General features: G+C 37.4%; 2 protein-coding genes across 2 annotated transcripts in view; both read left to right on the top strand.

Moving 5' to 3' along the window:
• The window catches only part of LOC145030705 (GDSL esterase/lipase EXL3-like), a 7,274-nt gene extending 266 nt beyond the window's left edge, over positions 1-7,008 (top strand). Inside the window, exons 1-5 of the mRNA XM_078979102.1 lie at positions 1-85; positions 5,118-5,248; positions 5,377-5,610; positions 6,200-6,455; positions 6,548-7,008. The exon at positions 1-85 is cut by the window's left edge and continues 266 nt beyond it. Coding sequence (XP_078835228.1) covers positions 1-85; positions 5,118-5,248; positions 5,377-5,610; positions 6,200-6,455; positions 6,548-6,738 — 897 coding nt within the window. The 3' untranslated portion in view covers positions 6,739-7,008. The remainder of the gene's footprint in view (positions 86-5,117; positions 5,249-5,376; positions 5,611-6,199; positions 6,456-6,547) is intronic.
• Positions 7,009-59,504: 52,496 nt separating this feature from the next.
• On the top strand, positions 59,505-67,987 carry LOC145028758 (GDSL esterase/lipase EXL3-like). The gene is made up of 5 exons (XM_078977504.1): positions 59,505-59,838; positions 65,140-65,270; positions 65,661-65,894; positions 66,863-67,118; positions 67,629-67,987. The coding sequence occupies exons 1-5, from the start codon at positions 59,550-59,552 to the stop codon at positions 67,817-67,819; spliced, it is 1,101 nt and encodes a 366-aa protein (XP_078833630.1). The 5' UTR covers positions 59,505-59,549; the 3' UTR covers positions 67,820-67,987.
• The last annotated feature ends 4,102 nt before the right edge of the window (positions 67,988-72,089 follow it).

Below are 72,089 nucleotides of genomic sequence, written 5' to 3'. Positions count from 1 at the left end.
AATTTTTCTCCCTATGGAAAGGATTTTGTCGACGGAAAATCAACCGGAAGATTTTCTAATAATAAAACTCCAGCTGATATGATCGGTAAAATTTGAGTTGCGCTTTACTTTGGTTGCTTTTTTTGTATTTATTTTTTCTTTGTTTTTAGTTTTTAATCTGCATGCACGTGTGATGGGCATTTGTCACCTTTTTCTACTTTCTAAACCTTTTTTATTAAGTGCTTTTGCAGATAATTAATAAAAAGTTGAAGATATTTTTTAAGTATTGCAAAAAGCATATTGGATTGATGAAATTTTCGTCATTTCGGAAGATATAAAATCAAGTTGTGAAAATGTTTAGTACATATTTTTTGTATTATATACTATTAAGTAATTTTTTTATTAACTAATACCATGTAAAGTTATAAGTCCATACCCTAAACATTTCGTACGTCTATATGAATAAGAGTACTGAGTACGTGGTGATATATATATATATATATATATATATATATATATATATATATATATATATATATACACGTTCACCCTTCTAAAATGATAATATCAACTTAATTTTCTATTCGTAAATAATATTCCAATCAATATACATACGTTTTACTTGAAATAATTTAAGTTAACATTTTATTAATTAGTGTTTTAACGTATAATGATGTATACAATAGCTTTTTTGGCCATATATATGAGTGTATATATTGCGAGGAATGCCTATTAGTTTTTGGTTTTATGGATATAATTTTGCTATTTAATAGAATTAAGCTTTCGGTTTAACATATTAAAATATGTATTAATAAATTAATATTTGCAACTTTTAATAAAACATAATTACTTTAGAAGTAAAATAATCTTGTATCACACATAAGTAAATAGACATTACACGAATACATATAGAGTTCAAATGAATTATTTCATTTCAAATTTACTCTTCTGGGTTCGTAGTTCTGGAGCCCTCGCACACTCATCCGCTGCAACATTGATCCAAATAAAGAAGAAATGAAAACCACAGAAAAAAAAAAAAAAAAAAAAATTCTATTCATCCGATTCCGCTACCCACTCTATTCCTTTCACAGTTTCATCAAAACACATTCATGTAAAAAAACAGGTATTTCGATAATTAATTATGCAAGGAATCAAAGACTTAGTTAGAAATAAAGATACATAGCTCTATAATTCTGTGAGAACTCTTTTTTTTGGGTCATAAATAGCTATCTTTTTTGTAAGAATAAACAAATCATTTTTCATATAGTGAATTAATTGTTATTTTGTTATACCTGTTAAAATGTTGGTTATAAATGAGTTTATTATGATAGCCAGTTTTAAGAATAGCTGTTATAATAAAACCCCCCTACCCCCCAAGGCCCCAACGGTCCCCTCCAAGTTTCCTAGATTTTTTTTTTTCTCAAAACAACATAAACATGTCTTCACATATTTCATTCATACATTTTAATGTTTGTTTCTGCAGCTTTCTTTATCACTCTTTTCACTATGGTCCTACCTCACCTTCTCTCACTTAATATGCGTTACATCTTGCCATAAATCATGATATGGAAAGTTCATTTCATATCCAACCGAGGAAGATATCTCTTAACGTCTTAGGTTACACAACTTTTTTGATAATAATTAATGGATTTCTCGAAAATTTATTAGAGGCTTTAGGAATTGATGTCAATAGCAGTTGCGGTGGCTAAGCAACGACGCACCGTTTTTGTTGTTGTGGGTGAGCTGGAAGTGGCCATGAAGTACAATGAAAATAAAAGCTAATAATAAATACAAAAATAAAAAGTAAAATATGAATTTTTATGCAAGTTAAAAATTCTAAATAAATTGTTTCATTTTAAGGACCAATAATAGGAAAATATGTTAAAAAAGAGTTCCTGAAGTTTGAGTGTATTAATGTAGAAGTCATTCATTTTTTTTTTTAATTTTTTTTTAATTTTTTTTTTATTTTTACAATTAAGTCCAATATATCAATAAACGTTTGAAAAACAATTCTTTTATCCGGTTAATGCATGTTTTCAAGACCAAATTATAAATAAACACTTAGAGATGATTTTTTGTTCTTATTAATTTAATGTTTAAGGATTTTTTTTCATATATATTTATATTTATTTATTAAAAAACTCTAAATAAAGTTTCCATCTACATCTATTTCACTAAATAACTTATATTTATTTATTACAAATCACAATAATGATAATTACATATATAATTTTTGGGTTTGTTATGATTTGTTTCAATAAATATCATAACTAATTAAAATCATAAAGATGCCATTTGTATTCTATAAAACTTAAGATAACTTTATTAATTTGTCAAAATAAAACACATTTCTAGCGAGATGATACTTAATTGTTAATTTTTAGGTTTTTGAGTGTAACACTAAAATGCAGCAACCAAAACGCCTCTCACAATCGAACCACACTTTAAAAAACTAAAGGTTTTCCAAAGGCTGTTATTTTGAAAGAGTTCAATTATACACTATGTGGCTTATAAACGTGCTCCTCATATTTAGTTATTTTTATCAATGTTTTGAAAACCGGACCGGAGATCGAACCGGTCGTCTTACTGGTTCGATGGTTCAGCTAGTCCAACCGGTCAGACCGGTCTCAAAAACCGGGAAAACCGAACGATATCATAATTATATTTAATTATATAAAAAATAAAAAAATATATATTTTTTTAAATTTCCGGTTTTGATCGGTTTTGCCGGTTCAACCGGACCGGTTTTGACCGGTTCAACCGGTTTTTACTGGTTTTCACCGGTTCAAATGAATATTGGTTTTTTAGCATTTAAGAACCGGATCCGGGACCGGTTCCCGGTTGAACCGATCGAACCGGCCGGTCCGGTCCGGTTTTCAAAACATGGGTTTTTATATATTGTTTTTTTAGAAAAAAAAAAAGTAGACACAATTATACGAATGGTCCCTATGGTTTAGGGTAATTTACGTGTTTGGTCCCTAACTTATTTTTTTAACTCGAAAGGTCCCTACTGTTTGTTTTTGTTACGCGTTTGGTCCCTATCTTACCTAAAAAGACTATTATGCCCTTGATTTTTTTAATTTATTTAAATAAACACTCCCCTAATCCCACCCCCTCACCTTACCTCATCTATCCCATCATTTTTTCCTCTTTAAATAATAGTCTTTTTAGATAAGACAGGGACCAAACGCGTAACAAAAATAAACAGTATGGATCAATTGCGTAACAAAAACAAACCATAGGGATCTTCCGAGTTAAAAAAATAAGTTAGGAACCAAACAGGCAAATTACCCCAAACCATAGGGACCATTCGTGTAATTTACTCTAAAAAATATGTTTTGGCACTCCAAAATGCATCGTCCATATTTAAAGCTGTTTTTTATCTACTTCACCGTTTTTTACAACAAATATATTTATAAAGTTTCAACATATGGCCACAAAAGAATATATTTTTTAATTTTTTTTGTGATATTCGTTAAAATAGGACAAATTGCACAGTGAAACTGGGTGAAGAACAATTTTGTTTACTCCGAATGAATCCCCTATCACAGATTTCATTACGAGGTTAACAGCCCATTAAAAAAGTCCCTAAAACAGTGAAACCGCTTGATTGGTTTCATAGTGCCAAACCTCACTTTAAATTTGTACTTTCCTACTGCTAAAACCCACTTTGTACTTGCGTACGTAGTGCCAACTACGAATAAAGATAACTTTTCTTCTTTTCCTCATTAACTAAAAGTAAGCAATTAACTCATTGGTATGAGTTTATTTCATGTAATAATTAATGGTTGGGCGATTTCATAGTATGTTCCATAGTGTGGGTTTTGTACTTTTGTTGTACCTAAAATTGATTTATTTGTAGAAAGTTTACTGGTATGAATTTATTCCGTCGCAAAAATGGATAACTAATCTGTAGAAATTTAGCATCGGATCGACTATCGACTAACGAAATCGCTGTTCATAACAAGATTTGAAAAGTATTGTTGAGGATTACTATACATCGTTCAATTATACCATTAATAACGGGCACACATTCCTATGTGCATTAATTCATTAGGTGTCAGACACGTGTATTAGATTGGTTTTTTTTAAAACAAAAAAAGATTTTAATATAAAAAATTGTAAGAAGATATATTTTTTTTATAATACTTGAAATATTGAAATTTGTATCACAATCTTATGAAATATTTTCCTTCAATATTATATAATTTTGAAATTGTTAATAGAGCTAAGCTGTGAAATTGACTAATATATGGATATATGTATTTATCAGGCAATTAAAAGGGAAGGAAATTTTGATTGTATAACAATTATTCTGAGATTTTAATATAATTAAATACCTTACACACACATATATATATATATATATATATATATATATATATATATATATATATATATATATATATATATATATAATTCAAGAATTCTTAATTTAAGAAAAGTGAAAATAACAGAAAATGACATGTAAAAAGGAGAAATCTATAATATTTAAGAAAATTACATATAACAAATACATGGACAACATATCATCTAGTAAAATCATTTTCTTTATTAGGTTAGATTAGATACGTAGATACATAAATACAAAAATATCGTTATTATTATTTTTTTTTTTTTCTATATAGATAATAATAAGAATAATAAGAAATTCCTGGGACTATACGCATTAATGATTAAAAGCAAGAACAATATTTTTTTTGTTTTTTTATTTTTAATACTTATTTTTTGAAGAACGAAAACCAAATATACGGAAACGTATAAATTAAAAATATGAATGATGTAGTGATGCTAATTCTTTAATACACTTATAGTGTATTCGTTGATTTTAAAAAATATATATATACTTGTTTTTTTCCACGTTCAAAAAAATATAAAAATTTAGCCAAGGTTTCTATGTTAATCTAACAAAATACTACTCAACTATGGTTCTCTTTCTTCCGTCCACAATCTGGAGTTCGAGTAGAATAAAGTTATTAATAACCACGTGAAGAAAAATAATTTCTTTAATTGAAGGGTTTGTCACTTCCGTGGCTCTTTATCCAGTGTTCAACTAATTTAGATCTTTGTTTATTATATCTCATTAAAATAATTTGACGCAGAGAAATTAAATACGCATGTTTTCATCTATTTTTCAGTTGAAGAACTAGGGATAAAAGAACATTTACCCGCATATCTTCAGCCATCCCTTGATGAGAAAGAGCTTCCAACTGGTGTAAGCTTTGCTTCTGGTGGCTCCGGATATGATCCTCAAACACCAAAGCTAGTGGTAATTTGCAAACTTTTCTTAATACATATGCTTTATATTTTAAACTGTTTATATAACCAATAGCATCATTTACTAATTCCCATGATTCTATCTTTTAATTTTTAACTAAATCTTTGTGTATTAAATAGGGGGTTTTCTCATTTGCTGACCAACTAAAACAATTCAAAGAATATATAGAGAAGCTCAATCGTATAGTTGGAGAAGAAAGAACCCAAAGCATATTAGCAAACAGCCTATTCTTGGTGGTTGCAGGAAGCGATGATCTTGCTAATACTTACTTCACTATCGGAATTAGGAGACTACAATATGATATCCCTTCTTACACCGAACTTATGGTATCATCAGCATCGAACTTCATACAGGTATATTTAATATTTGTTTAGTTCTTTAATTTCAGTAAATTACACGAATGGTCCCTGTGGTTTGGGGTAATTTATATGTTTGGTCCCTAACTAATTTTTTTAACTCGGAAGATCCCTACAGTTTGGTTTTCTTGCACGCTTGGTCCCTTCATTATCTAAAAAGACAATATTGTCCTTGATTTTTAATTTATGTAAATAAGATGTGGTAGATAAATTAAGGTAAGGTGATGTGGAAGTGGGGTTCGGGTGTGTTTATTTGAATAAATTAAAAAATCAAGATCAAAATAATCTGTTTAAGCAAGACAAGGACTAAACACGCAATAAAAAACAAACAGTAGAAACATTTTGAGTTAAAAAAATAAGTTAGGGATCAAACATTCAAATTACCCCAAACCGTAGGGACCATTTGTGTAATTTACTCCTTTAAATATTATGCTTTTGCCCACTCGTTATTTTTAAGTTTAGTTAAAATTGGAAACTGTGACAACGATAGTAAAATATGTGTCTTTTTATAGTTAGATCGGATTTAGTTTGAAAGTAATATTATGATATAGATAACCATTAATAATGTATTTCGATTACATTGAAGGATATATACCAACTTGGAGCAAGAAGAATAGGGGTTTTTGGTGCACCCCCAATAGGATGTTTACCTTCTCAAAGAACTCTTGGGGGTGGTGGGCTTAGAGTTTGTGCAGAAGAATACAACAAAGCAGCAGAAATATATAACAACAAGTTGCAACAAGAGCTTGCGTACCTAACAAAGACTCATGCACAATCTAGGGTCCTCTATCTTGACATATACAACCCCATTCTTGCAATTATTGAAAACCCTGTCCAATATGGTACTTTTAAATATTACTATATGATGCATGTAGTCCATGTTTTTACATATGTTTTTAGTTGTTACTTACATGTTAACTATGTCGTACATCAGGACTAGAAGTTGTGGATAAAGGTTGTTGTGGCTCAGGAAAGATAGAGGTTTCGGTTTTATGCAACCACTTACTCCCGACATGTTCTGATGATTCAAAATACCTTTTCTGGGACAGTTATCATCCTACAGATAAAGGATATAGCATCCTCGTAAATCAACTGCTTGAAAAATATATTAACGATTTCTTTTGAGGTTGCCATGGACCAAAGATTCTCATAAGTGAACCGAGGAATGATGTTGTTTGACTTATGTATAATCGGGATTAGTGTACTAGTTTAAAGTATCTTTTTTCAAGGACGATTTTATGTTTATCAGAATTTGTGAGACGTCCTATATGTGAAATACTTGTTTTTCCCTTGATCATTTACATTGTATCACTGTAAATTGGTGATACTCTCTCTATTGTATGGTATTGGTTTTCCACTATACAAAATAATAAAGTGTTCTACAGGTTTTCCATATATTTTTTTTTACATTTTATTCATACTTATTCTTTATTTTTGTTGTTTATCTTGGTTGCTATAATTCTTTATTTCACCTTAGCCTAGGGACCATTAATTTTCATCAATTGGTATAAAAGTCACAATGCTCTTTATCACTTTGTTGTTACTTGTTCTGTATTTATATTCTTATCATGGTTGTTGTAATTTTTTATTATACACTTAGCCTAGGTACATTTAATCTTCATCAATTGGTATCCGAGCTTAGCGGTTGGCTTTCTCTTAATTTTTTGGATTATCATTAGAAGAGAACACTAGTTATCTTTAATATATGAAAATGTTCCGGAAATAACTCTTTATGTACCACTTTGCTCAAATATTTTCGGAAATCATGGTTAAACTTAATTATCAACCATTATACTCGATGAATGTTGCAAATTGTATAGGATGTTCTACAAGAGCACATATACTAATAATAGAAGAGTAAGATCACTATTGGATGACAAAGTATTTAAAAAGAAAATGGAAGGACATTTGGAGATTTATAGAGTTGGGCCCTAATACCCCAACGGGAACAACGGGTGGTGTGATGATGTTGATGCACATATTATGGGTGGTGAGGGTCAACATCCACAGTACATCCCACATTTCAAGATCTTGACAACATTAGAAACGTTGAAATAACTTACATTATGATAATGTATGATATTCCACCTAACTTGTTAGATTATTTCAAACAATGCAAAAGTGCCCGAGCTATTTGGCTGACACTTGAGGGAATGTTTGAGGGAAACGAATCTGTTAAAGATGAAAAGCTAACTATAGTCATCAATGAATACAATAGTTTTCAAAGAATTCCTTGAGAACCTTTAAAGGATGCTTTTTTAATCGTTTTTACTTATCATTAGCAATCTATCCACGCTCGATACTATTAAACGCTAAATGGAAACAACCGTTAGAATCCAAAACATGAAATCTGCTGGTGGATCCCTCACTTTGGTTTCTGCCATACAAAATGTGACATCCCAATTTTTCAGACCAAAAAAAATTAATTTCATTTTTGATATAATGTTTTAGAAAAACATTTATTAGAAAACATAATTAAGTCATATCATTTCATAAACCATAATCACATGTCTCAAAACCATATCATAAAAATAGTAATAATGTCATAGTACAATCCTAAGAATCTCATAATGCGGAAATCCTGTGTGTAAGGCATTGCTACCGTGCCAGCTCCTTCCCCTTCGATGAAGAGGTACCTGAAAATAAAACTAAAAATTATAAGCACGAACTTAGTGAGTTCCTCCATTATACCACATACCATACATAACACATACTGTCTGACATATCTGGGTGTCCGATCTACCCTGTTTAGCATACCGGGGTGCTCACCTACCCATGCTAGGCATACAGGGGTGCCTAAGCTACCCCTGTCAGACATACTGGGGTGTCCGACCTATCCCTTTTGGTTTATTTGAACTGGTTATGAGGACTATTTCACACCTTACTACTACCATATAAAAGCATAACATAATCATTCTGTCAGGCATACCGGGGTGCCCGACCTACCCCTTGGTCTTATCGACCGGACTTGGGGACTATTCCCCCTACTATCACATAACATCATATCAAGCTAGCACATAATCATAATAGACAACAACATACCAGAAAATTATCATGAAGACAATTATCTCTACTATAACTGTTACTAGTATGCCGACCTTGGTGCCTTCGACCCACTTCTACTGGAAGGTAACTCACCTCAATGTCGCGAAGTGTCCAAACTATCCTCGATGTTGGTATCAACTCCTCTCAAACTCCCACACATAACAACCTTCCTTGATTACCATTTCATACTCTTAACCCTTTTAAGGATCAACTTAGGTCAAAGTCAAAGCCGAGGTCAACACGCTGGTTAAAGTTAACTTTTGGTCAAAGTCAACATCTAGTTGACTCAACTTGCCGAGTTGGTCCACCAACTCGTCGAGTTCCATAACCCACAAAATACTAGAACTTCGATGCTACTCATCGAGTCTTTCAAGAACTCGTCGAGTTCTCCTTCATACATAATCGAGACCTTTTTCTCATGACTCGCCGAGCTCATCCTTGAACTCGTCGAGTCCTGCTTCATACAAGTGGAAGTGTTTAGTCCTTGACTCGTCGAGTTATTCCTTGAACTCATCAAGTTCTTCTTCATATAGTGGGGACATTGCCTTGAACTCGTCAAGTTCTTTGATCTTCAAGCCTATATTCACGTCTATCTTGTTGAGTCCTCTTTTAGACTCAACCAGATCGATCAGAAAAAGAAAAGGTTATGGAACCATAACCCGACTCACCGAGTCCCATGAACGACTCGTCGAGTCCCATGAACGACTCGTCGAGTCCCCTAAAGTCCATGTCTATCTAGTCGATTTCAGTCGGGCTTAATGCATACAAAACATACATCTGACTTCCTAGGGTCGATATAGCATGTAATATTACAAACTTTACGTGCATGCATGGGTTAACTAGCTCATAAGGATCCAAAATGAAGTCTACATGGTGCATGGGACTCCCATGGCCATAAAGTTGGCACCTTTATGCCATGGGAACCCGTAAAGGTTCAAGATCTGAATATACAACTCCATTGATGCACACAATCCCAAAAATGGCTTCATTATGACTAAGAAAAGGTAGAAACTAGCCCTAAATAGAGATATAAGAAATGAATAGTCAAGGTACCAGCTTTATGAAGGGTTTTGAGAATTCTAACACTCCTATGGTGTACATGAAACCCTAGATGCTTTGGATGTATGTTTTCTCTAATATACATGCAAACTTTGTTTTTCCAAAGCATCATCCTAACTAGCATACAATGGAGTATCTTTACTTCGAAATTCTAGTTAGATGGCATATGTTTTCTTGTAGTTGGAAACCTTGGACATTTAAGAACTTAGCACCAATAGTACGAATGACTCAAATGGAATCACAACACACCTTCGTACAAAATATGACTTTTAAGAGAATATCTTAACACCAAATCGGCTCAATGATTCTCCAAGAATACTAGTGCCCCATTTTAGATGATAGAGGGCTTCTTGTATAGTGTGGCAAGATTAGGGTTACACCTTGTAAACCTTAATGGCCATGACCATCCATATTCCTTAGGATATCAATGGGTTTAGACCTCCATGGATCATCGATGAGTTTAGCCCAACCTAAGGATATCAATGGGTTTAAACCTCCATGGATCATCGATGAGTTTAGCCCAACCTAAGGAATCATGGATCATTGGCCCACACTATATGAATGAATGATTTATCAACCAATCCCTTATATTTAATTAGTCTCTTTTTTTACCACAAAATTAATTATTCATCAATACTAATTAAATAATATGATTTCATATTAATATATTAGAACTCATAATATATTAACAAATCATAAATAGCCTTTTCTCAAAAGTCTATCCTATCAAATTTTCCTAGGGATATGCAACCCAAATGGACCATGTTAATCTCAGGTCAAGTACATACCAATAATAGTTACGAGCTTAGACACCTAATCCAACAGTCTCCCTGTAAGGACCCAAATTTTCAAATAAATTTAACTTTTCAAAAACAACCCAATTCATTAAGTTATTACAAAAGGTTTTCAATACATTTATTATCAGAGTATTCTCAGATCCATTTCATAAAACATAAACATGAGGAGCGGTACGATCACGCCTTTGCCTCGCCACAGTCTCCTGAAGAACCTGAAAAACATTAAACCACAACTGTAAGCCCGAAAGCTTAGTGAGATACCCCCAAAATACCAACCATACATACCAACCACATAACATGCTATATCATAACGAATCACAGAACAACCATGCATATCAGGTCTACTTTGGTACTGGTCCGCCTTGTCGGGCCTTCAGTCCACCTGGTCCACCCTCCGAGTCCATTCATGTCCCTCGAGTCTGCAGTGTGGTTGGTCCGCCCGCACCGGGCCTTCAACTCACCTGGTCCACTCTCCAAGTCCAATCATGTCCCTTGAGTCTGCAGTGTGGTTGGTCCGCCCACACCGGGCCTTCAACTCACCTGGTCCATTCTTTCAGTCTACAATATGACTGGTCCGCCCGCATCGGGCCTTCAGTCGGCCTGGTCCACTCTCCGAGCCTCGGCACGTCTCGTCCGCCCTTGTGGGGCCTACAGCCTATCCGAACCGCTCGTTGGGCCTTCGGAACAACTGGTCCTCCCTGGGTATCTTGGCCTACAACACGAAGAAGGACCCGCCTCAACCCAACTCCAGTCCAAACAACCATGTGCACATAAACATACAATCACATAACAATTCATATTCAGGCAAACCAATCTAGCAGATCACATATCACAACATACTCTAACAGGATACCGACCTAATCGGTCACTAGCATAGCATCATCCTATCTACCAGGATACCGACCTTAACCAGGTCTCTAACGAATACCATCCTAACTACTAGGATGCAAACATATCAAAGCAATAACATAACAACAGATACCCGGATCTTAATCCGATAAAGGGCCAGCCTTGGTGCCTTAGACCCTGTTGATATAGTGAGGATAACTCACCTCGAAACTGCCGGCTGAAAGGATAAGATCCCACTGCTCCAAACTTCGACACGAACTCCTCCACTGAACACCAAAACACTCAACTCAATAAATACCCTTAATTACTAAAACACCCCTGGAAGACAACTGGTCAACCCTTGGACAAGGTCAAAGTCAACCCCTGACTGACTCTACTCACCGAGTCAACCCGATGACTTGCCGAGTCCCCAAGCTCAGAACTTCCCTCAATCCGCGACCTAACTCGCCGAGTCACCCCGAGACTCGCCGAGTCTAACAACTCTGAGTCCAATCGCACCCAACTCACTGAGTCATCCCTTGACTCACCGATTCTCGACTCGACCAGAAAATATTGGGACTCTTCGACAAGACTCGCCGAGTCCAAGAACAGACTCGCCGAGTCTAAGGCTATCTTCAACCCACTCGCCGAGTTGTTCATCCAACTCGTCGAGTTCCAGCTCATCTTCAAGCAACTCGTCGAGTCTACACATGTGACTCGCCGAGTACCACCGGTCTGAATCCATACAGAAGCATTCCTGGCCATGCAATTGATCCAAAACATAGATCTAGCCTCCTACAACCCATCCATCACGTAAAGTGGCAAACTTTACGTGAATCCAAAGAGATCTAGGCCTTATACACTTTAGGGCTAGGGTTTGGGACATGATGGCTTCACTAAGCACTCAAACACAGGGACTTTAATGCACTCTAGACCTTCCTCATTCTAGATCTGAGGTAACAATCTCATATCTAACCTCCAAACTCCAAATCATCCCAAGATAAGCTCCCAATAAACCCCAAAATGATGGATCCATATGAGTAACAGCCCAAGAACAAGATATTACCTCAAAAGAACGCACCAACTGCAATGAAACTCGAATCCAAGCAAAGCCCCTTGCTCCAAGCCTCCAAACTCCCAAGATTCCTTCAACAAATACCCTTCAAGCTCCCAAATGCACTTTGATCCACTCTCACACGAATGCTAAGGGTTTCTAGACTTGAGGATGAGTAAAGAGGCTAGGGGAATAGATGTTAAGTTCTTTATATAGGGCTCAACCTCGAGAATTAGGGTTTTCTCCACTCAGCACCTACTCGTCGAGTCCATCTTTGGACTCGCTGAGTAGGCCACTTGACACGCGACCAAAGTCACGACCCTACTCGCCGAGTCCATCCATGGACTCGCCGAGTTGCCCTTCAAGATTTACACTTTTAGCCCTTCAACTCTACTCTTGATATTTCGGGATGTTACAATTCTCCCCCACTTAAATTACGCTTCGTCCTCGAAGCCTGTGATAACTCGACTCTAGAAATTCTCTCGCATTACAACTCCTGGCATTAACCCAACCAGGCTCCTCAAGGCACAATCATGGAGACCATAAACTCACTTTCCCTTGCTCGCGGTGTCCTGACCGCTGTCACAAGCCCACACTGGCTTTACCCTCTGATAACCACACACAACAACTGAGTACCACCCATGATGCAACACTGCTCCAAATCACGACCATTACTCGACCCATATGAGCTATAAATAACTATGCACCACCCGATTCCCGATCTGAGTCCAACTTTATCCATTCCATGCTGATAGAAAGACACACTCTTCAGAGTAACTCCCATGAGTTCTCCTCTTGCAATTGAATGCACATGCTGAACTAGCTCTAGCACCCTCTGGTTAGGAAACCCATCACTCTGACGACCCTCAAGACATCCCTCAGGATGAACCACTGCTACACAGTTCCTTCACCGTAAACAAGCTGGGAATCCAAAACTACACACCTGCATCCCTTACGAGCCTCTTAACTTTACAACCTCGGAATTTCCTCCTGCGACCTCAACATACATCCCCACATGATGTCATCCCATACTGCCGCCACACATGAGCTGCTTAATGACTACAATTGGACCACTCCGATCATAACCCTGCACTACTGCCTTCACTTCCGTGAATTTGTACTCCCCTTCGGAATTACATTCCTCCCTCTTTCCTTACCAAGGAAAACCACTTGACCGCCTTGTCACCACGACAAGTGCCACCGCCTTGTCACCACGACAAGTACCACGGTGCTCACCCAACGCTACACCACCCCTTTATAGCATAACCGCTATCCCATGCACCAAACATACTCTGAATCCACCCATGAAGACTCTCAAGTCCATGCACTACCTCCACTGATTTCGATCAATATCCGGGGCCAGACCTTGCAATGCTAACATATCGTGACATACTCAATCCATTACCTCGCACCGTTCTAACTACACATACAGAGTCTTCAGCATGACTGGACCGCCTCACCAGGCCTTCAACCAAACTGGACCACTCTCATAACCTTCAGCAGACCTGGACCGCCCGCCAGGGCCTTCAGTCTAGCTGGACCATTCACCGAGCCTTCGGCCTGACTGGTACGCCTATTGACCTTCAGTCTATCCGGACCGCTCAACTAGCAATCAATATTCCGAGTTACTTCTCCGGGAAATCCTCCCATGCATATTGTTCTAACCCCCTAGGGGGTTCCAAACTCTATCTCCAACATACATACTCGATCCCGGCCTGATCCCAGGCCCTGCACAACCAAGCTCCTGGTCTGTATCCCACCCCACACGCCTGCCATTTACTCATACCAACCAATGCCCTTGGCTGACCGAGACACTACTGAATCCCATGCAAGTAAACAACCTTTCATACTCATCGATCCTCCGTAGAATTCTCCAATTCTCCCCCACTTAGGGCACTGACTATCAACCACCGGTCGCTATTACCGACCTCCTAAAATAACCTTGCACAAAACTCAACACTTACTCGCAGACTGATTCTCACTAGCACTAGCAACCTTCGCAAAACACATTTCCACACTGATCATCCCGCTCGAAAGGAACCCAATCTTCAATTATCCACTCCTCAGACTGCAGATGCTACCCGACATTCAAACCAACGCCACATCCACTAATAATCCTCACAAAAGACAACTAGGGAAAACCCGAAACACTAACCTATAACCATGCCAAACCCTCAAGGAATAACGGATACCAAAACGAAAACGACCCAACGAGACTAGTAGATAAACGATACTCCACAATAATCATAAATAATCAAGACAACAAGAAAGAAACATACCCGCAGCTGCATCCGATAGTGCTCTAACCTCCTCTGCTGCAAGCTGAAAAACACGACCCTAAGCCCTTGGGGGCTCCGCTCCACCCTGACCTCCACCTGTGATCCTCAATGTGGCCGGTGCTGGAGCCTGCACCGGTCCTACAGCAAGCTGTGGATAGTTGATCCTCAAGTGTCCAACCTGATGACAATGATAACATATCCTCAAATCCCGAATCGGCACTGACTGCCGACAATCCCTCGCATAGAGCCCCTCCTTTCCGCACTTGCAGCATGTACCACCGGACCGACAAACTCCAGTGTGACCCCTCCCACACTTTCCACAAACGTGGCTGTCCTGATCTCCCATACTGGAACCAACGGTCTTAGACCGTTTCGTCGCCAGCTGCGACTGAACCGGAGCTTGCCTCAGCTCACGCAACTGCAACTCAATCTCTAACTTACGCCGCCTAGCAGCCTCCTGCAACTCCAACAAGGTCTCGCACCTCTGCGCAGACACAAACTACCTGATGTCTCTCTTTAGCATACTCAGATATCGAGACATCTGAGCCTGCTTCGAAGCGAACTCAGGGCAAAACATCGCCCTCTCAGTAAACATCCTGCTGATTTCCATCACCGACTTCGAATCCTGCTTCAGCTCAAGGAACTCCTGAGCCAACCTCTCCCTCTCGACCTGCGGAACATAACGTGTGCTGAACATCTCTCTGAACTGATCCCATGAAATCGCAACCCTCTGCGCATCCGAGTATGACCCCGTGGTCAATCTCCACCAATCCTTAGCCTCGAGCCTTAACAGGTTCAGAGCGCACCTCACCCTCTGATCAGCAGGGCATGAACACGTGAAGAAACACACCTCCACTTCTGATAACCATCTCATAGCAACGATCGGATCCTGAACTCCATCAAAGGTGGGAGGCTTCGTATTATCGAAGTACCGATACTGAAAACCTCTGCTCGCTCCTCCCCCCGCCGATGCTACAGCAGCTGCAGCTGCCGCGGCAGCCGTCTCCGTGAGAGCCGCATAGCGCTCATCAAAATACTCCACCATGGCAGTCTTGATCGACCGAAACAGTTTCGGCAGCTCGGCCCGGAACAATGCAGCAACCTCATCATGCAAGATCTCACGAATCCTCGCATCCAACTTGCGCGTACTCATCTGACCGATAACCTCAAGCGTAACTGACCCGTCCGCAACTCCCTCTCCTGCACTCGGTCCTGACCCGGATCCATTCCCAGCATGCCTCGAAATCTGCATACTGAAATAAACCACAAAACCTCAGACACTTCAAACTATCCTGGGAACCAACTCTCAACCCAACCCTAGAGGTCATGGTTTCCCTGATACGCATATGGGTCCTGTGCTTTCAGTAGTACGGGCCCATACTACCTTCCACACCTACCCATATTTGTATGAAGTACTACCACAACACCCTAGTGAAAACATACATAACAACGCTATATCCTCACCACTAGAGGAACACTAGAAATCTCTCACAAGGAAACCCTAGGCTAGCAGGCATCATAAATCAGGCAACACATCAAGAAATCCTGAAGATCCCTAGCCTAACTCTAGCATGATGTTCTATTAAAGCTCAATAAAACCAATATCATGTATGGTTACTGGCTCCGGCTGATCGTACCTCCTCGTCCTCCTTTACTTATTTTGAAAACCATTTTAAATTCTCTTTTGAAAACCCTCCTCGATTTGAGATTGGAGTCACACGAGTGTTCCTCCAATTCACTCAAACCAAGGCTCTGATACCAACTTGTAATGACCCAATTTTTTAAATAAATTTAAACTTCTCAAAAACAACCCAATTCATTAAGTTATTACAAAAGGTTTTCAATACATTTATTATCAGAGTATTCCCAGGTCCATTTCATAAAACATAAACACGAGGAGCGGTACGATCACGCCTTTGCCTCGCCACAGTCTCCTGAAGAACCTGAAAAACATTAAACCACAACTGTAAGCCCGAAATCTTAGTGAGATACCCCCAAAATACCAACCACACATACCAACCACATAACATGCTATATCATAACGAATCACAAAACAACCATGCATATCGGGTCTACTGTGGTATTAGTCCACCTTGTCGGGCCTTCTGTCCACCTGGTCCACCCTCCGAGTCTATTCATGTCCCTATAGTCTTCAGTGTGGTTGGTCCACCCGCACCGGGCCTTCAACTCACCTGGTCCACTCTCCGAGTCCAATCATGTCCCTTGAGTCTACAGTGTGGTTGGTCCGCCCGCATTGGGCCTTCAATTCACCTGGTCCACTCTCTGAGTCTACAGTATGACTGGTTTGCCCGCATCGGGCCTTCAGTCGGCCTGTTCCACTCTCCGAGCCTTGGCAGATCTGGTCCGCCCTCGTGGGGCCTACAGCCTATTAGGACCGCTCGTTGGGCCTTTGGAACAATCGGTCCGCCCTGGGTATCTTGTCCTACAGGATGAAGCAGGACCCGCCTCAACCCAACTCCAGTCCAAACAACCATGTGCACATAAACATACAATCACATAACAATTCATATTCAGGCAAACCGATCTAGCAGATCACATAACACAACATACTCTAACAGGATACCGACCTAACCGGTCACTAGCATAGCATCATCATATCTACCAAGATACCGACCTTAACCAGGTCTCTAACGAATACCATCCTAACTACTAGGATGCAAACATATCAAAGCAATAACATAACAACAGATACCCAGATCTCAATCCGATAAAGGGCCAGGCTTGGTGCCTTAGACCTTGTTGATATAGTGAGGATAACTCACCTCGAAACTGTCGGCTGAAAGGATAAGATCCTGCTACTCCAAACTCCGACACGAACTCCTCCACTGAACACCAAAACACTCAACTAAATAAATACCCTTAATTACTAAAATACCCCTGGAAGACAACTGGTCAACCCTTGGACAAGGTCAAAGTCAACCCCTGACTGACTCTACTCGCCGAGTCAACCTGATGACTCGCCGAGTCCCCAAGCTTAGAACTTCCCTCAATCCACGACCTAACTCGCCGAGTCATCCCAAGACTCGCCGAGTCCAACAACTCTGAGTCCAATCGCACCCAACTCACTGAGTCATCCCTTGACTCACTGATTCTCGACTCGACCAGAAAATATTGGGACTCTTCGACAAGACTCGCCGAGTCCAAGAACAGACTCGCCGAGTCTAAGGCTATCTTCAACCCACTCGCCGAGTTGTTCATCCAACTCGTCGAGTTCCAGCTCATCTTCAAGCAACTCGTCGAGTCTACACATGTGACTCGCCGAGTACCACCGGTCTGAATCCATACAGAAGCATTCCTGGCCATGCAATTGATCCAAAACATAGATCTAGCCTCCTACAACCCATCCATCACGTAAAGTGGCCAACTTTACGTGAATCCAAAGAGATATAGGCCTTATACACTTTAGGGCTAGGGTTTGGGACATGATGGCTTCACTAAGCACTCAAACACAGGGACTTTAATGCACTCTAGACCTTCCCCATTCCAGATCTGAGGTAGCAACCTCAGATGTAACCTCCAAACTCCAAATCATCCCATGATAAGCTCCCAATAAACCCCAAAATGATGGATCCATATGAGTAACAGCCCAAGAACGAGATATTACCTCAAAAGAATGCACCAACTGCAATGAAACTCGAATCCAAGCAAAGCCCCTTGCTCCAAGCATCCAAACTCCCAAGATTCCTTCAACAAATACCCTTCAAGCTCCCAAATGCACTTTGATCCACTCACACACGAATGCTAAGGGTTTCTGGACTTGAGGATGAGTAAAGAGGCTAGGGGAATGGATGTTAAGTTCTTTATATAGGGCTCAACCCTGAGAATTAGGGTTTTCTCCACTCAGCACCTACTCGCCGAGTCCATCTTTGGACTCGCCGAGTAGGCCACTTGACATGCGACCAAAGTCGCGACCCTACTCGCTGAGTCCATCCATGGACTCGCCGAGTTGACCTTCAAGATTTACACTTTTAACCCTTCAACTCTACTCTTGATATTTTGGGATGTTACACTCCCACTTGGATAAGTCTAATAACTATCATTGTAAGCATGATTCCAACCCGACTAGCGATCGTTGCTCTTAAAAGCTGCTGTTGAACTCTAACTTAGTCAATGATGTGTCCATTACATAAGGGATCATATATTCCTCCATTCTAGATATCATATGGACTGAGACATGGATTATAATCATTCTCTCTATCCATCTGTTTTTTTCCCAATTTTCGATTTATGACGACCGACTAATTATACAAATCAAACCAGTCCATGCTTGGCCTACCACTTAGGTTTGTCATGACTAAATCATCGAGGGGCCCACATATATCGCTTTTATCAACATGGGGTAAAAGTAACGGATAAACTTTGACCCAAATGATTTCTTGTACTTACTCATCAAATTACAAACAACAATAGGTTTTATTACACCAAGTTACTGGTGCCTTTACATATGTCAACATACAACCGACTCACAACTATAATTCACATGTCTCCGTTTCAAGAATATAAGATATTATCGTCTAACAATCACTCGTGATAGAATCCATGAAGTGATTCAGATGAGCGTGCCTTGAATCCTATACTCTAATCTTATTCCAGGAGTATTCATGAACACTACAGCTATCTCTAAAACACGTAGACAAACTACAGACCCATTCATGACAGTCTTGTCTCAATACCTACTTCCAAAGTATGATCGACTATGGATGGTTTGAATACCCTAGTTATTCGGGAAGTCAAAACATGCAAAGTGAAACACAAGAATAGTACTAATCTTATATGGCCCCAAAACTTTTGAATGACATATTGATTATGCATTATTCATTATATAAGGTTACGATTTATCAACTTAATACCTGAATTAAAACAATAGCTACACCATGCTCTAAGCATGCACACCATCTTTTTCTATGTTCATGAATTTGTGAAATACATCAATTGAAAACATTTCAATGATGCTCATTTCTTAATTCCAAATCTTTATTGCAAGTGTAAGAATTCCAAATTCTTGTCACTACTAAACTATCATGTAATGCAACCTTTGTAATGTCATGGTACCAAAAGTCACAGAGACTTGACCAACGATATTAAAAAAAACTTTCCACTGGAGATTGATAATAAAACAATTCCGTGGAAGCAAAGTCTCAAAATCAAAGTACATTCTTTTGAACATCCTTATTGCATAAAAGTTTCTAAATTTCTCATGTATTCTTAATCTTCAAATCCCAATATGGAAACATTCCATATCTTGCAATACGACAACTCATTATTAATAAAATCTTGTCTATTCATAATAATGTCAATATGGTCCATCCATTACTATACTTCCAACTGTCCTTAAGCGACCAATCCTTGGCGAACCTTAGATTGTCCTTAATAGTTGCTAACCACTTTAGTCATATTCGGTTCTAGTCCTTTTTCCCTCTTAATGCCCCTTGCGTTTGGAAAATTTAGGACGTGAGAATATTATAGAATATGCAATCGATCCTATACCCGAAGCATATGGGACACGATTCATAATGTCTAACATAAATACATGATACTTGATCTGTCTTTTGCTATAATATTTCTATTTTCCATGTTCTCATAATTCAAATTATGAAGAGGGATGTCGTAATCATAATAAAAATTTAAGAACACAATTAACATTTCCATATATAGAATTTCCTTATGTTGAACCATTCCAACATAATTTTCATATATATTTGACTAAATTTGATTAAAAACTCTAAGGTTTTACTTATTGATATCCTTACCAAAGTTCATATTTCTGATACTCGGTGCTTCGAAAAGTCTTTTCCAGAATTCTCAAGCTCATACACCTTTTAGATTAAATAGCACAAGTGTGTGTTTGAACCTTTCAGAACTTACTGAATGTTAAAACTATTTGCCAATTTCTCACCATTTGAATTATGAAAAGGGATGACATAATCATACTCGAATTTGAGAACACAATTATCACAACTATTGACTCTAATCCTTTAAAATCTACTTAGTGAAAGCATTTCCTCACAATCATTTTCATGAATTGGAGAGAAAACTTATGAAACTTAGATTTTATGGTGTATGTGTTCCTATCCATGTGAATTTTTCATAACCATAATCACAAGACAAAGTTAGTGACAAATCCAAACTCATATGGACTGAACTTGTTCAATCTTTATTTCTTGCCACCTGGAAGCTCAATGGCCTACCATGGCTTCCAAGTTGTTATGAAAACAATTGAGAACTCATAGAGCTCATATGCATAGTCAACTTAACCGGAATGGGCACAAAAACAGAAATATGTCAACACGATAGATTACAAACCTCAAGTAAGTCGTGTGCTAATGATAAACAATTGGCTCATTCTTGATTAGGTCTTGAAAATTTCATGATCTTTAAGATTCCCACTAACCTCTTAACATATAAGATTCTCTTTCAAGAAACATTACTTGACAAAAAAATATTCAAGAGTTAGTGTGGATCTTTATCAAAACAAACACATCACAGAATTTGTCTTAGTTGATCTTTGTCTTATCCAAAACATCACAACTTACCAATTTCAAATGTACAAGAATAAAAATCATTTTACTCTACATTCGATAAGTGTTATTAACCTTTCTTAAGATTATGTCACTCAAGTCACAATCTTGGAGTATGACTCTAAGATTTTTGGAACGAAGTGTGACTCATTTTCTTGATTTAACCTTTTCAACAATTCACGATTCCTCTTCTTAGTAATATAAGTGGACTAAGATGTCCTTAGAGGATCAATTGTGATATGGTTCCCTAATCACTGAGATGATCTTACAACACGATACTCAAGCACTCTCCCTTCTTTTTAGATTGAATAAACATTTATCTTTCTGCCTAATTTGATTCTTCTTATTCGTTCTGGTATACATTGAAACTTTTTCAATGATTCAGAATTATACTTAATCTTGTAAGTATAACCATATTTACTAAACCTTAGTAAATCGTAACGAATAGTCTTATCGCTCTTTTTGGTGGACCTGACTAGCATAAACCCAAGTGTACCCAATCCCCTAGTCCTTTAATTGACTCACATATGCACGTGAACATGGAATTAGTATTAATTCCCCAAAGATGAAAATTCTCATTCATCACACAATACAAGTTGCAGGATTCCAAGTTTCTATCCATGTAAAACTTGGGTGATGAGAATCTTTCCTTATTTGGTAAATTTTGACTCTACCACAAATGAAAGAATCAAATCCATTTTCCAATATTGCTAACAACAGAAATATACAAACATCAATTTTCACAAATGCTATTGTAAGGAAATTTTAAAAATAAGATAAAAATCAAAATTTTATTTATTTAGAAAATGCGGAAGAACCTTTCCTCACAATGGAAGTACATATGAAAGCTATGTTGCTAAATATTTCAAAGAAATCTATCATAACACTTAAGCAGCAGCTCAAAAATCCAATCATTGAATCAGGCGATCAAAATCCATTTTTTCGCGATAAGATTCAGCTTACTCTTCCTTTAAGCTTCCTTTGTTTTCTTCGATCTTACAAAACATCAAAATGTAATTACATTAAATCATGTATTAAGAATCTCCAAATAGGAACTTAATAGAGTTAGGTAGTGGATTTACCTGAAGTAGAGTCAAGTTTTTTGACTTTACCATCCTTATGGTCCTTCAGGTGGACACGGCAGCTTCGCAACCAATTCCCCTTCTCTTGGCAATAGAAACATATGGACTCTTTGGGCATAGTACATGATTCTATCTTAGATTTAGTTTTTCCTTTCCCTTGGAAAGAGAAATCTTTTCTGGACTTCCAGTGTTACCATTGTCAATGTCCATGCAAGTTTGAGAAGTAGATCTTCCAATCAAATTTGCTTTTCTAGTGTGCCAAATCATTGCTGATTCAACAGCAACAAGAAAATAGGTATGATCAATAAGGGTCATGTCGTGGTCTGTCACATTGTAGTCCTTAATGAACTAACTATATAACTCAGGAAGTGAATCAAGAACCCAGTCAACAACTAACTTCCTCGAGACAATGACACCCAATACTCTCATCCTGTCAATATGTGACTTCATCTTCAAAACATGAGTATACACTGGTCTTCAATCTTGATGTTTCATTGCAAGTAGGACTTAAGTGACCTTGAAATTTTCAAGCTTGTGGGTTAGGGAGAATAATTGGGGGAGGTGGAGGAAGTGAAGTATGATTTCCATGTCCACGATCCAACCGTTGAACATCATCTTCAAGAGGGAAGCTTATTCCAAAAGATTTGGGGAGACCATAATTGTCTGAACTAGGACCCAACACAATATTTTACAATTCGGAAGAGGGATGCCGTAATCCGAATACAAAATATTTGAAGGTAGGTAAATGACGATTTACCAATTTCCACCATGAAAAATGAAAATGACAATTAAGTTTTAAATGAATTGAAATTCCTAGATCCTTTGAAATTCATTAAACTTTTCAATGGCAAGTTTAAATCTCAATTGTCCCCTTCAAGTTTATGACTGGGATGCCGAGGATCACAAACAAGGTGTTAATAACCATAAAAATTAACTTGATACACCTAATGTTATAACCACTTAATCAATGTGTCGGTTAACCACACACGCTCTAATGATCTATGATTAACATTAAGCTACCCTTTACCACGCACTGTCAATCCAGATTAGTGTGTTGGTTAACCACACAGGCTCCACTAACAACTTAACAAGGTGCAAAGTGTAATTTCATGGGTTCGCACCATATTCACATTTTCCTAAAGTAACTAAGTTTGGGAATTTTAATAAAAGTTTAGTTACTTTCTCATTATACTTATAATGAGAATTAATGCCCTATCCTACCCGTTTGGCTAACGACCCTCCATCTATTAAGGAAGCGGTGGGTGAGAGTGGACACCCATTAAAGTGCCATTTTATAGACAGTAACCTTATACCCCCTTATAGACCGACTTCGTGAATGAGGCATACTAACGGTAAGACTGACTTTGTTCTTATACATATACATAAATATTAAACCTGTAATATTATAATAATATAAGGATTGAATTTTAAACTTTTAAAGTACTAGGGTTTGGAATTAAATGTTTCAAAAGATAGACTTTTACATTTACAAATTCCAAAACTTTAGGGAAAGTTTTGAACTATTCAAAAACTTTTGGTATCCATAAATTATGAGTTTAATATAGGTTTTAAGAAAAGACACTTGACATTGCATAACTTGAGGACACGTTATGGAGTTCATAAAAACATTTATGTAAAATAATCTTCAAGTTCCATAACTTGAGGACAAGTTATGGATGACATAAAACCATTTAAGATGGACTTTAAAAAAGAGACTCTTCACTTTCCATAACATAAGGACAAGTTATGGAATTCATCAAAAATATTTAGATCAACTATTTTAACATACAAAATCAAACAATTTATTTATGATACAAATTAAACTTATAAGAAAAAGACAACTCATATTAAACAAATTTCATGTAATTAGCGTAACCATATAAAATAATACAAAACATGAAACTTTGACAATTATCTTTTAATGTAACATCCAAAGAAATTTCAACCAATTAAACTTTTCAAAAACAACCCATATTCATTAATTCATTACAAAAAGGTTTTCAATTCATTTATTATCAGAGTATTTCCCAGAATCACAACACAAGTACATAAAACATGAGGAGGGTACGATCACACCTTCGCTTTGCCACGATCTCCTGAAGTACCTGAAACACTACACTGAAAACTGTAAGCCCGAAAGCTTAGTGAGTTACCCCCAAAATACCAACCACATATACCATACACATAGCATATCATATCATAAACAAAATAGCCATGCACTTCGGGTCTACTGTGTGACTGGTCCGCCGCACCGGGCCTTCAGTCCACCTGGTCCACCCTCTGAGTCTAGCAACATACATCGAGTCTGCAATGTGGTTGGTCCGCCCTCACTGGGCCTTCAACCCACCTAGTCTACTCTTTGAGTCTACAATATGATTGGTCCGCCCGCGTCAGTCCTTCAGTCAGCCTGGTCCACTTTCCGAGCCTCGGCACGTCTGGTCCGCCTCGTGGGGCCTACAACCTATCTGGACCACTCCCTGGGCCTTCAGGATATCCGGTCCGCCTTGGGTATGTTGGCCTACAACACAAAACAGGACCCGCCTCAACCCAACCCCAGTAAATCGACCATGCGCACATAAACATATAATCATATAACAACTCATCACTAATCAACCGATCTAGCAGATCACATACATAGCACATTCTAACCAGGATACCGACCTCACCGGTCATTAATATAGCATCATCCTACATACCAGGATTCTAACCTTAACCAGGTCTCTAACATATACCATCCTAACTACCAGGATGCAAACATCTAGCAAAACTGTAACAAAACAATGATCAGGATTTCCATCCGATAAAGGGCGGCCTTGGTGCCTTAGACCCTGTTGATATAGTGAGGATAACTCACCTCGCAACTGCTGACTGAAGAGATAAGATCACGCTGCTCCAACCTCCGACACGAACTCTACCACCGATTAAAACCAAATGAATGAACTCAATAAATACCAATAATTACCAAAATACACTTGGAAGTTAACTGGTCAACTCTTGGTTAAAGTCAAAGTCCACCTTTCTGTGTGACCCTACTTGCCGAGTCACCCTGTCGACTTGCCAGGTCCCACAATTTTGAGTCCCTTCTCACTCAACTCACCGAGTCATCTCTCGACTCACCGATTCACCGTTCAACCAGAAAAAGGTTTGGACTCCACGACCAGACTCACTGAGTCCAAGGCAATCTTCAATAGACTCGTCGAGTTGTTCTTCCAACTCGTCAAGTTCCTGCCTATCTCCATGCAACTCGTCGAGTACACCTATGTGACTCGCCGAGTTACTACGCGACTCATGCCAAATCTATAGCCCGACTTACCGAGTCATCTCCCAGACTCGCCGAGTTCAACGTGAAGTTCCATAATCTCAAGTCACAGAGCCACTCCCTTACTCCAAACACTAGATCATGGTCCCTATGGTTCATTAGCAACATAAAGTTGCTACCTTTACATGCTTCCATGACCCATTCATCAAAAACCAAGTTAAAATGGAACTTAACTCATTAGGGTTGGCTTTTGCATGGTTAATCCATGGACATTCTTCACATAGAATCCATATGGAACTCAGATATGGAGTTTCAACTCTAGATCTACCTCATTCATCAAGATCTCAACATAAATTCTTCCTAACAAACCCTAAATCTCCAAAAAGGTGGATCTAGAAGGAATAAAGCCAAGATAACGAATCCTTACCTCAAAACAACCTCCAACTGAAAAGTAAACCAAATCTCCTCAAGCCTCCTTGACCCAAGCTCCTTAGCTTGAAGATTTCCTTCTTAAATCACTTATCCAAGCTCCAAAATGCTCCCAAGGCTCTTCTCTTTTGATTTTAGGGCTTCTGATCCTCAGAGGGGTGATAAGGGGCCGAAATGGGGGCTTAAGGCTCTTTAAATAGAGTGCAAACCCTAGGAATTAGGGTTTCTCATTCTAGCACAGACTCACCGAGTCCATCCTACCGAATCGCCGAGTTGGTCACTAAACACGTGACCACAATCGTGACTCGACTCGTCGAGTCTATCTATTGACTCACTGAGTCGATCCTCCTTAATTACACCAAGCACCCTGAACTTGCACTTCTGAACTCGGGGTGTTACAATCCCCCCCCCCCCCCCCCCCCACTTAAATTAGGCATTCCCCTTGAATCCTGCAGCAACACATCCCAGATGACACTACCTCAATACAACTCCTGGTCTCAATCGACCTAGGTTCCTCCGAACACTGCTATCGGACCTCTATAAAGTCCAACTCTTCCCTCCCAGAGTTACGACAACTGATTCAAGCTGGCCACCAGCTTCTTTCTCTGATAACAACCCTTATTAACCAATGATCACCCAATGATACTTTGATCACTCCAAATCACAACAATCACTTGACCCTTACCAAGCTAGATATCACCCTGAACCACCGGGTCCTGACCCGGTACCAAGCTGCTACCCCTTTTCTCTAATGGCATATCCTTTATGGAATTCACTTCTGGGACTCATCCCACTTTCCTTTCCGAAACCAAACTCGTTTCTTTCCGAGCTGATAGGATGGCACATCCTTCAGCTCCTGAGCAACTCCCATGAGCTCTCCCCTGCAGTCACATACGCATTCTGAACCTGCTCTAACATCATCGGTCTGGAAAACCTGACACACTGACGATACCTTCAAACATTCCCAGGATGAATTTCCGCTACATACATAACTTCCTGATCACAACCATACTGGAAAATCCAAGGATCCCTCCTTGCATCCCCTCCGAACTCCTCTGGTTCTACACTACTGAAAATCCTTCCCCAACCTCAACAGACACCGAACTCGGATGTGTTTCCATACCGTTGGTACAATCCCAGTACTTACTACCAACAACTGAAGTACTGTTGATAATCCTTTTACTCCACTTCCTCCTCTTTTTGAGTACCCATGCTCCTTCCGGAGCTACATGCCTTTCCTTTCCAGGAAAAATCCACTCAACAACCATTACCGCACCTGCACGTGCCACTGAGCTACACTTCACTCTACATTATCCATGTAGAGCAACTGCTATTCTCGAACTTCCATATACCCAGAATCTACTTGCAAGGACTCTCGGGTCCATGCACTGCTTTCCACTAACATGATCAATACTTGGGGCCAGACCATATCAATTATCATCCCCTGGTGACGCTTTTCCTCATTCTCCTCGTACCGATCCACTAACACATACAGAGTGTTCAACATGACTGGACCGCCTTACCAGGCCTTCAACCTACCTGGACCACTCTCGGAGCCTTCAGCAAATCTGGACCGCCCTCCTGGGCCTTCAGCCTGTCTGGACCGTTCCCCGAGCCTTCGGTCTGACTGGTACGCCTTCCGGCCCTCAGTCTGTCCAGACCGCTCAAAACTGTCTTACGTCACCCTGAACCATTCTTTCCGGGAATCTCTCCCATACGTACTGTTCTAGCCCTCTTGGGGTTCCAAACTCTATCTCCATTCTGTATACTCAAATCCCGACCTAACCCTAGGCCCAACCTTGGTCTGTATCCCACCCCACTCGTCTGACCTACTCATACCAGCCCACGCTCTTGGCTGACTGAAACACTGCTGAAGCCCACACAGCTAATTGACCTCTCATGCTGTATTACCCCTAGCTGAACCTTCATGTTGCTCTTCCTCTTCTTCACCTGCAGACTGCTCTTGTTTCTGTTCTAAATGTGAAGGTGAAGGAGTTTGTTTTCTGTGAGCCATTTTCTCAACTTTCTTTGGTGCAGAGGAATCACCCTTGGCAGCTTTCCATTTCTTTGACTTAGTTGGTTTTAAAGAGGGCTATTCGGTTTCTTCTTTCTTAACAACATCTTTCTTCACTCATTTTGCAGGTTTCTCCACCTCGGCTAATGCAGCTTGCATCTCTGGACTTAATTGACGACGACTCTTGGGAGGAAGCAGTTTGTAATCAGATATGAGTTTACTTTCCTGAGAGACAGACTATTACATACCTTCCGGAATAGAGCCGTCATGCAAAAACTTGGTTGCATCAGCCACAATGATCATTTTGGTATGAAAGGAGGAAATAGAGGAGAGTAGAGAATCCTTCATAACTGGTACATTGAGGGAGGTTGTAGCCCTTTGAGAGACAATGGTACAAAAGCGACCACAGGAAATTTCTGAATGCTTGGTCGAGGAGGACAGACTCTATACCAGTTGGGACTAGATCAGTGACTCATAGTCCATGTTGATTCCATTGTAGATACCATACCGGATCGTCATGAAGCATTTGTTTGACCCATCAGACCCACTAACACGTTCAGCTAATCCCTTGTGAAGAAGGGTGAGCAACCCATTCCATTGAGGATGTAGGCAAGACTTCTTGAACTTGGTGAAGGTGGTAAGGACCTCTGTGTATCCCATCTCGCAAAACATCGAGAACAAATAAGTTGTGGTGATGAAGCCTCGTGAGATGATGAAGGTGTCGACTGCAAGCCCTAGAAGAGAGAAGAATCGTTCTTTTTAAATCGAAGCTTTGTGAGAATGAATCTGAAAGTAGATACGATCTTTGATTTTGTCGTACGTTGCTGTGGAGTATACTTGAGATAGGAGTGACATGGGAACAGATTCCACTTGAGTTAGAGCGATTACGAGAGGGGAATACTTGAGACATTCTACTACTTGAAGCATGTAATGATCATATAAGAATGGAGTCATCTGAATGATCATATTCTGGTTGGGCTTGATGGAAAGCAAGGATGACGATGCAGTTTGATCTTTAAGAGATGAAGAATCCCCCATTGATAAGCTTAATGAAGAAGATGGGCAGTTGTTAAAGAGCACCAGGGTGTTTGAGAGAAATGGAGAGTGTAGAGTGAGAACTTGTTTATATACGATTGCCATGAGAGAGAAAGAATCTACCATAATGATGAAACGATATCTGAAAAGGCGCTTGTAAAAGCGGGATTTGACAGCTTGGTTTTCCCCAGATACATGTCATACGATGAAGGTTTAGGAACCTTTTCAACTTCACGCACCCAATTTTGAACTTATCCACACACATGTTGGAATGTTGTATCCATTCAACTTCTTCAATCCTGAAAGGTCTAATTAGTGGTTTGGTCTAGGCATTCTATGTAATAGGTCCTTTTGGTTATTTGATACCGTTGTTAATGTTGTTCTTGGAGTTTACAGTTGTAAAGGAGTTTATGGCCGTAAGCTGTTTACGGCCATAAACCCAGGGCCGGTCCAGTCTTGTATAAATAGGGGTTTGCTAGGTCTTTTGTAGTTGTTGATGCCTCGGTATTCTCAACTCTTGTAACCGCAAGTTGTACCAGACGTGATTCTAATAGAAAAGCATGTGCAAGCTTGTTTGCTCTTTATTCTACTCGTTATTGATTGTTTTACTGATTATGTTTGCTATTTGATCACTGGTAAGATCCGTTCTAGGACCTTACAATTGGTATCAGAGCAAAACCAGCGTCAAAGGCACTCTACAATTGATATTGGACCGGTTTCTCATCTGTTTGTGACTGGGGTTGGAAATTGCTGGAAAAGGGTTTTAGATTTCGTCAAATCTGCAAGTTTTCGAAGCATACGACGTTAGCTTACGGCCGCAATCTCAGTTTACGGCCTCAAGCTCCTCGCAGTTCGTGTACCGTAAAGTGTGTTCCTGAGCCGTAAATAAGGAGTATTCATTAACCGGAAACTACCTGTTCTTGGACCATCAACCTTAAAACCGTAAACAATTTACGACCATAGACTTAGAGTTTACAGCCGCAAACTCAGACTTGACCGGAAACCTTGTTTACGGCCGCAAACTGTAATTTGACTGTGTTTGACCAGAAACTTAATTTAATTTTAAATAATTTAATTTTTGTTTCACATTAATTTAATAATAATTATGGGTTCTCAAAGTCAAACACACCACCACGAGTTGGATTCTGTAATGCGCACAACCACCCAAATTCCTCGACTTCTGTCTACTGAAGGCTTCCCAGAATGGAAGTATAGAATTGAAAAGTACATCAAGTTGAAAGACTTTAAAATCTGGAGAAGCATAATAAAAGATCTTGTCAGAATAACCACTACTATCGGAGGTCAATTGGTTAACAAGAAAATTGAAAATTATACAGATGAAGACTTCGAGAAGGTTAAAGAGCAAGAAAAGGCTTTGCCACCTTGACCATGGCCCTATCTCCAGACATTGCTCAAGGTTTCAGGGAGTACACTTCTGTAAGGCTTTGTGGGAAGCCCTAATTGAAGTCTATGAAAGGAATGAAGATATGAAGGAGAGTTGCCAAGATATGTTGCGCAACGTTTCAACATGTTCAACTACATTCCTGGAGAGACTCTTGAAGCTCAGCTGCAGCGGTTCACTTCTCTTAACACCGAAATGACTGTAGCCGAAATTTTCTACACGATGTCTGAAATAAACAAGAAGCTGGTAAATGCTCTCCCAAAGTCTTGGGACATGAATGTAGCTGTCATAAAGAAGACTAAGGATCTTATCCGACTTTCTCTTGCTGAAGTAATGGTTGTCATCAAGGCCTGTGATATTGATGACAAGCAGCGAGAGATAAATCATGTGAACTCATACTCAGCCGCGAACCTTGGGATCTCCTCTAATAATGCTCTTTCATCTCTCGCTTTTTCTTCTGTAGGTCAATCATTTGTTCCTCAGCAAGCTCAGGTTCATTCCTTCTCCACTCCATCAGCATCTTCTCTTCCTGCTGCATCAGCCGTGCCTCTCTCTCAGAATCAATCGTTTATGGGTGCTCAAGCTGCTTCTGCCTCCTCCAATATAGCTTCTTCTTCAAAAGGAAAGGAGGGTGATGAAAACCTTGCTCTTGCTACAGGGCTTGTCAACTGCTACAATGCACTTGTGGCCGAAGATCTTCCACCCCAACCGTCATTTGCCGATCTCGATCAGATTCACCCTGAAGATTTCAAAGAGATGGATATCACATGGCAAATCACCATGGCAGTCTTCAGGGCAAAACAATTTGCCAAGAAGACCGGAAAGAACAACTGGGGAATGAGTGCTGATAAGAAGGTTGGGTTCAACAAGGGGAAGCTGCGATGTTTCAACTGCCACGAGCCGGGGCATTTTGCTCGTGACTGTCCACAGCCAGATAAAAGATTAAGTAATGACAGAACTATGGTTGCGGTTGGAAACAATAGAAGTGGTGCTCAGGTCAACAACGAGAAGGCCATGGTTGCACAATATTTTGACTGGGAGGATCAGATGCAGGCATTGAACATATCTGGACCCGAAAATTCCCACTTGGCATAGGTTGGTGATGATGCTCTAGCAGAGGTTGTGGCGGCAGAAGATAAAATAATGAAGCTGCAGTTTGCATTGATGGTATCTTCTTCTCATGAACCTAATAAAAACGAGGTAAGTATACCCTCATGCTCTCAAGCTTGTTATGATTATGTTAGAATGTTGCATGAGAAAATTAAAACGTTAGGTAGAGATGTAGAAAAACTTGAAATCCTTCGTGAACATAATGACTTACTAAAAAGGGAAGTAGAGGACCTTAGATATGAAGGTTACCAACTCAGAAAGGGTCAAAAACCTCTTAAAGCCCAATTAGAGTCTAAAATAAAGGACTTTAGGAGGACTATAGTAATAAATGCGAGAATTATGATTATATAATGAAACCGAACACTGAACTAGTGGCTGAAATTGAAACTTTAAAGGGAAAATTTGAAACCGCTGATTTTAATTTTAGAAAATTTGGTGTATCGAGTGAGGTAGTTACAAATATGATAGACCACTACATGAAATTCAAAAGAAATCAGTCAGAGGGTCTAGGGTATAATTAATATATATATATATATATATATATATATATATATATATATATATATATATATATATATATATATATATTAAACTATTATTCATTTTTATACACATATATAAGTTAAGGCGGCGTTTTGTCAAAGCTTGGCGGCAGGTGAAAGCCTTGGAGTCATGGCGCGCCATGGCGAGCTTTTTAGAACCTTGGTTTTAAGTGACAAAGGTTTTTGTGGTGTTTTTGTTTCTTCTGATACTGTTTTGAACGGTTTTCAAGTGTCTGATACTGTTTTAAATAATGTGGTTGGCAATTTTGATGTTTGTGATGAAAATATTGAAACATCACCAGTCTCACAAGCTTCTCCATCTAATATACCCTCACTTGTCTCCCAACCTAATAATAATTCTTGTTCTTGTGAGAGAAGCAAGGGTGTTAGTATGGAAAACAAATCTGATCAATGTAGTACATATTATAACAATAACAAACATATTTGTTTCAATTGTGGTACTAGTGGTCATATAGCTAGAAATTGTCAAAATTGTATGTTTGTACACTTTGAGTCCTCAAGAGGAAAGAATGAATTCAGAGGAAGGTATTTAGAAAGTCCTCTAAAAATCGTTCCCGGAATGATGATTGGAAAGAAGATTGGAGTAGAAAACGGGTCGTTTTTCAAAAGTATAAAAAGGTTTTTCATCACAAAGTCCCAGGCAGTTTGCCAAGACTGAGCATGGCCAAGCCAAGGTCGGTTTCGTCAAGAAGCAGCAGTGGGCCATCAACCAACTCTGGTAGAACACCCAAATGCTTCAAGCAAACTGATAATCATTCAATTTCAAAATCACCCGGGACTATTAGAAAACCTAATTATCAATGGTTGCCCAAACTAGCTTCCAAATTATCATCTGTGTCCTCTGAAAAATCTGTAAATGATAATAAATCTGAGACGACATCGGGACCACCCAGGAAAATTATGACCTGGGTTCCCAAATCTAATTAAACCTATAGATTTTGCAGGGATAGTTGTGGGGGAATGTAGTCGGACCTTGGTTCATCGACAACGGCTGCTCCCGGCATATGACAGGAGATATTGCCCAACTGCACAACATTCAATCATTTAATGGGGGATATATCTCCTTTGTGGGTGGAGACAGAGGCAATATCACACAAAAAGGAACTCTTACAAATGGGGTGTTGAGTTTTGAAAATGTCAACTTTTCTCTCGAGTTGAAGCATAGTTTATTGAGTGTATCTCAGATATGTGATCGAGGCTATTCTACGCATTTCACTGATAAGGAATGCATGATTCTCAAGCCAGGATTTGTCATTCCAGAAGAGTGGATTCTTGTAAAATCTAAAAGCGATGTGAATGCCTATATCATTGATATGAATAGCAATCTTCCAGAACAAGTTACGTGCCTTTTCTCCAAGATCTCCGAACAAATTGCAATGCTGTGGCACAGAAGACTTGGTCATGCTAACGCCAAGAACTTGAATCGTCTTGCGAAAAATGACATGGTCCGTGGTTTGCCTATCAAAGACTTCATCACGTTCGAAAAGTGTGTGTCATGTGCCCAAGGTAAGTATCATAGAAAACCACACCTGCCAAAACATGTCAACTCAATTAGATAGGTGCTTCAATTGCTACATATAGATTTGTTTGGTCCAGTAAACGTTCTCAGCATCAACAGATCTTCTTATTGTCTGGTTGTGATTGATGATTTCTCTCGGTTTACGTGGGTTTTATGTCTATCCAACAAAGATGTAGTTGCTGATTTGATTAAGAAATTCATTGTATTAATTGAGAACCAAACTAACAATCGGGTGAAGGCACTTCGTACCAACAACGGAACAGAGTTCAAGAATTCTTTACTCGATCATTTTTGCGCAGAAAAGGGTATCATGCGTCAATACAATTCTGCTCACACACCCAACAAAATGGTGTTACTGAAAGGAGAAACCAAACGTTAAAACACGCCACAAGGACGATGTTGTGTGATTCAAAACTGCCAGTTTTCTTTGGGCCGAGGCGATAAACACTGCCTGCTACGTCCAGAATCGCGTGTTGATCAACCAAGCTCAGATGAAGACCCCATATAAGATTTTATATGGTCACAAGCTATCAGTCAGTCATTTCTGTGTATTTGGCTGCCCTTGCACCCTTGTTCACTTAGAGACCAACCCGAAGTTTAATGTCAAAGCCGATGACTATTACTTCATAGGGTATGCTGGTCGCACCGCCTATAGGGTCTATAATAAGAAGACAAAACGGATTGTGGAATCTTATGACGTACGTTGGTTGGAAGAAAATGAGACGGGCGCTAGAGTGGGTCCGGATTGGTTGTTTGATTACACATCGTTGTTCAAATCAATAAATGTGTCTTCAAGTGGCTCATCTGGATCTGTCTCTGGTTTGAAGAACATTTATGAAGATGAAGACGAAGAAGTTGTCTACAGACCTCCATCTGCATCCTCTTCATCATCTAAGGGGAAGTCCTCTGCTTCACCTAAGGGGGAGTCCTCTGCTATGCCTGAGGGGGATTCCTCTGCTATGCTTGAGGGGGAGTCATCTGTGCAACATGATAGTCCTAAATCTCTAGCCCAAAATGATACTCCTGATGCTGAAACTTCGCCACTTACTGCTATAGAAAGAGATTTCATGCCTAATGATGCTTCCGCTGCCTCTTCAACTTTGATGGAACTACTCTTTCCCGAACTTATCTCAAATGAGTTTGTAGCAGAGCCGTCTAGAGTGGCTCAATCAACAAATGAAGGAGGTATCAACATTCACACTCTTCTTGTCTCTCTCAATGATATCAGCCAAGAGATACCTTCAATGATTCAATACGATCATCTGATCGATAACATCATTGGTCAGATGGGCGACGGTGTTAAAACCAGAATTCAGAGTGGAGATTTTAATACTTGTCTTTACTCTTGCTTTATCTCTCAAATAGAGTCTAAGAATGTTGAAATGGCTCTGAATGAGCCTAGCTGGGTAGATGCAATGCATGAGGAACTGCATCAATTTGAAAAACTTGGTGTTTGGAAGTTAGTTGAGTTACAAAAGGGCAAGAAGTCTTTTGACACACGATGGGTTTATCGCAATAAGCAGGACAATTCAGGGGTTATTGTGAGAAATATAGCTCGATTGGTGGTTCGCGGGTTTCGACAAGTCGAGGGTCTTGATTACACTGAAGTTTATGCTCTAGTAGCTCACCTGGAGGCCATTCGTATCTTCCTAGCATATGCTTCTTACATGAAATTTACCGTGTATCAAATGGACGTCAAGACCACCTTCTTGTATGGCAAGGTGAGGGAAGAAATCTACGTTGATCAACCTCCTGGGTTCGTTGACTCAAAATTTCCTAATCATGTCTACAAGGTGGACAAGGCATTGTATGGGTTACATCAAGCTCCTCGAGCGTGGTATGCAACTCTAACAAAGCATTTGCTCGAGCATGGTTACTCTCGTGGAACTATCGATCAGACTTTCTTAATCAAGCATGTCGGAAATGATCAGATACTTGTGCAAATCTATGTTAACGACATTATCTTTGGGTCGACCAGTCCGGAACACTACAAATAATTCAAAGGTGTAATGAAGAAGTGGTTCGAAATGAGTTCGTTAGGAGAAATGACCATGTTTTTGGGGCTTCAGGTTAAACAGAATTCAACTAGAATCCTGATACATCAAGCCAAGTATGTGTAGGATATTCTTGAGAAGTTCGGGTTTCACGACGCTAAATCTGCTTCCACACCAATGGCTGAAAGACCTCTTCTGACTCCAAATCCTGACGGGGAATCCATAGATCAGACTCACTATTGATCAATGATCGGATCGCTGATGTATCTTACTGCAAGTCGACCTGACATCATGTATGCATTTTGTCAATGTGCACACTATCAGGCATATCCTAAACTTTCACATCTTATTGCTGTCAAAAGAATTTTTCGGTATATCAAAGGCAACCCAAAATTCGGTCTTTGGTATCCGAAGAATTCTGAATTTGATCTATATGCTTTTGCTGACAGTAATTATGGAGGCTGTGAGCTTGACAGGAAATCAACCTCAGGAGGGTGTCAATACCTAGGTGACAGACTAGTCTCGTGGCAAAGCAAGACGCAATACACTGTCTCAACTTCCACAGCGGAGGCGGAATACGTTGCTGCATCGGCCTGCTGTTCTCAAGTTATCTGGATCCAACATCAGCTGTTGGATTATGGTTTGAATTATTTAGAAACCCCCATTTACTTTGATAATGAGGTCGTCATTCAAATTGCCAAAAATCCAGTCCAACATTCTAAAACCAAGCACATCGACATCAAAATTCATTTTATCCGAGACTGTTATGAACGTTCACTAATCCGGCTGGAACAGGTTCCTACTGCTATTAATGTGGCGGATCTGTTCCTTAAGCCATTTAACAAAGCTCGTTTTGATGTGCTTAAGGGTTTTCCTGAAAATGATTCGTTTTGAGGATTAAGTTTTTTTTTTTTTTTTTTTTTTTTTTTTTTTTTTTTTTTTTTTTCTTAATTCTTCAATTTTTTAAGTTTTTAGGTAGGATAGATTAAATTTGCGCATTTTATTTTTATTCTATTCTCACCCATGCACGAATTTAGGGGGAGAAATAATGAAAAATCCAAAAAAAAAAATCCAAAAACATTAAAAATCCAGAAAATAAATAAAAAATATATATTGCTGATAGTTATGTTTGCAGGTGTTGTGATTGGAAATGAAATTAGCAAGTGATAACGGACAATCTGAATCTGCGTAACGTACCGATGTTGAATCGTCTACGCTCTGTGCTCGATGCGCTGGTAGGCACGAAAATTTTTAAATGTACTTGACTAGGGAGAGTTGAACCTAATGAATTTAAGGACTTGACAAACTTTGACCTAGTTAGATCCGTTTAGCCTGACATCACGACGCTCGGATAGGTTGAGCAGATACATGGGAATCTATCGGTCACATTAAATAACTCGTATCTAGAACTGTGGATTCACTTTTCCTCGATGTGCAGATTCTATCCTTAATTCCGGTTGGATGGGGCGACTGGGGAATTCCGATAAACTAGGTCTGTAGAAGGTTATTTTCTTTCTTTCTATCTGTTAGTCATATGTTACCTCCTTTGCGTGATTGGAAAAGATCCGACTTGGACTGTAGCATATGCAACTCTATCTCTCTGCATCTTCTATCTATACAATTCTTTCCATCTGTTAGCCATATACTGTCTCCTCTGCATGACTTAAAATCCGACCTGGTACACAGTAAATGCAACGTTCTCTTCTCAATCCCTCTAAAACTTCAGTTAGTCATATGTTTCATCCTTTGCGTGATTGGAAGAGATCCGACCTGGATGTACAACATATGCATTCTAAATCTATCTTCTCTCTTAATAATTGTCTGCTCACCCAGTGTAAGGAGTATTTTGGAAGTCCTTAATGGCTGGGGCATGCCAGGAAGTGGAAAACACGTTCTAGTACAATTAAAATTGAACACATACAGGATGTCTGTAGATCTCGCTGCTCTATTTAGGTGGACAACAATATCCCTGGTCGTAGTCAGTTAAATGGTCATAAGAAAATTTTATTTAAGAATTAGGGCCAATCATGATAATAAAATTATAATCATCTATATGAGTGTGTATCATGTCATTGGTAAATTATCCAAATATTGTCACAATTTTTCGTGTTTAAGTGGACCACAATACTGACGATCGATCAGACGAAGATGTGAAGATAAGGGTACCGACAAGTGGAATAAAGTTGTCCAACAACTTTGATCCCAACGTCACAATTTCATTCTCAGTAATTAAACTTTAAGATGTATATTTCAGTTGGATTTAATTTAATTTAATTTTAATTTTAATTTTAATTTTATTTTAATTTTATTAATTGTTAAAATTTAACAATTCTTTTTAATTTTAAATTTTGCAAAGTTAATTTTATTTTATTTTTAATTTTAGTTTTAATATTAATCCTCAAAAGGAATTGTTTTAAAATTTTTGAAAAATATTGGACTGTGTTGGATCCTGACTTATACTGTGTGGTTATTAGGTAAATGAAAAAGGTGATATATAAAGGGGTTTACAGCCAAAATTCCCACCACTTTCTTGATTACGACTGTAAACTCTCCCATACTCTCTCTCTACTCGAAAAAAATTTCATCAAATTTCAAAAAATTAATCCGATAGCCTTGAAGGTACTATGTTTTTGACCAGGAAGATGCATCTCGTTTTGTGTTTAACCGAGTTTTAAAGCTAAAATCGACGAAAAATGGGTTTCGGAATTTACGGTCGAAGCTTACAGCCGTAAGGTGTTTGCGGCCGTAAACTCCCCAAATGACCATTAGCATGCGGCCAAGGGTTTATGGCCGTAAACCCTCTTTTGACCGCAAACTTAGACTTTGACCAGATTTTTTTTAAAATAAAAAACTATTAATTAATTATTGGTTTTAACATTAATTTATTTAAAATACTATTTGTCTTACTTGGTGTATTTCAGTGCAGATAAGATGGCAACTTTAAAATTTGCAGATATGCACAATCTAGCTATAGTTCTAGCTGATCCTCTGCTGACTCATGGAGACTTCAAGTCGATGATTCAAGGGCTACGGGAGTGATGTCTAGCTTCTGCTATCACAATGAACACAGTTGTATATTAGAAGATTATTCGAGAATTCTAGCAAACTACGAAGATGACAAGGGATGATAATGGATCTGTAACTATAGATGCGATCGTTCAAGGATGCAAGATTGTTATTGACGAGACTTCGTGAGAGAGACTTTACTGATAAACGACCTTCCGACCTTTCCCACTGAAATTGGGATTAGTGATGCTCAGAGAATTCTACAAAAGATGGGATACGAGGGCGTTTCTCCACCAACTATGAAGAAACTTCTACTGCCTTATTGGAGATTTCTATCCCACTTGTTCGTGAGCTGTATCTCCGGCAGAAGATCAGGTGCTGACGAGATTTCCCTAAGAAACACTAGTGCGATTGTTTCTCTTGCTCCAGAGATAGGTTTTAAATCTTCTAGATTTATTCTGGATGAGTGGTGAATATCAATGCTACTACTCGAGATACTTTTCTAATGTATCCACGATTTATTTAGCTATTCATCAACAAGTAGTTTCCTAATATGGTGAACGATGGAGAAACATTAGATATGAAGTTTTTGGGTCCTCACACCATTGGACTCATTACGCAAAACAGAAAGGGGAATGTGGTATTTCAGGGGTTACATCCTTTGGTCAAGTTTGGACGATTCGCAGAACCAAACGAAGCAGCCGAATCTCATGAATCGTCAGATAAGATTTCGTCAGATCATACTTCATCAGAAACGGTTATCTCAGAGGGTGATGTAGTAATGGTACCAGATCATGAAGAAGAAGAAATTGCTGCTCATGTTATATCAGTTGCAGAAGAGCATCATCTACAAAATATTCAGGTCGAGGGAGATATAATGAAGGGTCATCTAAGAATCCTGCCGAGCCCAGTCTATTTGAGGATCTTGATCTCACTGGCTTTGATCAAGATGATATTCCAGAGACCTTTGGAAGAAATGATGATTTTCTATTAAGTGTAAATCTCAATACCTTGCTAGACAGTGTCAGTGATGTTGCTATGCCTACAACGGAGACAAGGGAACATGACGACGCTTTTGATTCTGCCCCCGTTTCTCAAGCTCAAGTGGTTAGTTCTTCAATTCCAATGGCGAAGGTGTTAGGGTTTCCTCCCCTTGACAGTGCATTGCCTACATCTGAACCACTTGAAGATGATCAACAAACAGACCTGGTTGTGCGACCCCTTACAAAGAGAAGAAGAAGAGATCCTAAGGTCGGGCTTTTGGACTCTTGCCTTTCTCAAGGCGTGCCTACTCCTCCAACTATCACTCTGGCTATCATAACCACAGAACCATTCAGTGAAGGTGCCAGTACCGTATTTGAAACTGGTGGCTCCTCTGTAGCACCAGGGTTCTCTCCCCCAGGGGAAGATCTTGAAGAAGCTTCAATTCGTTTGGCTCAGTTTTTGGCTCAAGAGCAAACCACTACCACTACCTCTAATGCGAAAGGGATAGTTTTTAATGAGGGTCAGTCTAGAGATGAAGATTTTGTAATCAACGAACTTCAGAAAAGGGTCAATGTGCTTGATCAAAAAAACATTGAACTTAGCATCCAGGATGAAGATCTTCTAACGGAAAATACAAATCTAAAGATTCAAGTCTCTGATCTCAAAGAAGATGGAGTTATCAAGACCAAGCAGATTTCTGAGCTGCAAGCTCACTTTAATCTTTTGACCTCCAGCTACTTTGATCTGAAGAAGAAACTAGAAGAAGATTTTGTTGCTAAGTACAAGACTACTACTGATAAACATATAATTAATCTTCACTCTGAAGCTCACCCCATTGTTGTGCTGATTACTGATACTTCAAGGGTTGTGAATCGCTTTGAAGATGAACATGCTCATGCTCCTCACGTTGCAAAGATAATCAGAGACAGACAAGCTGAAGCAACTGAGAAGGGACAACTCTTGTTCAAGAGGAGTTCCGATACAAATGCACCTGGGAATAAATCCACAATCATCGTAACTAATCTTGAGAGTGCAAGGTTTAGAGACATATACGGTGATAGGTCAGGAATTATTTCTTGGGGTTATCATGATCCCTTGAAAATGTGTATCGTAAGGAGGAAGAGTGGAAATACAGAACTCTACAAAGACAGTCATGATTTCAATTCTTGGACCAGAGTAGATCTTTCGAAGCTATCTCAATCTCCCTTTTCAAATCCAACAAACAACCAACATGCAACCAACTTCAAACACTTCCTTGAAGACCAACTGAAGAAAGGATTCCCATCGATGAAAACTGCTGAATTTGTGATAAAGTATTATCCAGATGTCATTGACCCTAAAACTGGTCATCCCCTTCAAGTGGTGATTTGGCCTGCTACAAAGCCGGTCAAACAAATTCTAGTACTTCAGAGCTATCTGGATGGATCCTTGAGTTCGATGCTTTACTGGGTATTTGATGAGACAACAGCATGTGTTGTCATCAAACTTAAAGAAGGATGCATTTGTCTATACGACAGAATGGATTTGTTCCAGTTCAAAAAATGGGACATTCATCACTTGAGCAATTTTTAAATTGAGGTTGTTGAGGAGATTTTCGAGTCGGCTGCGAAGGAGTACACTACGATGGTGCCGAGATCATTAATAAGAGAATGTGGAATCGTGCGACTACATGGTGTACCAACATCCATTATCTCTGATCGAGATAGTAGATTCACCTCGCGATTCTGGCAGTCCCTACAGAAGTCTCTGGGAACTAGGCTTGACATGAGTACGGTCTACCATCCACAAACTGACGGACAAAGCGAGAGAACCATCCAGACATTGGAAGACATGCTGAGAGCCTGTGTGATAGATTTTGGTAAGGCATGGGATACCCATCTGCCGCTTATCGAATTCTCTTATAATAACAGCTATCACACTAGCATTGGAGTCACTCCGTTCGAAGCTCTCTACGGTCGCAAGTGTAGATCACCACTGTGTTGGGCCGAAGTTAGGGATACTCAGCTAGCCAGAGGGCAAGTCCCTGATAGCACCCTTACTGGGCCTGAAATCATAAGGGAAACCACAGAAAAGATCATTCAAATTCGGGAAAGACTGAAAGTGTCTCGTGATCGACAAAAGAGTTACGCGGATAAGCGACACAAACCTTTAGAATTCCAGGTCGGAGACCGGGTACTACTAAAAGTTTCCCCCTGGAAGGGGATGATACGTTTCGGTAAACGAGGGAAACTAAACCCAAGGTACATCGGTCCGTTCAAAATCCTTGCTAGGATTGGTCCTGTGGCGTACAAACTCCGACTACCACAAGAACTTAGTAATGTACACCCTACCTTCCACGTATCCAACTTAAAGAAGTGTCTGTCTGACGAGACACTCGTAATACCGCTCGAAGAAATCGAAGTTAATGAAAATCTCCACTTTGTGGAGGAACCCGTCGAGATCATGGATCGAGAGATCAAGAGAACAAAACATAGTCGCATTCCCATAGTGAAGGTTCGTTGGAACGCGAAACGAGGGCCTGAGTTTACCTAGGAACGTGAAGATCAAATGAAGCAAAACTATCCGCATCTTTTCCCAAACCCTTGAAGTCCCAGCTGAATTTAAATTTCAGGACGAAATTCCCTCTAACGGGGGGATGATGTGACAATCGTCAATCTTGAGTCAAGTCAAGTCATCAAGTCAAGCCGGTCAACTCGATTAAACCTTGTGTATTAGGGTTTTTGTTATGTTCATACTGTATAACATGCTATATTAATGGGAAAACATCACTTGAGAAAAGTCTTGTGTTAAAATTTCCTAAGCCCTAGTGCTAATCAATGAACTAAACTGATAAAAACCATGTTGCATACTCATTGGGAGTGTGTGGGATCCTTAATCATGACTTAACGGGGCTCAAGAAACTTGCATTGCGGAGCCAAACACTCACAAACGCCACACTTGAAATCTCTCTCAAATATCTCTTTGTATGAGAAATCTCTCCAAGAATGTCAAATCTCTCCCAAATCTCTCCAAGTATGTGAAATCTCTCCCAAATCTCTCTCAAAGGTTCCCGTAACTTTTTGGAATCATTTGGGTCATACCGACCCTTAACCGGGTCAAAAACAGCTTAAAATGGGGCGAAAACGAGAAAAATAGGCTTTACGAACCGAAACCGGGAAGAGAGGCATCTTAGGACTAGAACCGAGCCTCTGTTGGCTGAGGCATGCGAGACCGAGCCTCGGTCTCTGCCTCTCTCGGTCTCTCTTCTGGTCGCTCGGTCTCTGCCTTCTCACTCTCTGCCTCTCTCGGTCTCTCTTCTGGTCGCTCGGTCTCTGCCTTCTCACTCTCTGCCTCTCTCGGTCTCTCTTCTGGTCGCTCGGTCTCTGCCTTCTCACTCTCTGCCTCTCTCGGTCTCTCTTCTGGTCGCTCGGTCTCTACTCCGCCTCTTTGTCTCTTCCCTCCTCTCGGTCTCTGCTCCTTCTCTCCTCTCTGTCTCTTCGCGCCCCTCTGTTCTCTCCTCCCCCTTCTCGGTTCCTTCCCTCTCTCTTCTCCCCTCTCGGTTTCTACCCTCCCTCCTCTCGGTTTCAGCATCAGAAGGCCGAACCTCGGCCAGATTTCGGAAATTTGTCACTTTTAGCCCATTTTTAATATTTTTAACATTTTAAGCCTGTTTTTCGTGATTTTAAAGCGGGATTTTCTCCAGAAATTATATTTTAACATAATAAACTCTAAATATTCATAATTTAAACATATTTTTATGAAAATCATTATCTAAATAATAAAGATCTAATGGGGGATTTATTTAAGGTGGAGTGTTGACTTTGCCTTAACTTATGACACAAGCAACCACCCCACACCCACTCTATGACCAGCCATACCTCCCCACCTTACCTATGTCACTTCAATGTCCCTTACACTCAAGTTACACTCACACCCACGTTTTTTTTTTGAGCTGGAACAAACACCCACTCTCCTCATTTTCTCTCATTGCTCTCATTCCACTAAGTAACAAACACCACTTTTCTCTCAAACTTTTTCTACACAAATTTCGAGATTCAAGGCTGATTTCAAGTGTTCTTCCACTCTTAGTAAGTAAAATTCATCCTCCCTATTATTATTTCACTTCATTCTACTCAAATCTTTGATTTCTTACACAAACTCCATAACTATAATGTTAGATTCTCGAAAATCTTCAAGGCATCTCCAAGTGTTCTTGAATTAAACACTTCCATTCTTCAACAATCATCTACTGAAATCACTTAAGGTGAGTTCATACCCCTACATTTTCATGCTTTCTCAAGTTTTCAGGGGGGGAATACAAGTTAAAATACTAAGAACATAACTAAATTTTTCTAACAGCCTTCATCAGAAAAGTTCAACTCCATTCACGGACTGTTTTGGGCATCATAAACATTTTTGTTTTCAAAACTGTACAAGGTGCAAATAGTTCAAGTTCTTAGCTTTAAAATGGCTACTTGCACATCTCCATACGATTTTTCTAAAATTTATGGTGATTTTTACAAAACTGCCTATCATTTCAAACAACAATCCGGACCAGTCTGTGATTTTGGACTTATTCACCCAGGTTGGAGGTCCTTAAAAATCGTGATAAAAATTATGAGTAAACTACACACATTTTTTAAACTGTCAGAATTTACGGATCTAGTTTTCGACTTCGTATGATTTTTCTATGATTTTTCCAAAACAGGGTAGAATGGCTAAAGTTAGCCAACAGCATGTAAATATCATAACACTTTGTATTATGTTGAGCAAAGTGTATAATCATGAGTTCTAATTATTGAATGTGTTTCTTTGTTAGTTTGTCATCATGAACTGAAACTAAGTAATTCATAATAAATATTACTTATTCATTTAGAACGCGTATATTAAACTATAAAAAAAAAAAAAAAAGTATAGTTTGATAAATTCATAACACTAATACATATCAATAAAAGAGTTCATACATATTATATACATTTTAAATAAACTATAATATGTATAGTTTATGATACATCACTCAACACACTCGTACAAAAAGGGTACATTCATACAAGAAAGATTTATATTCACACACATTTCACGTAAACTTGTTAACCTATGTTGTGAGACACTCTCTCTCCCCGTACGTCCGAGTGCGGGATATAATTCCTGGTAGTTATAATCAGAATCTCCTTGAGGGAGAACGTGATACTTGTATATAGATCTATATTGGGTTTGACACCCCACACCTTGCTGGTAGTTACAGTGGGACCTGCAGGTCTACGGGTGACAAATGTCATTTCATTTTCGCGACGCCTGAGAAACGTTGTGGCAGGTTCATATAGTCACAGTATGATTATAGCGACTCACCTAGGGAGATAACAATTCATAAAGTTTACGGGATTTCATAAAACCGAAGTAGGTTTCAGGTTGATTTAAAATTTACTTTCCATATCATTTCAAACTCACGACATTTCTACTAAGTAAGGATGATTTCTTATACATTTTGGTCTTTGGTTATAAGGCTACATTTTACGGATTTCAAGGAAAATATCGGATTTTTCTGAAACAAACGCGACATTTACATGTGAAGGACTTCTACTAAGTTTTTATAATAAAAGCTTATGAACTCACCAACTTTTGTGTTGACACTTTTCAAACAACTTGTATTCTCAGGAAAACACTAACCAGGTAATCAAGTGCTTTTGAGGATGGGACGTTAAGGCGTCAAACTTTTCATATTTTGTCAACATATTGTAATTGATTTCGAGCCATGTAATTCATACAAGTGATGTAACTTTTTCAATTATATATATGTTGGTTGTGTTTGCTTAAATTACTATTGAAATTGTGGTTATGATACTATACATGAAGTCCTCCACCCCCGGACGTTTCCGCCTTCCTTGGTTTGGGGGTGTGACAGATTGGTATCAGAGCGCGGTTTATAGTGAATTAAGTATGTCAAACCACATAAGATATACAAACTATAAACACATTTGGGACTAAAAGTCTCTGATTCTTAAAATGCTTTAACGAGTTGTACTTTTAGAAAACAAATAATTTCTTGTTTTAAAGTACACTTACATGCATTCTATACTAGCATGGTGTCATATCTTAGGAGAACATAAATTGAAAGAGGAGGAGTCGAACATTATTAGTACGCCTTAGCATGTGTAATCAGTTCTGGGAGGGATATAGCCTGATCAACTATATCCATCCAAGAAGTAACTTACGCACACTAAGGAATAGTCGTAATGAGCAACAAATCTGATAACCTAATTACACTCCATAAAGAACATGCTAAGAATCAAATATAAACATTTAAAAATACTATAGGAGTATTTGTACGTTTCTATAGCGCCAGTTTATTATTTTCCGATATGTGCTTCTTAACCCCGTTTCTCGTACAGACGACATGGCAGGATTTCACATACCCGGGGACCTCTATTTTCCCAATCAGGGAAACGCGGGATGGATCGATGATGAGCCCGAGGAGGATCCCGAAGAGGATCCCGGGGAGGATCCCGAGGAGGATCCCGAAGAAGATCCCGAGGAGGAGCCCGAGGGGGAAGACGAACAAGAAGAAGAAGAGGAAGACGAACAAGAAGAAGAAGAAGAGGAAGACGACCAAGAAGAAGAGGAAGACGAAGAGGAAGAAGAGGAAGGTGATGAGATAGTCATGTTTGGGAACGAAGCGGAGGAACCACCAGAAGTATTCAACCCTCCCTACATCGCGAGGGTACCCGCGCACCATTTTGGATACAACGGACCTGAACCCCCTTGGGTAACAACGATCGAAAGATAGAGCCGACAACAATGCCAGTGGTCACCATATGGCTACCAACGAGGTTACTATGATCTCACTCATGGTGGACCGGCTGACAGAGCTCTCCCCGTCACGATACAACGAATAGCAAGTATGGATGATCGTGGTAGGACGACGACCGATCAGGTCCGGGAGTTAAGCGCCATCGTACAGTCTACTACTGATCGCACCAGAGACCTGGAACGAGACTCCCACCACAGAGACCAACTCATTCAAGACCTTCTTGCAGCTCAAGCAGAAACAAGAGAGTATCGGGAAAGATACATGGCACTCGAAGAGAGAATGGTTGCAGCCGAACGCAGATTGGCGGAACTACAGGGCGCATCGACATCATCGCAGCCTCCGTCAAAGAAGGGTCGCAGTGATTAGAACTCGTTACTATTCTCACGTCTTGGTAGTAAAATTTTATGAGTACGCGTTGGTGCTACTCTTTGTATGTAGGTCGACCCTGCGACTAAGTGATTACACTATTCAAAGGGCTTTTGTAATGCCAAAACTATCTTTTTAACGATGTAATGAAGACCTTTATGAGGTCAAACTTTTCCCTCTAAACGTTATGTACAAAAAGTTATCAATGAAATTTGGCATGCGTTTTATTTATTGAATGTTTGGCACTATACATCATAACCCAATCACACAAACAGTTTATGAATAATAAAGTTTTGATAAAATACAAGAGGGATGAAACCAGTAACACTCGACTCGTTATCACTATTGAAGTCTTACCGACTGGTCATTTTTTTTATGACAGAACCATGCCACCAAGAAAAAGACCAAGGCCTTCCAACAACACAGTGCCGCCTCCACCACCACCTCCGCAGTTTGATCCTGCGATGTTCCAGGCTGCAGTAACGGCAGCAGTGGCGGCAGCAATGTCGCAAATGGGAACCAATGGTTCTGGCGGTTCTGGATCCGGAGCTACCAATTCCATTCATGGGGACAGCACGGGGCGTACGAGGGAGTGCTCTTACAAAGACTTCACGAATGGCAAACCCGACCCTTTCAATGGAAGCGGGGGCGTTATCACGCTGGTGCAATGGTTCGAAAGGACCGAGGCAGTTTTTGAAATCTGCGCTTGTCCCGAAGCGAGCAAGGTCAAGTATGCAGCATTCACTTTCACTGGAAAAGCACTTACTTGGTGGAATGGCCGAGTTAAATCACTTACTCCTGCAGTAGCTAACGCAATCAGCTGGGAGGATTTGAAAGCCTTAATGTTAAAGGAATACTGCCCGAGGGGCAAAATACAAAAACTTGAAGAAGAACTTTGGAACCTCAGAATGACAGGCACTGATCTTGAAACTTATACTGCCCGTTTCAACGACCTAGCACTTCTCTGTCCAACAACGGTCACTCCAGAAGAGAAGAAGGTGGAACGATATCTCTGGGGGCTGTCATCTCAGATTCAAGATAGTGTATTGGCCTCGAAACCCACTACCTTTGAGAGTGCCAAGGAATTGGCACAACAACTCATAGATCACAGGGCTAGCCGTGGTACCGTGATAACCACCACCGACCGAACAAAAGGAGGGAACAACAAGAGGAAGTTCTGGGGCAATAAAAAGAAACAACCAATTCAGGACCCCGCCAAAAAGCAACAGATTGTTGCTGTCCGTGCCGCCACTACTGCTGTCGCTCCAGCGCTGCCGAAACAGTATACGGGAACTCTTCCCAAGTGCAACAAGTGTAAATACCACCATAACGGTGCTTGTCGAGAGTTACACTGCAATAACTGCAACAAGAAGGGACACACCGCACGATTCTGTAGAGCGACTACCCAACCCACCGCACAAGTCGCTACGACCGCCAACACCGGAGCAAGCCAAACCTGCTATGGATGTGGTGAAACGGGACACTTCAGGAGGAACTGCCCCAAGGCACGAGCCCCTAATGCTGGGGGTGTAGGGAGAGTCCTAACTATAGGGTAGGGAGAAACAGTCAAGGATCCCTCTGTGGTTACTGGTACGTTCCTCCTCAATAACTCTTATGCATGCGTACTTTTCGATAGTGGGGCAGAAATAAGTTTCATAAGTCACCAATTCAAACATATACTTAAGCAAAATTCTCAACCACTAGAAGATTCTTACATCGTAGAAATGGCAAATGGAAAGGTTGAGCGCGCTAATGATATTTACATAGGGTGTACTCTCACTCTAGACAACCATTTGTTCAAAATTGACCTTATGCTGGTCACCATAAAAAGTTTCGACATAATCATTGGTATGGATTGGTTAAGCCTTCATCGTGCCGACATTCTATGTTACGAAAGGGCCGTCCGCCTCAATCTGCCGAATGGCAACATTCTCACCGTTTATGGCAATAAACCTAGTGCGAACCTACAAATCATCTCTTGTGTTAAAACCCAAAAGTACCTCCGAAAGCAATACCATGCATTCTTAGCCCACATCGTAGACAAGAAATAGGAGGTGAAGGACATCAAAGAAATTCGAGAAGTATGCAACTTCCCTGATGTTTTCCCAGACGATCTGCCAGGTGTACCACTCGCACGACAAGTCGAATTTCGGATCGACTTAATCCCAGGAGCTACCCCCGTCGCCAAGGCTCCATATCGCTTAGCGCCGGCAGAAATGCAAGAACTATCCAGCCAGTTGAATGAACTATTGAGCAAAGGGTTCATCAGGCCGAGCTTCTCGCCCTGGGGAGCACCAGTCTTATTTGTAAAGAAGAAGGATGGGTCTTTTCGCATGTGCATAGACTACCGAGAACTAAACAAACTCACTATCAAGAACCGTTATCCCCTACCCCGAATCGATGACCTCTTCGACCAGCTCCAAGGAGCCAGCTACTTTTCAAAAATCAACCTGAGGTCGGGCTATCATCAACTACGAGTTCAGGAAGAGGATATCCCCAAGACGGCATTCAGAACTCTCTATGGGCACTATGAATTTGTAGTGATGCCATTCGGGTTAACAAACGCGCCTGCGGTGTTCATGGATTTGATGAATCGAGTGTGTCGACCCTTCTTGGATAAATTTGTCATCGTATTCATCGATGATATCTTGGTCTATTCGAGGAGCGAAGAAGAGCACAGACAACACCTACGACTAGTTCTGGAGATTTTAAGAACCGAGAAGCTTTACGCCAAATTCTCAAAGTGTGAATTTTGGCTCCGTGAAGTAGGATTCCTTGGCCACGTAGTAAGCAAGGAAGGAATACATGTGGACCCCTCAAAGATCAAAGCAATCGAAGATTGGTCAACACCTACAACGCCAACAGAAATCCGACAGTTTTTGGGAATCGCAGGCTACTATCGAAGATTCATACAAAAGTTCTCCAAGATCGCTAAGCCTCTCACCACCTTGACTCAGAAAGGTGTGGTGTTCGAATGGGAAGATAAACAAGAAGCCGCCTTCCAGACACTAAAGCAAGCCCTATGCAGCGCACCAGTCTTGTCTCTTCCAGAAGGAACCGATGATTTTGTGGTGTATTGCGATGCTTCGAATCAAGGCCTCGGCTGTGTGCTCATGCAAAGGGGAAAAGTCATCGCTTATGCATCAAGGCAACTGAAGACACATGAAGTTAATTATACAACCCACGACCTTGAACTGGGAGCGGTGGTGTTCGCCCTGAAGATCTGGAGGCACTACCTCTACGGCACCAAGTGCACCATCTTCACTGATCACAAAAGTCTTCAGCACATTCTCAATCAGAAAGAACTTAACATGCGCCAAAGAAGATGGGTGGAATTACTGAATGACTACGAATGTGAAATTCGCTACCACCCGGGCAAGGCCAATGTAGTTGCCGATGCCTTAAGCAGGAAAGAATACTCGGGTCGCCGAGTAAAATCCCTAGCCATGACCATCCACTCCCAACTGGCCACCCAGATCAAGGATGCCCAATTAGAAGCCTTGAAACCAGAAAACGTGGAAAGCGAAGCACTAAGGGGGATGGACAAGAACTTGGAAGTCAAAGGGGATGGAACTCGTTATCTTATGAATCGAATCTGGACACCGAAGTTCGGTGGGTACCGAGACGTTGTAATGAACGAAGCCCACAAGACTCGATACTCCATTCACCCTGGGTCAGATAAGATGTATCTAGACCTCAAAAGGTTATACTGGTGGCCAAACATGAAGGTTGAAATTGCTACTTATGTGAGCAAGTGCCTCACTTGCACCAAGGTCAAGGTGGAATATCAGAAGCCATCAGGACTACTTCAACAACCGGATATACCCGAGTGGAAGTGGGAGCGAATAACCATGGACTTCATAACCAAACTGCCTAAGACATCAAGTGGGATGGATACCATATGGGTGGTTGTGGACAGATTGACCAAGTCCGCGCACTTTCTACCAATAAAGGAAACAGACAAGATGGAGAAGTTAACCAGGACGTACATTAAAGAGATCGTGCGACTACATGGTGTACCAACATCCATTATCTCTGATCGAGATAGTAGATTCACCTCGCGATTCTGGCAGTCCCTACAGAAGTCTCTGGGAACTAGGCTTGACATGAGTACGGTCTACCATCCACAAACTGACGGACAAAGCGGGAGAACCATCCAGACATTGGAAGACATGCTGAGAGCCTGTGTGATAGATTTTGGTAAGGCATGGGATACCCATCAGCCGCTTATCGAATTCTCTTATAATAACAGCTATCACACTAGCATTTGAGTCACTCCGTTCGAAGCTCTCTACGGTCGCAAGTGTAGATCACCACTGTGTTGGGCCGAAGTTGGGGATACTCAGCTAGCCAGAGGGTAAGTCCCTGATAGCACCCTTACTGGGCCTGAAATCATAAGGGAAACCACAGAAAAGATCATTCAAATTCGGGAAAGACTGAAAGCGTCTCGTGATCGACAAAAGAGTTACGCGGATAAGCGACGCAAACCTTTAGAATTCCAGGTCGGAGACCGGGTACTACTAAAAGTTTCCCCCTGGAAGGGGATGATACGTTTCGGTAAACGAGGGAAACTAAACCCAAGGTACATCGGTCCGTTCAAAATCCTTGCTAGGATTGGTCCTGTGGCGTACAAACTCCGACTACCACAAGAACTTAGTAATGTACACCCTACCTTCCACGTATCCAACTTAAAGAAGTGTCTGTCTGACGAGACACTCGTAATACCGCTCGAAGAAATCGAAGTTAATGAAAATCTCCACTTTGTGGAGGAACCCGTCAAGATCATGGATCGAGAGATCAAGAGAACAAAACATAGTCGCATTCCCATAGTGAAGGTTCGTTGGAACGCGAAACGAGGGCCTGAGTTTACCTAGGAACGTGAAGATCAAATGAAGCAAAAGTATCCGCATCTTTTCCCAAACCCTTGAAGTCCCAGCTGAATTTAAATTTCAGGACGAAATTCCCTCTAACGGGGGGATGATGTGACAATCGTCAATCTTGAGTCAAGTCAAGTCATCAAGTCAAACCGGTCAACTCGATTAAACCTTGTGTATTAGGGTTTGTGTTATGTTCATACTGTATAACATGCTATATTAATGGGAAAACATCACTTGAGAAAAGTCTTGTGTTAAAATTTCCTAAGCCCTAGTGCTAATCAATGAACTAAACTGATAAAAACCATGTTGCATACTCATTGGGAGTGTGTGGGATCCTTAATCATGACTTAACGGGGCTCAAGAAACTTGCATTGCGGAGCCAAACACTCACAAATGCCACACTTGAAATCTCTCTCAAATATCTCTTTGTATGAGAAATCTCTCCAAGAATGTCAAATCTCTCCGAAATCTCTCCAAGTATGTGAAATCTATCCCAAATCTCTCTCAAAGGTTCCCGTAACTTTTTGGAATCATTCGGGTCATACCGACCCTTAACCGGGTCAAAAACGGCTTAAAACGGGGCGAAAACGAGAAAAATAGGCTTTAGGAACCGAAACCGGGAAGAGAGGCCTCTTAGGACCAGAACCGAGCCTCTGTTGGCTGAGGCATGCGAGACCGAGCCTCGGTCTCTGCCTCTTTCTGGTCGCTCGGTCTCTGCCTTCTCACTCTCTGCCTCTCTCGGTGTCTCTTCTGGTCGCTCGGTCTCTGCCGTCTCACTCTCTGCCTCTCTCGGTCTCTCTTCTGGTCGCTCGGTCTCTACTCCGCCTCTCTGTCTCTTCCCTCCTCTCGGTCTCTGCTCCTTCTCTCCTCTCTGTCTCTTCGCGCCCTTCTGTTCTCTCCTCCCCCCTCTCGGTTCCTTCCCTCTCTCTTCTCCCCTCTCGGTTTCTACCCTCCCTCCTCTCGGTTTCAGCATCAGAAGGCCGGACCTCGGCCAGATTTCGGAAATTTGTCACTTTTAGCCCATTTTTAATATTTTTAACATTTTAAGCCTGTTTTTCGTGATTTTAAAGCGGGATTTTCTCCAGAAATTATATTTTAACATAATAAACTCTAAATATTCATAATTTAAACATATTTTTATGAAAATCATTATCTAAATAATAAAGATCTAATGGGGGATTTATTTAAGGTGGAGTGTTGACTTTGCCTTAACTTATGACACAAGCAACCACCCCACACCCACTCTATGACCAGCCATACCTCCCCACCTTACCTATGTCACTTCAATGTCCCTTACACTCAAGTTACACTCACACCCACGTTTTTTTTTTGAGCTGGAACAAACACCCACTCTCCTCATTTTCTCTCATTGCTCTCATTCCACTAAGTAACAAACACCACTTTTCTCTCAAACTTTTTCTACACAAATTTCGAGATTCAAGGCTGATTTCAAGTGTTCTTCCACTCTTAGTAAGTAAAATTCATCCTCCCTATTATTATTTCACTTCATTCTACTCAAATCTTTGATTTCTTACACAAACTCCATAACTATAATGTTAGATTCTCGAAAATCTTCAAGGCATCTCCAAGTGTTCTTGAATTAAACACTTCCATTCTTCAACAATCATCTACTGAAATCACTTAAGGTGAGTTCATACCCCTACATTTTCATGCTTTCTCAAGTTTTCAGGGGGGGGAATACAAGTTAAAATACTAAGAACATAACTAAATTTTTCTAACAGCCTTCATCAGAAAAGTTCAACTCCATTCACGGACTGTTTTGGGCATCATAAACATTTTTGTTTTCAAAACTGTACAAGGTGCAAATAGTTCAAGTTCTTAGCTTTAAAATGGCTACTTGCACATCTCCATACGATTTTTCTACAATTTATGGTGATTTTTACAAAACTGCCTATCATTTCAAACAACAATCCGGACCAGTCTGTGATTTTGGACTTATTCACCCAGGTTGGAGGTCCTTAAAAATCGTGATAAAAATTATGAGTAAACTACACACATTTTTTGAACTGTCAGAATTTACGGATCTAGTTTTCGACTTCGTATGATTTTTCTATGATTTTTCCAAAACAGGGTAGAATGGCTAAAGTTAGCTAACAGCATGTAAATATCATAACACTTTGTATTATGTTGAGCAAAGTGTATAATCATGAGTTCTAATTATTGAATGTGTTTCTTTGTTAGTTTGTCATCATGAACTGAAACTAAGTAATTCATAATAAATATTACTTATTCATTTAGAACGCGTATATTAAACTATAAAAAAAACAAGTATAGTTTGATAAATTCATAACACTAATACATATCTATAAAAGAGTTCATACATATTACATACATTTTAGATAAACTATAATATGTATAGTTTATGATACATCACTCAACACACTCGTACAAAAAGGGTACATTCATACAAGAAAGATTTATATTCACACACATTTCACGTAAACTTGTTAACCTATGTTGTGAGACTCTCTCTCTCCCCGTACGTCCGAGTGCGGGATATAATTCCTGGTAGTTATAATCAGAATCTCCTTGAGGGAGAACGTGATACTTGTATATAGATCTATATTGGGTTTGACACCCCACACCTTGCTGCTAGCTACAGTGGGACCTGCAGGTCTACGGGTGACAAATGTCATTTCATTTTCGCGACGCCTGAGAAACGTTGTGGCAGGTTCATATAGTCACAGTATGATTATAGCGACTCACCTAGGGAGATAACAATTCATAAAGTTTACGGGATTTCATAAAACCGAAGTAGGTTTCAGGTTGATTTAAAATTTACTTTCCATATCATTTCAAACTCACGACATTTCTACTAAGTAAGGATGATTTCTTATACATTTTGGTCTTTGGTTATAAGGCTACATTTTACGGATTTCAAAGAAAATATCAGATTTTTCTGAAACAAACGCGACATTTACATGTGAAAGACTTCTACTAAGTTTTTATAATAAAAGCTTATGAACTCACCAACTTTTGTGTTGACACTTTTCAAACAACTTGTATTCTCAGGAAAACACTAACCAGGTAATCAAGTGCTTTTGAGGATGGGACGTTAAGGCGTCACACTTTTCATATTTTGTCAACATATTGTAATTGATTTCGAACCATGTAATTCATACAAGTGATGTAACTTTTTCAATTATATATATGTTGGTTGTGTTTGCTTAAATTACTATTGAAATTGTGGTTATGATACTATACATGAAGTCCTCCACCCCCGGACGTTTCCGCCATCCTTGGTTTGGGGGTGTGACATGATCTTTATTCTACTCGTTATTGATTGTTTTACTGATTGTGTTTGCTATTTGATCACTGGTAAGGTCCATTCTAGGACCTTACAAATCCAGTACATATTTAGGATACATAATCCCTTATCACTTCCATAAAAACTACTCATAATTGTCACGAACCAGAGTTTTGGAAAATCAGAAAGATTTCCGTGCATTAGTGTGCCAACAAATAAGAAATAAAGCAACCAAGTGTATGGGATGTGTGTGATGACAAATGTGACATAAAGCTGAGGATCCCGTGCTCGAATCTCTTCCTTCAAAGTCAAGAGAGACTTGAAGTGCTTGTGTGGTTTCCCGTGAGAATACGATCAAATGTTTGTTAAGAAACATTGAAAGGCTTCTTTTTAATTATAGGCTTTAGAGTGTGGCTAAGCTTCAACCGAACCTCAATGCTTAACATAAGACCGAACATTGGAAGAAGTACTTGTGAGACCGATGTGGTCTGTTGAACAAGTATGTTGGATAGGTTGGAAGTAACATAATTTAGAATAGAAATCTCAAAAACAAAAACTAAACTGGATCTTTTGGGAAGAAATGTATTGGTGTTAGACAATTTCAGAAAGATCACACAAGAAAAATAAAATGAGGCTTCTTTAGGTAACAAGTTAACGCTTGAATATTAAAATTCACCGTTAATTCTATATAGATGTTGGATTTTGGGTTTCATATAGCACGTGGTGTACACATCCAAGATCATAAACACATAGTTTGTGTAACTATAAACCTTAGTGGTAAATTCTGAGAGTCTCAAGGGTTACATTGATGAACCGAAAGTAGATGGAGAATATAGATGAGGTGGTTAAAGAGCTGAATGTACCCTGCTTTTAAAGAGTGACATAGAAGAAAACTCTTGACTCATTTGAGAAGAGTAGGGTAGCTCAGGACTTGAGTGAATGGTACAGCCTAATTGGGAAGAAACGATAGGTACAAATCGAATCATTAAGGCCTTACTTAAGGTTTTAAGAGGCTTTAGTCTACATGCAGCAGCATGCTTCTAGGGACACCTAGCTAGTTTATAGTTAAAATTGACATACCTTCCCCTCCACGCGTTCATAAGATGTGTTGGTACTTGATATCTAGTAAGGAAGAAGAGAAAAACAAACAACATACAAAAAAATAATAAAACAAAATCTTTTTGAAATTTTATATTTTTTGAAAAATAACGAAAATAATAAAAATAGAAAAGAAAAAAAAACTTTAAAACATCTTAGAAATAAAAAAAAATAAAAAAATAACGGACGAAAAAATAGAGTATAAAAAGATACAGCGAAACCTACACCTTTAAATAATAGAAGCTAAATAAACCGAGCGACCATTTCATTTCAGTTCCCAAAAATTAAGGAGTCGAAATAAGCAGAGCATTCAGTTCATTTCGGTTCTCTAAAATTCCGAACCCGAAATAGACCGAGCGATCGGTTCATTTCGGTTCCCATAAATTAACGAGCCGAAGTAAGTAGAGCGTTCAGTTCATTTTGGTTCCCTAAAATTAATGACCCGAAACAGACCGAGCGATCAGTTAATTTCGCTTGCCTAATTTTTTCGAGAGAGGTTTGAGGATTCGGTAAGCATAACTGCTTAGCGAGTTCCCCAAAATTCCACATACAACACATAATACTGTAAGCATAACTGCTTAGCAAGTTCCTCAAAATTCCACATACAACACATACGCCACTCAAGGCTATAACACAGTACAACCCTCAGGTCTAAGTGTCTCAACGGGACCCTCCAGTCTCGTAGCTCGTTGGACCCTCTATTCTGGTCATAGCTCGTTGGACCCTTTGGTCTGGTCTAAATCGTCGGACCCTTCGGTCCAGTCTATATCGTTGGACTTTCCAGTCCGTTCTATATAACATATAGCATACATTTATCACAAGGCATATAATCACAAACATACACATAACACCTAAGACTCTTCGGTCTGCACATAGATACCACTCTAGGTAATGTATAGTCAGAAGACTCACCTCGTATGAAGCCGGATAAACTCTTGTGCTCGAATATCCTGAGCTAGCCTCCTCATATCAACAGGATAACATCTAATCAAAATCCTCTCATGTTCTCATCTCTAATAATGGGTAGAAGACCATTCTACCCCTCTCTGACCTCTCTTGAATAAGCTTGACCAAAACCCCAAGGTCAACGAAAGTCAACTCTAGTTAACAGATAAACTTTGACCAGACTCGTCGAGTGTACATGGGTGACTCGGCGAGTCCAAGCGTGTCCCCTGAATCCTTCTAAGGTCTCACTCGACTCGTCGAGTGAACTTTCCACCCGACGGGTTACCACTGGTCATGAATCGCGGGGCAACCACGACTCAAAACGTCGAGTCCCCTTATGGACTCGGCAAGTTCCTTCCATGGAAACACTCAAATGACCTTCTGAGGCCAGATCTGTTCCTCTAACCTATAGATCTGACTTCCCAATGCTCAATAACTACATAAGGGTCTAATCTTTACACCCATGTAACACACATAAGGCTCTTTTTGGTGAAGTAGCTTCTAAAATGGCTACTTAGGTTCATATCTCTAATGGAATAGCATAAAGCATGATAGATAGGACTCTCTGGACCTCTTAAGGTCCAAATCTAAGAAGAACTCCACCTTGGGACCTCATATACTTCGAATCCAAGCTAAAGAAGGCATACGAAAACCCTAGATTCAAGTAGATCACTCTAAACACGAGATTAAGCATAGATCTATACCTCTAGCAGCCTCTTCTGATCAAATGGTGGTAGATCTGAGCTCCTCAATCTTCCTAGCTTGTCCTCCTTCCTTCTTTCTTACAAAATCACTCTTAAAATGATGAAAACGACTTCTCTCTCTCTCTCTCTCTCTCTCTCTCTCTCTCTCTCCCTCTCTCTCACACACACACACAACGATCTCAGGTGCTCTCAAGGGTGAATGTGGCCGCAAATGAGGGCCATAAGGTCCCTTAAATAGGGCACAGGCCCGGAAATTTAGGGGTTTTTGTCCACAGCACGGACTCGTCGAGTCTACTAGCCGACTCGTCGAGTCCATTCATTAAATCCAGTCAACAATCGCGATCCTACTCGACGAGTTTAAGCGCCAATTCGTCGAGTTCCTTTCCTTGAATTAAAATAGGATACCTGGAATTCCGGATGTTACAAAAGTACAATGCTATATGATATGTTGGTAATATATTTTGTTTTCTTTGTAGTTGGAAATGCTGCAAACGATATTAAAGGCCCTGACCTATTCTACGACACTGAAAAAGTGGTTTCGCTCATTGCCACAACAAAATAATAACGAAGGAAATAATGGGAGTGATGAGGACGATTGCTATTTTTTCAGGATTTTATGAAATGTTTTGTTTGACTTAATATTTTGGATACATTGCACTTTGTTAAATTCGGAAGAATATATTTTGGATTTGTTGTGTATGGATTAATATTTTGGATAATATTTCTATAAAATTATAGCAACTTTTATACATGTTATATTGTCTTTTATAATTTTAATATTAAATAAACTAAAAAAAGAATATTATTTTAGCAGCGAAATGAGGCTATTAGTGGCGTCTATATATTAGCGGCAACCATCAGTATTAGCGGCGATAAATATTATTAGCAGTGATAGATAGAGCATTTGTGATGAGGCATTAGTGGCGACCTTTTTGCAGCGACATGTCATCACTAATACCTTTATCAGCGACGGATTCTCTCTTTAGCGGCGTCTCCCGTCGCCGCTAGGACCATCCGTAATGGTCTTCACGACCACCACCGTCTTCCACCTCCACGTCACCACCACAACTCTTCCTCTTGCAACCGGGATAATGTGCACCGGAGGAGATTGTGGTCAAAACGAGAAAGAAGACAAGAAGGAGAAAGAATGCAGAGAGAAAGAGTTCGTGGTCAAATGTGGTGGTGGCCACGATCCTCCACGACAACGAGCAACCACGGTGGGTCGGGATAGTGTGCACTGCCATTGTTCGTAGCTACGTCTACCACAAACATTTTCGTCGTTGGTATACCAGAAAGGTTAATACGTTCGTTTCTTGTTGTGTGTGGTTTTTCTACGTTATTCCTATAACAATTACACCTTATTTTTATATCGGGTCCCATAGAGTAAATAAAACATAAGCAACTCTAGCATTTAACGCAATTAAAAAGAAGTTTAACTAAAGAAATTATTTAATTAAAAAAAATATGTTTTTTCCTTATTTTTCTTTCAGTAACACAAAATTAAGAAAATTTACATATCATAGCGAATATATTATAATACAAAACCGTAAACATTTTTTTAAAATTGAGATAAACTTCAAGAAATAAATTATAAATAAACTTAATATAAATCATAATTAACGTTATTATCATTTTACTAGAAGGCTATTTTTATTTTAAATAACAAGGTTAAAATTTTATAAATACATAACATCGAAACACATGCAAGGTGTCCGTTGCAACAGAGAAAGGTAAAGCATTTCCTCAATTGCAGTTACTTATTAACATTAAATTATTATAAACAACTTTTTATTATGTATATATAGCTTATCAACTCTCACTTTGTTACACTTCATATTTACATTTCATTTAGAGACATTCTTTCTTTCACGTGCACTTGCCAATTTGCCCTACATGATGCAGCCTGTTACTTTTATCAAACTTCCATACTCTTCATTATGGCTCACCATTATCTTCTTCCCCCTTACTTTTTTTGGTGCTCATGGTGGAGCTAGGGTGACATTGCCACCAAATGTGGTAGTGCCAGCAGTTATAGCCTTTGGGGACTCCATTGTGGATCAAGGAGCCAACAATAATCTAAACACTTTGGTTAAAGCAAATTTTTCTCCCTATGGAAAGGATTTTGTCGGTGGAAAACCAACCGGAAGATTTACGAATAATAGGACACCAGCAGATATGATCGGTAAAGTCTGAATTTTCTATATTTTTAATGACTTAGTTATAAAAATAGCTTGTATATATGCATTTATCAATTGAGATCAAAGTTTAGATAAATTTTTTTTGAAGTTAAGACCCGTGAGAATCGATAATATATAGTTGATAATCACATATTATTTTATTTTTTTTTCAACATTTTATTATTATTTAAAAACATATCAAACTTATTTTTTTTACTCTCTAAAATTAAATAACAATACGGATACATTTTTAATACAAAAAAGTTATGTTATATTATTCATAGCTAAATAAATAATTATGATTATTCAACTGTTAATATTGTAAAATATTTTTTTTATTTACAACATATATGAATATTAATATATGATTATAAGAATGAAAACTAGTAATTTTGAAATATTTGATTATTTTTTTCTGGATAATAAACAAATGTAAAAAAATTGAAACTATACATTTTCTGGATTTTTTAAGTTCTTATCTGACAAAAATAAAAGAATTTTATAAACTAGTTTACTATAATTTAACATTTGGTAAAACCATAAATCGATTTATGATTGCTTAAACTATGATATTGATAATTTAATAATAAGCTAAAAAAATAGCTTATAAACTAGTTTGGCAACAAAATATTTATTTTTTTGTTGATATAAATTTGAACTGCTCAGGTATTTAAATTTATTATTTTCCTTTCCTTTTAACATAGGTGATGGGCATTTTTCTTTTTTACATTTATGTTAAAGTGCTTTTTATAAAAATTAATCAAAGTAGAAAAGGAAAAAAAAAACTTTTTACTTTTCCGTCCTTGCATTTATAGGTTGTTCAAAAATACATACAAACTCTCCTTATTTACTGGCATTCAACAATAGTTTTAAGTTATTGAAAAATAAACTACAAATACATAAGTAGAAATTCCATCAATATGATGTTGCACATTCTAGTTCGACTAATAGTGGTTTGTGTTACTTTGAATACCTATTATTTTATGTTTTATGATCATAATTTTTCTAATTGGATATATATATATATATATATATATATATATATATATATATATATATATATATATATATATATATATATATATATTAGGGGTGTCAATTTATGACACGACACGACAAAAATACACGATACGAAACGAAATCGGGACGAAATCAAAATTCGAATTCGTTTTCGTGTCGTGTTCGTGTCAAGTTTAAAAAACACGATGTCGTGTTCGTGTTTACAAATCCACACGAAATTAACACGATTGAGCATGTATTTGTCGTGTTTTCGTGTTTGTCGTTTTTATCGTGTTATATATAACTAAATATGAATTAAATAAAATAATAGTTACGTAATATTATCTTTGTCGTGTCGTGTTGTAGTTTTTTAATTGCTTCGTTTTCGTGTTAGTGAAAAGAAACACGACATCCTGTCGTGTCGTGTTCGTGTTACAAAAAACTTTGTCGTGCCGTGTCGTGTCAGACAAAAACACGACACGACGGTCCGATTTGACAGGCCTAATATATATATATATATATATATATATATATATATATATATATATATATATATATATATATATATATATATATATATATATATATATATATATATATATATATATATATATATATATATATATACACACCGAACACCGAGGGTTATTGTCCGATGGATCTATTCGAGTTGATCCTATCTAATCAAATGAAGCAAATTGACTTTGGTTTTTAAGTGCAATATTATCTAAGCAAATTATAATTTGGTTTGTGAATTTCAAAATTTCAATTTTTCAAAAATAAAATCATTTTTAAAAAATGAAAAATTAAATATTATCATATTAGTCAAATCTAAGATAAAATGTAACCAAAATATTCATTTTAAATTAAAGTTTATAGACAACTGCTAAAAGAATATATATTATAATTCAATATTTTATCAACTAATTTTTTTATACAAATTATATATATATATATATATATATATATATATATATATATATATATATATATATATATATATATATATATATATATATATATATATTAAGTTTTTATTTTCGATGAAATTTACCAATCTATTATAAAATAACTTAGTAATTTTATAAATGAATAATAATTTATAATAAAAATAAATATTATAAGTGAATATATAAATTATTATTTTTTAGTTTGTTTGTACTATTTACTTTTTATTTTATAAATCAAAACCAATATATAATCCAAAATAATCAGATACTTTACAAATAAATAAAAGATCCTAATATTCAAACCAAGTCGTTTAGTTATTTAATTTGATTTTATCCAAATATATAAAAACACGACTTGCCACAACGTAAATTTAAATCGTTAAATTATTTAATTTGATTTTATCCGAGTATATTTATTTTATTATGGGGACAACAGACCCACGTCTCATGAAATTTATCGCATCTTCACTTTTTTTATGGCGCTTGAAACTTTATTATAAATTAGGTTATGGGTTTCATTTAAAACGTCGCCTTCATAAACAAAAGTGAACGAGAAAAGCCTCATCACAAGTATATATAATAAATACATTAACACGTAGAAGTTACGACTTCTCCTATAAATAAGCTTTAATTTACAACTTCCAACCAATTTAATTGCACCATCATTCCATAATACTTGATTTTATTTCATCAACTCATCAATATTCGAATGTTCATTAAAAAAAATTATATAGTGACTAGCTAATTAAATTTACAATACATTTTTGATAAAATTACAAAATTATCCAAATCCCTTGATTATTTTTCTATTTTTAGCCAAAAAAATAACAAGTTAGCCAACATTAGCCACAAAAACCGTAGGTTATTAAGAAACATATGGTCAACAGGACATTGACTACGGTTTGGAGTATTTGGGCTACTTATCTTTTTGGGTCGGTTTTGTTTTACGGTTCGTTGGCCCAGAATATATAATATTGTTTATTTTTACTGACTTTCCTAGTTTATAAGTGTTTGAAGCATGAAAATCCTTCTAAATGAAACATCCAAAGAACAACAATATACATCTCTGAATCTTAAACTTTTTATTTGTTTTTCTTGTTTAATAGGATAAATAGTATATATATATATATATATATATATATATATATATATATATATATATATATATATATATATATATATATATATATATATATATATATATATATATATATATATATATATAAGCCATAGGTTACTAAGAAACTTAGGGTTTACAAGCATTCAATACACAACACGTGCATTAAATACTTGTATACATAGGTTTCTTAAGAAGTTACGGTTTTCAAAAAAAAAATTTCATGTTTTTCGCTTTGCAGGTTGTATAAAAACATTGTATATAATCCAATGTTATTATATTTTTTTTACAAAAAAAGAAAAAAAAAAACGTAGCTTTTTTGACCAAAACCGTTGACCATTTATAGTCTTTGGTTTGGGATATCATAGATTTCTAATAGGAAATCATAGAGCGTAAAATGGCCTACGGTTTTGTTTTGGAGAAATGAATATTTTTTAATACAAAAGCTAAAACCATTGATGAGTGAGGCGAAACAGTAGATGATTTTTTCGGTCTACGGTTTTGGTACTTATTTTGGGCTAATTGTTAAATTATGGCTCAAAATAGAAAAATCATTATCGAATTAGATTAATTTAGTAATTTTCCCTAGATTTTTTACACTTTTATAATGTATGTAGTTTTTTCATTTATTTATACAATAATATCATCAAAATATTAAGGATTTTTTTTATCAAACTGATATTCACGTTATTAAGATTTATGACATTAGCATAAATCATACACACGGAAGTATGCATAGATATGAATTTAAATTAAAAAAATATACTGTGACGAATTGCTTCTAATTAAATCTTCATTTTCAAAAATATAAATAACATAAACATCATAATTAAAAGAACGGAAAAATCATCACTGTATTTTTTGTGCTTATTTATTTGATCGTACATATAACTTTGAAGTTTTTTTTATTTATTTTTATACACATAATATGATAATAGCATAGAGATTATAGTATTTCCACATACATAATTATAACTTGAACTATTTATTTTCATTCCCACAACAAAGTTTTCACTCAAAAGGTAGTAAGATGACAAATCTCTCACCTTTTTTATACACATTGCAGCAAGACCAATCCCTATACCAGCTGTAAGTTACAATGACGAGCACAAAATATTGAACATGTCTGAATATAAACCTACTTTTCTATGAGCTAGACATGACAATACATTTTTTCCTAATTCACCTCCAACAGAGAATCGATGTCAAAAAGATTTCAACATATTGTTTACCATTTGAGGGACTACGAAAATAGACGTTTTTATGTTGGGCCAAAAAATGACTTGATAAGCAAGGAAAAAAGTAATTCATTTAATTAGTTCATTTCTTCAAATATATGAATTACTTTCTGTCACATTCATTTAATTTACAAACACCAAAGCCTTCAACCACATTATTCTAAATATATATATATATATATATATATATATATATATATATATATATATATATATATATATATATATATATATATATATATATATATTCAGGTTCATTTGAGATCATTCTAATTTTGTGAGACCGTGAGACCAAATCTAAAAATAATTTTAAAATGCAAAATAAATGGAAAAATCCAAAAATTCTTTTTTTAAATATTATTTTCGAAACTTGAATTAACTAAAAAAAATATAAAAAAATATTAAAAAAATAAAAATAAAATAAAAAAAATTCCGTTTTTTTTTTTGAAAAATACGTGAAATATTCTAAATAGAATATTACACTGACATATTCTAAAAAATAATTTTAAAATGCAAAATAAATGAAAAAATCTAAAAATTCTTTTTTTAAATATTATTTTCGGAACTTGAATTAACTAAAAAAAAAAATTCTATTTTTTTTTGAAAAATACGTGAAATATTCTAAATAGAATATTACACTGTACATATTCTAAAAATAATTTTAAAATGCAAAATAAATGGAAAAATCAAAAAATTCTTTTTTTAAATATTATTTTCGGAACATGAATTAACTAAAAAAAATTAAAAAAATTAAAAAAAATTAAAAAAATGCGTCTCACGGTCTCACAAAATATAGGTGGTCTCAAATGAACCTAACCCTATATATATATATATATATATATATATATATATATATATATATATATATATATATATATATATATATATATATATATATATATATATATATATATATATATATATATATATATATATATTGCATTCTATTGAGATTTTTATTATTAAGTAAATTAAATTAGCATATTTCCATTGAATTTTCAGCTGAAGAATTAGGAGTAAAAGAAATTTTACCCGCATACGATGATGTATCTCTTAGTGATAAAGAGATACTAAGTGGTGTAAGTTTTGCTTCCGGTGGCTCAGGATATGATCCCGAAACTCCCAAGTTAGTGGTAATGTGCCAATTAGAATTACTTGATTAGCTTTTATATATATAAAATAATTTTGTTCATATAAATGATCTTGATTCGGGGAAAATACATCAAATAAGTAAATTTTGTTATTTTTGTGGGTTGACCGTTATATTTAGGTTTCACAAATGAAAGTCAACCAAGTTTGATAACTTTTATATGCTGACCATTTTGACTTTTTTGACAACAGTAAATTAAAGTGGTTACAATTAAATATTTTATGAAGCTTAGTAGCTTCAGTTAAATTTATTGAAAGCGAACTTGAATGAGTATCGTTGATGAAGTTGAAATGTAATTGCTAAACCACAATAATGGAAAAATACAATCGCTTTTATTGACACAATTGAAATATATAAACATATTTTGTATCAGGGGGTTTTGTCATTGGCAGACCAATTAAACAATTTCAAAGGATATATTGAGAAGCTCAAAGGTATTGTGGGGGAAGAAAGAACTAAATTTATATTGGCAAATAGTTTGATCATGGTGGTTGCAAGTAGCAACGATCTTGCTAATACTTACTTCACACTCGGTGTAAGGAAATTGCATTATGATATACCCTCTTACACGGATCTGATGGTATCTTCAGCTTCCAATTTCATACAGGTATATTATTTACTTATTTTTTTTTTTAGTTTGTACTAAATGGGCACATGTGTTTTCATCATCTAGTAAAATTTAAGATTATGAACTAAAGATGCCCTTTTGAAAGTCCCACGTGTAATGATTGGAGGTGGTGAAAATCTATCAAACCCATTAACCGAAATCCGAAATTAAAGAGATCGGTTGAAATTTTGTATTTGTTTATTTAAATGGGTCAAGTTGTTTGATTTGCTTAATTAAATAAAATAGTTAGTCTATAGTCGAAATTTCTAACCAATGCCAACCTGTAAAGCCATAAAAATATAAACTTATTACTATTTTTCCATTTATAAAAAACATATTGTGAATATTATTTTAGCAATTATGTTGTATTTGTGTTTATTTTAAATGTGAATGAATTAACATAAAACTCATTGAGGATCCACAATGCATAGTTCAATTAGAGAGTTGAATAAGGTGATATGCCTAATTGGCATTTAATGAATTAAACTATATTATTGTATTCAATGGATATGAATTTCAATAGTTATTGATCTCTTTAACTCTTTAATGGAAAAAAAGAAAACATTTTTAACTATTAAATATATATTTTATTAAACTCTATTGAGTTCACTGCATTGTAGGAAAATTAATATATAGTTGTATAGCAAGTAAAATGATGATGTATCAATCTTTTAAAGTCTAAAAAATTCAATACATTATGGATGCTATAACATGTTGAGTTGAAAAATAAGAAAATTTAGTCAACTCGCTTCTATGATCGACCACACCAGCTTGTAAATCTTAACTTGTTTAATTACACACGTTGAGTTGGATTAAAACTATCTGACTGTTTTACTTACAAAGGCCAGCCGAACTCAACTTAACTCATTTCAAGCTCTACTAAAGACCATATGGATCCTTATATAGCTTTATATTTAAAAGTAATATTCCACTGTACTATTGTTATTAACACATTTGAGCCATTGAAGGATATATACAACCTTGGATCTAGAAGAATTGCAGTCTTTGGTGCACCTCCATTAGGGTGCTTGCCAGCACAAAGAACACTTAATGGTGGTGAACTTAGAGTTTGTGCTGAAGATCAAAACAATGCAGCACAATTATACAACAACAAGTTACAAACAGAAGTTGAGTATCTCAATAGAACTCATCCGGAATCCAGGATTGTCTACATCGACATATACAACCCCTTGCTTGATATTATGCAACACCCTGGTCAATATGGTATTTTATATTTCTCATTTTAATGTTCGTACCCATATCATTAACATTCAACTTTTTATTTGTTGTCCCTAAGGTTATAACTTAGATAATTATGGGATGATATATCTGGGATTTAGGATAAAACAAAAATGAAACTAGCATTGGCAGTTGTAGGTGTTTACTTATTTTTAGTTTTCATTATTTGAGGTTTTTAGCTGGCAGTTTGGTACCTAATTTTTCCTCTCACATAATATACTTATGTTTCTTGGATTTCCATAAATAACACCTTTTTGTTTGGATAAAAAATTATTAGGTTAACGTCATATGTGGATAACAAACTATTTGATGTTTCAAAAACACCATTTTTTTAAAACATGTAGTATCATAAGGTAATCAACTAGAACATTTTACTCATAAAATAACTTTATTTCAATGGTATTTTGTGAATAAAATGTTTCAGTTACTTACCTTCGCATATTTTTTTTAAATAATTATTGTTCTTTCTCAAAAGTTCCATATTTTATATTTCAGGACTAGAAGTTGTGGATAAAGGTTGTTGTGGCACTGGAAACTTAGAGGCTGCCATTTTATGCAATCGATTCCTCCCAACATGTGTTGATCCTTCAAAATACCTATTTTGGGATAGTTATCATCCAACCGACAAAGGATACAACATCCTCATAAATCAAGTGGTAGGAAAATATGTTAATGATTTCTTTTAAGTTTATATGGAGGTATTAATAAGTATTCATATCATAAATTAAAGTTTCCATGCAATGTAAAACTTAGTGGACAAGCTTCCTTCTTGATTTACCAATTTCCATATAATCATCATATTCTTCAATAGACTCATCGTCGGAGAATAATAAAATATATAAAAGTCTTTTTATTACTACTATATATGTATTACCGAAATAGCATCAATTTATGAAACATCTCTCGCATGAGTGGTTTAAAATAGTTTATAAATCCTAGATCGAGTTAGTTCAAAAAATATAAAAGATTTGAAGTACGGAAGTAAAGTACCAAAATGGTATAGATTTTAGTGTGCATGGTCGTAACAATCAATAACAAAACATTGTTCAAATGCTACCACACAAGTCCAGACCTTCAAAATGTCCATGTTATTCTCAATGTTGCTCTCTACAAATCTCTAATAGGAAAACACTTCAAAATAGAGGTTTTAGGCTTGGATAGTCTAGTGACTATACCTAGGGGTGTTTATAAATATCCGCATCTGAATATTCGATACAAAAAATCCAAAAATTTGATCTGAAACTATTCGAAATTTTAGATATCTGATTTTACGGATATTCGATTATTCGGATTCGGATTCACATAATGATTTAAAAAAATTCGGATATTTCAAAAATCTGAAAACCATATATTCATAATTTTAGTTATTTTTCATATTTTGTTAATCAATGACTTTAATGTAAATTGCAAAGTGGCTAATTACATAAAAAAAAATAAAATAAAGGAGTCATATTTTGATATTTATTGTTGATATCCATGATAAACCATAATCAGAACATCATCCATCCATATGTTTTTATATAAAATCAAATTAATCTTTCTAACCTGATGATTTTTACCATTTATCTATTATTTGACTAATCTATATATCTATTAGGAATTGGGTGATTAACCAATCAACCTAAACATGAAGAACATGTCTTATATTATATACTATCATGTATATTTGTTGTACATATCTCATGTAAATCTAAACTTTTGGAGTCTAACTTGTGATTTGGCCGATCATTGTTTTAATGTAGTTTTTGTTTCTTTGATAGTAATGGCATTATGCGTTTTAACTTGTTTCATAGTTAATATTTTAATGGTTTGTTATTCTTATTATTTTATAAGTTAGTACTTAATGGTTCTAAACTTACAATTTCGAAATTACAAAATTCAGATATCTGATTTAGGTATTCGAATCCGTATCCGAAAATACGGATATCCGAATTCTAGATACGAATTCAGATATCAAAAATCCAGTACCCGAAATTTTCGATATCTGGTTTTGAACACCCCTGATTATACCTGACATTGACTCTTAAAGATTTCCGAACAACTATCCAAACTCAAAATCAAAATCTCTAAAATATGGTTATAATGTATTTGAAGTTGCCAAAATTTTAATAATCCAAATTATGGGGTACTATAGACCAACAATACAAATTCAAAGTTTTTACCAACATATAATCCAAAGCCAAAAGGTATATACTCATAATCTTGGTCAAAGGTTCAAGAGAAACAAATAAGCCAATAATGATTAACTAATAAAGATTAATCAATTTCAAAGATTAGGATTAGGATTCATGCATGGTAGAATCACTTTATAATGACTATACTTCGTGGTATAATCACTTTATTATATACATATTCAATGTCCATTCAACGACAAAACTAGATTTCTTGTGAACCGTCACACAAACACCACACAATGGCCGTCAAGCCTAGTTTTGGCATAATGATCATTATCTAAATATCTAATCACTCCAAATAAGTTTGAATCTGTCATGGAGATCATGAATGACCCGCAATGTCTCACATCCTATATGAGTGCACAAGTAGGATGTTCAAATATTATTTAATTCAAATGAACCTTTTAGATAAATAGTTCTTTTTCCAGTTATGGATTTCATACAATGCACAAAATATACATACAGAAAACACGTTCCACATTAAGTCTTTTAGAAAAAACACACGCACCTTAAGTCTTCTACATATATATTTCACACAAAACATTCGATCAAACACACTATAATGGTCCATTTAGTTCTTTGTTAATTTCTTATTTCTAAATGTGAAAATTCTTTCAAAATTGCCCTTAACTTCATAGAAGAAATAGACAAAATAGATATGGTTTCGAGTCTACGTGTGAAAGTTAGGTTATTTTCAATTTAACAAAGAATATTTACATGTGATTACCATTTATGCCCGTAAAAATACATGGATGAGAATTTATATATGTCTCCAGAAATGTGGTTTTTATCTCATAAAGGCAATGTATTTTGATTAATTTGCCTCCAAACTCTCCATAAACTTAAAATTACTCTTGTGATTAGCTTAAGATCTACTAACTTGATTTACTACTTAACACATCTTAATCCATTTAGAACAAATAATTTGTATGAGTTAATGTACTAAATACTTAATTAAGCTCTAATGAGGACATTAAGCTTACATTTCAAGTGACTAACTTCCAGTTACCTCATAGAAGTTGCTAATTTGATTTCCAATTTGAATCCTATACCAACTATAACGTTTTGAGACTTAAATTTATATATGAAAATTTTTAGTTGAAATATTCCTTTAGTTATTCTCCAAACACTTCTTAATTTGAAACCATTTGTCTATTTAAGTTCAAATTCTTTTGTGGTTATGTTAAAAAACTCAGAAGACAAATTTCCCAACATCACCATTTCTCATATCATTTTAAGATCAAGAAACAGGTGGTTTTCAATTTACTTACAAACCAAAACTCACTACAAAACACTCAGATCGTCACTCAACCTAATCTACTTCTAACAAACAAAAAATACAAGAGAGCTGATTACACACTTTTCCATACTCAACATAAACATATATGTCAAGCCAACACAAAGAACTCTCGAGAGATAAGAACGAACGAAACCCTTGATCTGATCTTATGACCTAAAGAATGAAGTTCAGAACCTTCTCTTTCTCTATTTATACCTCGAATACAACCCACGAATATAAACCGACCCAGACTCGATCCAGATTCAACCTGCGTGTCTTCAATACCCTGCATACACTTACCAACCTTACAGAATACATTATTTACACAATATACCCTTCACAACTTTCTTAAAATAAATATGAGATTGTAAAAAGACAATTGAACATTTTCAACATCCCCCCTCAATCGAAATATTTATTTTCTGAAAATGTCTATAAGACCCATTTTATTAGACAAAAATTTGTGTTGTTTTAAACTTAAAGATTTTGTCAGTATATCAGCATTTTGTTCATCAGAACCAATTTTTACAAGTTTCAAAACACCACTAGAAATTTTTTCTCTAACAAAATGCAGATCTATTTCAAAATGTTTTGTTCTTTCATGAAACACAGGATTAAGAGCCAACTTAATTGTAGAACTATTATCACAAAAAACAGAAGCAGGAATAAGATTTTTAACCTCAAGTTCAAACAAAATTTTTAAAATCCAAATTATCTCACATGTGATGGACCTAAGAGCCCTGTATTCAGATTCAGTAGAGGATCTGGAAACAGTGGACTGCTTCTTACTTTTCCAAGAAATAAGACAATTATTAAGATATACCATATACCCAGATACAGACCTTCTTGTTGCTAAACATTTAGCCCAATCTGCATCTACAAAGCCTTTTAATTCCAACACACTTGACCTGGTTAAAGCAATTCCCTTCCCGGGGCTATTTTTCAAATACCTTAACAATCTAAAAGCAATATTTAAATGTAACTTTCTAGGACTATGCATATACTGACTAAGGACCTGGACTGCATAAGAAATATCAGGTCTAGTAACAGTAAGATATATTAGTTTACCTATTAGTTTCTGAAATTCAGTTTTATTTTCCAACAATTCATTTTTCCCATCATAATTATCAGAATTTATAACAAAATTTGTTTCCAAAGGTGTTGTCACAGGCTTACACCCAAGCATACCATATTCATGCAACAACTCAAGACAATATTTTCTTTGGTTTAAACATAAACCATTGTCAAATTTAACTACTTCAATCCCTAAAAAATATTTAAGTGTTCCAAGATCTTTGATTAAAAATTGACTACTCATAAAAGACTTTACCTTTTTTAATTCAGTTTCACTATTTCCAGTTAAAATAATATCATCAACATACACTAGTAACACAGTTATTGAATCTTCAACTTTTCTAATGAACAATGAATAATCACTTATACTCTGTTTAAAACCAAACATAAACAAGGAAGCACAAAGCTTTTCATTCCATTTCCTAGGTG

The sequence above is a fragment of the Lactuca saligna genome, chromosome 2 (assembly GCF_052625555.1).
Source record: "Lactuca saligna cultivar CGN05327 chromosome 2, ASM5262555v1, whole genome shotgun sequence".
NCBI classification, from domain to species: domain Eukaryota; kingdom Viridiplantae; phylum Streptophyta; class Magnoliopsida; order Asterales; family Asteraceae; genus Lactuca; species Lactuca saligna.
This window is presented reverse-complemented; position numbering and strand designations above follow the sequence as displayed.

Excerpts from the sequence above, each read along its gene's own strand:
- LOC145028758 (XM_078977504.1), top strand. The coding sequence starts at position 59,550 with ATGATGCAGCCTGTTACTTTTATCAAACTTCCATACTCTTCATTATGG. Across the intron at positions 65,895-66,862 it reads CAGCTTCCAATTTCATACAG|GATATATACAACCTTGGATC; the intron begins GTATATTATTTA and ends GAGCCATTGAAG. Across the intron at positions 67,119-67,628 it reads GCAACACCCTGGTCAATATG|GACTAGAAGTTGTGGATAAA; the intron begins GTATTTTATATT and ends TTTATATTTCAG.